Here is a 71131-nt window from a genome sequence, read left to right as displayed (position 1 = left end):
TAGAACTCTGAGAACAGCTTTAAAACAAAACTGATATGCTAGGGAAAGTTAGGGTTTTAATTAGTCCTGAAAGGAAGCAATTCAGTCGTACAGTCCAAACTGTATAGATGGGCTTGCAGTAGGGTTAATAAGAAACCCTAGAATCTGATCAGACCTACCAATCAACTTAAGAGTAGCTCTAGGTAGATCACAGGGTTCAGTCAACCACTAGGGCTTGCCGCAGATCACTTTCAAACCCCAGAGTAGAGAGAAACACAGTTCGGTCCAGGGTTTGCTGTAAAACCCTAGGAAATCGAAGAGAGAAAGCTAGAATGGTTCGGCCTTCCCCCCCAGATAGGTCCAACCTATCTTCTCTGAAAGAACTTCTATTAAAAAGTAAACAACTTACAAGGAAAAAATAGTTCGCTGCCTTATAGGGTTACCTGAACCCTAGTCTTCTCTGATCCTTCCTGACCACCAACACTCTGCAACCCTAGCAAGTTTCCAACAGTTGCTATACTTCTGGCGATCTCCAAGAATCAGTCTGCGAACTCTTCCTTTTCAGCTTTCAGTCCTAGGAGATTCTCATGTGGTCGGCTGGTATTAGACCCACATGAAAAACCCTAACTTGGCTCTGATACCATGTAGGTTTTCAAGACTGCTATTCAGTCTTGATCACTAAGAGATTTCAGGTTCGATGAGAAGAGAAAGTGAAGAAGATGTAGAAGAAAGAGTGATGGAAGAGTAATAGAACACAGATTTTGAGGAGAAGAACAGAATGTCAATATTCTGCCGCCGCCACTTTAAGTTAATATATATAGGTTGTGCTGGTTATTTGAAAGGACATATCTGCCCTTGGTGTTTACATCATAACTGCTAACATAAAACTGAAACTAGAAATAACAGAATAGCAAAATAACCACAGCTGTGACTAGATACATTCTACCCTACGGACAGAGTGGGACCATAGCTGTGGGGCCCACATCAATGTTCTCTACAATTGTTAATTCTTTTTCCTCACTATAAAAAATAAATCTTATTATAGTAAAGGTTTTAAAACAAAAGCCCCTTGAAAATTACAACGGAGAAATGACAAACTAGAGAACTAGGTCTCCTATGAAATTGATTTGAATCACATGAATAGTATAAAACATAAGATTCCAAAATTGAAACATAAAATTCAAACAGTAACCATAAGTCTTGTTTTTTTCATAAAAGGATTTAGATGTAGGATCTGAATTGGAACCCTTAAGGTTCATGATTTGAGTCATAATAAATCACAATATTTGGCAACTATGAGCCTTGATTAATAAAGTCAATACACAAAGTCACCACCGATAGTGGCCTTTTCACCATTCAAGTCTTTATTAGATTAAAATATATATGGGTGAAGGGTCTCAAAACACTTGCAAACTCCTAATATTTGAACATTTCTTCAAAGGTTACTTGGTTATTTCCTTGGTGAACAGTTGAATAGTTTGTAGTTGAATTGTTTTTATTTTCATTACACAGTTAGCCCTTTGGAGCAATTTAGATTTCTTAAGAAACAAATTACCCACTTTTGAGCATGTATATTTGAATATATAGTGGTGGGCAATAGATTGTACAGGCTGATAGTTTGACTCATGATAATTGAAACTTCAAGTTCATATGGGCATGTATCAGCCTATCAGGTGGGTTATCTGATTGTTTGCTCACTACTACAACAATTTGTTTTGGTCTAGTTCTATTATCCGATTGGATTTTTTTTCCTGGCACCTCCAACAAGTGACCAGACAGATGTTTTGGATTGTTGTAAACCACATTTCCTAATGTTTTAGAATGAGAATACAAGTTTCTAGTTCCTGATATTATACAAACTTAAGCACATTTTGATGCAATGTCATTGAAAACTTCCCTTGTATGGATATTGGCAGGAATAAATTTAGAATAATCTTATATCAGGATTGTGCTTGTTTTTATGGGCTGCTTTTGCTCGAAGCATTCTAGACAAACACCTGGCTATGAGGAGCCTACTATTCTTGCATCTGAAACATCTTGTGAGTATATTTTATTTCTTTTCCTCTAACTTCTCGGCAACTGTATGTTTTAATTTCATCCCCGCATTTTTCAAAGAAGCTTTAACTTCCAAGTTTTTCCCACTCTAGTGTAATTTATGAGCACATATCAACTATACATTTGTATTGGTAATGATAACGACTTCACTGAATTTAAACCATTAACATACCATTCTTCTGTTTAAAGATATGCTTGAGTCAGGAGACTCAGGACATCTGCATGTTATTGGTACTTAGTGTTGGATAGGTCATCAAGGCCTTTGGTCAACTGGACATTGGGGCCTGACCCCTATGGATGTGTCCAATGTATATGACATGGTTAGGTTAGGAATTAGGTTGGCACATGTGAGTACCATGGAGTTAATTCCATTCTAGACATCCATATAGTTTTGACATAATTGCAGCCTGAATTTGTTTGGCAGGTGGAAATCTGATATGTTGTGTGCATGTAGCAGTATAGAAATGTATCATGCTTCTTCATACTGTGTAACATCTTCTACAGCATGACAGTTGTAACCAATCATAATTTCTAATGGTTATATGTAGAAATTTAAACTAATACTTTCCTCCATGACAGTCACTGTGAGTGAAGTAGAGGCTTTATATGAACTATTTAAGAAACTAAGCAGTTCAATAATTGATGATGGGCTTATTCACAAGGTATTACCCCTAAGGTTTGCATTCTGATGCTTTGAGCACTTTGAGTACTTTGAACCTCATACTTTGAGCACTAATTAATTAATCTATCTTGGTGTTCAGGAAGAATTCCAGTTTGCACTTTTCAGGAACAGCAACAAGCGGAATCTTTTTGCAGATAGGGTGTGTAATATTAGCTCATTAATTTTTCATTTTTATGGGGTTTAAGCTTATTTTATTTGTTCCCTGAAAGTATGAATAATCTGTCTAGAAGTTCCATTGGATTTATGTCCTTATTCCTTTTCTTGGAGGTTACCCATAATTCTGAAAAGCTATGAGCTGCTATCTTGGAGATTACAGAGGTTCTTGTAAATATTTGATGGTCTTACATTAGAAAGCTTAGAACATTGAGGTGCTTAATTATTTCATTATTGTTTGTCTGCACCCATAGTATATTATTTTGTTGATATATGCACAGTTAAACTTGTTATTGCAGTATTTGAATACACCAGCAACCTTGCTGCTGCTTCTTAGTTGTCCTATGTAGTATGAGTAATGGGTGGATAAGATTAAAACCTCCAAGAGATAATGATTATTTGGAGTTAAATTATTAGCACTAATTGTTCCATGTAGCTTGATTAGGATGAACTGCATAGATAAGTTCATTTTTAATTGTATTCAACATTTTTTTTTCTTTTATTTTTCTTTTGTCACAATATGCATGTGTCCCGGTTTTCTTAGTTGTGTAATTGCATTGTCTCTTGGACCTTTCATGCAGATTTTTGATCTGTTTGATGTCAAGCGCAATGGAGTTATTGAATTTGGAGAGTTTGTTCGATCGTTGAGTGTCTTTCACCCAAACACTCCTCAATCTGACAAAATTGCTTGTAAGAAATTACTTGCCATAATATATAAATTTAGTTTTATTTTGATGTTTATCATTTTTTTTTTCTATTGGAAATTTCAGCATTTTCTATGTGATGTTTCTCTCTTTGGGATCATAGTTTCTTTTTCATGCCATCCTACTCAGTATGTTCCTTACTAATAATTTTTACAAAATATTGTGGCAGTTGCGTTTAGATTGTATGATCTAAGGTATACCGGCTATATTGAACGTGAAGAGGTAGTACTGCAATTTTTTTTTCTATTTATTTATATTTTTTTTGCTGTTGTACATTGTATTTAAGGCAATGCAGTTATAGCTTTGTTGATTCTTTATTTGTTCATCATCTTTTCCCAACTATATGGAGTCAGCTACATGAATCCTGTTTCACCATTCCATTCTGTTTAATGCCATATCCATTGTTTGTTCCTGTTGAAAATTATGCACTGTGCCTCTGGTTATTGTTTTGTTTTAATTCCACATTGAGATGGTTATGGTTGTGGAATGCAGAGAAAATGATCATGATGAAAACTGCACTATGATGCAACCAGACCAATGGGCTTCAAATCGTGTGTCCACATGCTCAACCTCATTGCCTTCTCTAGAATGAACTTTTGCCAAGACTTGCATACCTTTTCTAGTTCAAGCTGCTGTCCTACTTGATATCAATTGTAAAGCCTATTTGGCAACTCCTATAGGTCCAACTTGGAAGAGTATAAAGGCATTTCTTAGATATTGATAGCTATTTGAATTGCAAATTAGGGTTTCCCTGTAATGGAACCTTCCACTACCTACAAAGATACATGCCATTCCATTCCAACTTAATGATAATTCTGCATTTGCCCTTGCAGCTTTTGAATTATTTTGAGAAGAGAGACTTTCTTACATGGTATATAAAACTGATGAGAATGATCTGCACTATTTTGTTCGCTTTTCTCCCCCCTTAGTTTTTGTACTATTGTTGATATTGATGCAAAGTTCAAGTACATAACTTCAAATCAAGTGCTTGTTGAAACTTGCACTAAAATGTTTTAGCACTACATATCTTAAATTTATAATCATGATATATTTTGCATAAACTCTTAACCTGTGTACAAGGATGATAAACATATGTGCATGATTTGGACTATTTTTTATTGAATTTTTTGACTCCATATATCACAAGTAAAATATTTTTTTTGCATTTATAATCATATCTTGAGGTGAGTCTGTGCCTGTTTATTATTCCAGTGTGCACACTTCTAATTCTGAGTAACTATTCGTTTTTGTCACTTGGCAGTTGAAGGAAATGGTACTGGCTCTTTTAAATGAATCTGATCTGATTCTTTCAGATGATGTTGTTGAAACAATTGTAGATAAGGTGTGTATGCTATCGATGAACTGTAAAAAATGGCTATTCACAAACCACACATTGTGCACTTAAATCCTATTTATTTTCTTTTTGTCTCTTTCCAGACATTCATAGATGCTGATTCAAAAGGTGATGGAAAAATTGATATGGAAGAGTGGAAGGAGTTTGTAGCACGGAATCCTTCTCTGATGAAGAATATGACTCTCCCATACTTAAAGTGGGTCCTCTTTTCTACATTTTAGTTTGCATATTACATGCCAACTTGCAACCTATGATTTTGCCTTGACAGTTCTCTCCACAAGTTGTTTGTCGTGCATTGCATACTTTATGGTCCGTGGGTTTAGGTGATTACAATTTTTTTTCCCCTTAGAGATAGATAAAGGTTTAACTTTTAGATTATTAGAGTTCTGTGAACAGCTCAAGCATGCACCTCTGCTTACCTGATATCTATATAACAGCCATTGGGGGTAGATTATAGTAATACGCTGCTCATCTGAAAGCAACAATTTAGATATGTGGATGAACTGGGCCATGATTAATTTTCTGTGCATTTTCTACATTTTGTGTTTATCCTTGCAGAATCTCTGATCTGTTTGTAACTTTGAATTCCCATACTTCAGGGACATAACCCTAGCGTTTCCCAGCTTTGTGGTAAACTCTGAGGTTGAAGATTCAGAAATGGTGACTAATGCACAAGGGTGATGATATCAACGTCTCTCTTTTGACTTGAGATGGTTGAAACCATGAAGCAACTTGGAGGAAAGTCATGTTCATATGGTTCACCTCTAACGTGATGGGTAATAAGATGAAAAGAAGATTACAGAGACGGGTACAGACCAGCTAAAGGTCTTGTCACCACCACCTCTGTCATCTTAAACTCTCACCAGCTAAAGGTCTTGTCTCCACCACCTCTGTCATCTTAAACCCTCACGGGCGTTCCTGTGATATGGGGCAGGTATAAATTAATTGTATAAGGTTTAGTTTTTGGAAGTTGGATCTACAGAAATCAGTTCGAATCCATTTCAAACGTGTATATTTCGGCAGTTTGAAAATGGAACATGAGTAGTAACTAATAAGACACCAAGGATGAGAATTTGTAATCCTGTTTAGTTACAACTACCCGAATGGAAAATAATGATATTGTTGGTTTATTTCCATTATATCCATAATTCCAAGTATTCATTGTACTGCTATTGTTAACGTATTGTTTCTCTTTTCTGGCCGTGTTTGGTTGCAGTGCAAATAAATTGCACTAGTACAAATGTAAAAAAAAAATGCAAATTCTTGTTTAATTTTGTTTTGGATTTTACTTTATTCTGCTTCATGTCTTAATTTACTTTATTTGTACTGCAATCAAACAAAATAAGCTGAAATTTGAAACAAAAATAAGTCAGAATTTACACTTAAATCATTTGTACTGTCATGGTTTTGCATCAGTTCAAATTTATTTGCATTGCAACCAAACACAGCATGCTCAGTTTGGGAAGAGTACAAATGCAAATTTATTGAGTGCAAAGCCTTTATATTGTATTTCTAAACCTTATATTTACACTACATATTTGTATTTGTACTCTTTCCAAACTGAACCTTTTATTTCATCCCCTCTAGTTTGCAAGGAATTCTGGCATAGTTTGCATCATCGACTAACATAGTTACTTGCAGACCATGGTATTCCGCATCGACTAACTGTATTCAAATATGAAGTTTTTTTGGTAGGCGACCATAATATTCAAATATTTACTGATTTAGATTGATTCTAATTCAAACCTGGTTCATTGACACCTGTATTCTTATCTTCTATCAATGGATTGGATATTGGTTTAATCTCACCCAATCCAATATAAATCCATTATGGACGGACCGAGTTCAATCCAATCCAATAAATACTTTGGACCATTAAGTCTGGACAATTCAATATCTTTTATGTCCAATCTGTCCAAAACCGATTCATTGACAGCCATACCTAGAATGGAAGATCAAGTATAGAAAGCCAAACCTTGCAAAACAATTCTTTCATCCAAATTAATTTTATAGGCATTAGAGGGTCTCAAGGACTATTTTAAAGACTAAAGTTTTTAAAAAGCTTTTTATGTTGGTATATTTAAGCATATCTAGATGCACCGATATGGATATGATATATGTCGATATTTTGATCCTTTTGCCTAGGGCCAAAACAAAATAACCTGTGTAACGTGTTCTTGCTATATATTGTCTACTGATGAATGGAATTGCCTGCGGGCTTAAAAAAAAAACACAAAAAAAGAAAAAAAAACTCGTTAAGTTAACAAGCTATATATTAGTGGTCATTTGTTAAGTTAACAAGCTATATATGTGGACAATGGAATTGAACACGTGGCCTATCCACAGATCCCACATTTGATGGATAGTTTGGATAAGCCACAATGTCTATACTTGGCCTTAGGATTTAAGTCTTCTTATGTTTTGCACTAAAAAAAATGGTAATATACATGTATGTGATTATATATGTAAATACATACATACATATCCATGTAATCATGAACTCAATTGTGCTTATACTATGCAAAGCCTCATCCCAACAGCCTTGGGAACGATGCCTAGCTAAATTCAAGTCCAACCAAAGAGTTCAGATATATTTATAAAAAAAATCATAAAAAAACAAAAAAGTTTAGATTCGATCAGGTGGATTCGGATTTGACCCGACCAAGATGTAACCAATTCACTAGGAGTGCAAGTTGGGTGAGCTGGAAGAGTTTAAGATCTAACCCAAGCCCAATCCTAAATATTAGGCCTAAGGTCCTAGCCAAAATTTTCAACCAGGGCCCAACCCAAATTGAGAGTTGAAATACTTGGATTTGAACTGGGGGCCATGCTAGGCACGAGTTGGTTAATGGGATCAAGTGAGCCTATTAGGCCCAGTGTAAATACGTGTACATATATATGTATAACTAGTTGGGCTAGGCTCGGATTGAGCTACCTAAAGGCTAGGCCCGGGCCAGCCCAAAAATAAAAATGCTCGAGCCTCGAGGTGTTGGACTGGATCGGTCCGGACTCGGGTTGGGCCGCCCAGGTTGCACTCCTACAATTCGCACAGGCACAACCGCGCGAAAAAATGTATTTGATTACTTTATCACGTACACGTGTCGAATGAGCAACATTTTAAGTTTAAATTAATGGAAAGTGTGGAAAACGGAGCTGACACCTGTCTCCAGAAAAACCACACGGTCCACGCAACTTGAACATAAACGGTCAACTAGACTTTCCCTCCGATGTCCGATCACGTCTCTTTGGAGCGCCAAAGTGATAACATGGTGCCAGTACCACAAAATAAAATGTTCCGTAATCGCTACGTGTCAATTCTCTCAAGGGCCAAAACGAAAAAAATATCTCTCAGGCCAAAACGGACATGTCCACAGGTTTGTGGTTACTTGCTTTTTTAAATAAATAAATAAATTCTAATTCAACGTCCCAAGATGCTGTTTGAATGGTTGAGATGCGAGAGACGACCTCCGTTTGATGGTCCCAGAACAGAACAGCCTAGGGATTTTCGTTAATGGTTGGTCCATTTTGTCTTTTACCGACAGAAAGCAGGGGCCTTTTGTGTGATAGGACACTGCCGGTCCCCTGAGGTACCAACGACATCGATGATCTACAGGTCCTATCTAGTTACAATCTATCTACAATGGGATCGGAATCTTTCTTCATCATTAATCCTGATTCTCTGAATCGAATATGCAGAAATAGAAAGGTTCTGATCCGAGTGTACGGGACATATGTCACGTAGGCGTGGTAGCACCGTAGCACTTAAATAAAACAGATAGAAGAATACAAAAGTCTTCGGTGGCAAAATTCCAATTTCGTTTCCCGCATTATGTTTTTGGTAGGTCCGAACCGAAGAATTGTGGTGGAACTGTGGAAGAACTGCGAACCTAGATCTTCTCCACATCCATCGGCTAATCCCTGTTTGATACTTTTGAGTTTGATTTCACAGCCACAGCGATTATTTGATACTTTTGAGTTTGATTTCACAGCCACAGCGATTATTTCGACGAATAAACCACATTTCGTTTCGGATACAGATATTTACCTCTTCGTGATCCATCATTTCGAGTTCTTCAAGATATTCTGATTCCGACAAAATTCTGATAATCTCCTGTTTTGGTTGACATGTTTGATTTTTATCAATCACGTCCAACCATTCTGCACTCCTAGGGTTCTCGATCCTACTACTTTGGAGATCGGCTACCTTGATGGTTTTCAATTTCTCTTAGAAGTTAGAACCTATGCAGAGAGTTTCTTAGCAAGTGAAGTAACTTTTGTCCTTTGGAATGCGATCTGTTTCCCATTTTTATTATTCTCCTCTCAGCATATTTACATTGTCTATCGTCTTAGACCAGTAAACTTTTACATACTACGTTCTATGCCTTATCACCAGCAGTCATTCACTCCAGCCCTGTTATAGCTCTGTTTTTTCACTAACGATTTTGTGTGATTTTGTGCTGTCTTGTCGTCATTCCAGGTTTCTCTTTCTGTGTAATGCAATCGAAGACGAACAAGAAGAATTTGAAACGTGTTCGATCATTCCCCTCCGATATGACTTTAACTGATAACTCAGTCGCCCAGACCCATGATGATTGCTTCCTGTTCCCTGTCGAAGAGATTGTCCAGTATCCGTTGCCAGGCTATGTTGCTCCTTCTTCCATCACTTTTAGTCCCGATGATAGTTTGATTACTTATCTATTCAGCCCCGATGGCACTTTGAATAGGAGGGTTTTCGCTTTCGACCTAAGGACCTGTAAACGAGAACTGTTTTTTAGTCCTCCCGACGGAGGGCTCGATGAGAGTAACATATCCCCAGAAGAGAAGTTGAGGAGGGAGAGACTGAGGGAGCGCGGATTAGGGGTCACACGATACGAATGGGTCAAGTCTATCTCCAAGAAGAAAACGATCATGGTGCCTTTGCCAACTGGGGTTCGTTCTCTAATCTTTGATGTTCATTATGTAATTGAATTGTTTCAATTTGAATAGAAGTCTTCAATCTTCCAACATTTGACTTTTATTACATACGGAGGCAATTGTGCTCGTTTTGGTACTGCAGTAGCTAACGTATAAAACCTTCCCTTCAAAGTGGTGTACTTGCAGCGAAGGGATAAATCTGTCTATCTTCCCTGGCTCTTGTATATGCATGGTGGAACAGATTCAATTGGATCGACCCAACCGATAAATCAGTTACTCCCTTGTAATCTTCTAATACACTCGTATGACTGTCATAACCTCCGAATTGAGGCAGCGTTTAAGAAACCTTTTGATATTATTTATACGTGCATGGTGCATCCATCATTACCGAAAGTGAAACGACTATGGTCCCAAGTCTAGCAAGATATTAAATTACATTTCTCTGATTCTTCACTGTTGGATTTAACTTATTGGCTCCTTTAAAATTTGAAACCCGGTTCCTTGGCTACAAGTATTCTGTTCTTTTCCTGAACTAAGTGCGTTATTTTATCAGACCATGCAATAGAATGTGATAGATTTGATGGTTGGGTCACCTCATAGGGTTCACGTTCTATGTTTTGTTTCCTCCATTGCTTTGTCAATCACCAATTGCCCAAAACACATCCCATTTATATAGAGGAGGTTTGACCTACAGCTTTGTCTAATTCTCTTTAGAAAAATGCTTCTTGAAGTTTATATGCACATAGAAACCATGCAGAAGTAGTGTTATTTATCAATCGTCGTCATAGAAGGTAGAAGACTGAAAGCATAAATTTCAAAGGGTGGTGGATCAATTAATATGTGCAAAAGTTGTCTTAGTGGAATCATTTTGGCACTAATTGATTTTATACACAAGATTAGGTCAGCAAGCAGGGCAGCATTATGCCTTAGAAGATCTCAATGTACTTTACAGACAGATGTTTCCAACTGTAAGTATAACAATAATTTCCTAGCGTATGACAATGATGTGGTTTCTTATAAAATGGCAAATGCATGCAAGCATGCAAGGACAAGTTCTAAAACACCAGGGAGGCAGTTGGGATACATTGTAGAAATACATAATGAAATGCCTGCAAATTGCTTGAGAAATGCCTCTGTGTTTGTTTCCATGTAGAAGGGCCATAAAACAGAGACTTTACAGACTGAAAATTTTATTTTTTCTTTTACAGTGAAACTAATGTTGCCTTAGTGTATGTTGCTCTTTTCCATTTTTTGTGTTATTGTCTTCATCCCAGAGATTGGGAAGGCATAGAGAGCATAAGTACATCAAGTGATTCCCCCAATTCCCCAAAATAATTCCACCCTGTCCACCCCCTGCTTTTCTAAGGAATGAAGGAATGGCTATGAACCCAACTGAACTAATTATACATTAATTCTTTTATCTCCTTAATAACATTACTAAATAGCCACAGAACCCTGTCCCCATTTTGCAGCCAGCCCACAACCACTTTGGAATCCCCTTAAATTATCAGATGTGTGAAATTTAGATCCTTTAATGGGTTCAGCCCTTGAAGGCTGCCAACAGCTCTTCCCTAATAGAGTTCCTGTAACCTGGTCCTGAAAATAAGGCTAAGATGTCTCCACTTTCATTCTAAAGGCCCCCTCTCTCCAATTCCTGACTGACCAGGGTTACCCCTGTTTCATCCATCATAGTTCAGCTTTATAAATTGTGCTGTAGAAGTCCAGCTAGCCTTGACTGCAGCCTTGTATGTGGAGGATGAAGCCCCCATTGCCAGCCTTAATTGATGCCATCAATGGTAAAGTCTTGTAATGCTAGTCTCATCACTAGCATTACAAAGAAGGCAAACAGCACACGCACAAGAAAATAGTCTCTAGGAGGAAGGCACCAAATGATAAAGTCAGGCTTAGAAAAGTCAGGTTTGACTTCGTCAGCAACTTAGTCAAAGCAAGAATCTCAAGAATTTCTGCAAAGATAAGGATATTAGTCTTTCAAAGGAACATTACCCCACCAGAGATATCCCCAAAACAAAAAGTTGCCCCGAGCATAAAAATCATACGGTATCGGTATGAATCATAAGAAACAAGAGAGGAAACCTGGAATTGCTTCAGACAGGAAGCTAATGTTGCTTTTGCATTTACCCCAGCATCCCAGCCATTAGCATGCAATACTCCATACCCACCCCATGCCACTTGTCTTGGTCCAATGGAAGCCTCTGAAGCCACTTTCCTTATAAGGTCATGTTTTTTGATCTCAAGTTGCCTACTCCCAACCCTCCTAGTTTCTTGCTTCTACGCACTATCCCCCAACTAAATGGTTCTTCTTCCCTAAAGCTTGATTTTCTGGTGTATGGGTTTGCTATGCACTGCAACCTCATAGTCATAGGTCTCTATCTTGGTATTGTGTGGTCTTCACATCATTGCATGTTCTGTTTCCCCACCACATTTCTATCCTCTTTTGTTGTAATTACTGACCGTAGCCCAGGGTCTGGGGAATGGGACCAGGACAAGAAAAATGCTAGAGTTCTTGAACTTTATTAGTCTCTCCTGGAATTGTCTCTTGTAGTAGAGAAAACCTAGGAGATGCTATTGGGAAAGAACCATGGAAGAAGATTTGAATTGTGATGAATATGTGGATATGTATAGAACAATTAGTGTAGTACATAAACAATTTTTCTCTTAACTATTAATGTTTTATTCATATTTGGATGCATTTAGGTAGGCAATGTTGCATTAGGTCTTTCGTTCTCTGGATTACTAACATTTTCTTTTCATTCACTCATTAAGATGCTACAAGGACATGTTATTTGTAAATGATATGAAAATGCTAAGGCTCTCACTAATACCCATGTTTCAGAAAGTTAATACAATAAATCTTTCCTACTTCAATAAAACTACAATCTAATACTATAATTTATGTAACGAATTAATTGTATATTGATTCCGGTGTACTTATATTCCTTAAACTAGTGTTTATCTGTCTTGAACTCTTAATAGTGTTTATCAGTACAACGTATTGCCATGAGAAGTGAAAGCATTTCTATCATCATCATCATCATCATCTATGCCTTGTCCTAACATGAATCCTGTTCCACCATTCCATTTCAGTGCCATATCCATTGCTAAACTATGGGCCTTTAATTTGTATAATCTATAATTTGAGTAAAAGAATCATGTTTTCTTTCTGTCTCTCTAAGATTGTTTTTTATAGTTTTTATTAAAGCTTGTTTAATTTGTTGAAATTTTTATGTTCAAGTTATCAAAATTTATTCCTTTACCAATTTTTGTGATAACTGCATGGCCCAAAACCAATGATCATGCTGCTTATTCTCAACTTTTGCCTATCGATTTTAGTTGCATTTTATGTCTATGATTTGAAAATAACATGTTTGGTGTTCAGATTCATACTTTTGGAAGTTGAAGCTCTTTTGTCTTATCCCTTTACTTTTTTGTTTGTTGTTTTTAATCCAGATGGTTCTCTTTAATTATGTGATGCTCTGACAATGCAATTGGTTCTTACTACACAATTGCTTCACTAAACTTGTCGTTTTCTTGCTTAGGACTACTGCTATCAGTTTGAATCTGAACGTGTTCACTCTTTCCCTTTATATTTATACTGTATTGAACTTTGAGTGACTTGGATTCTCTACTGTCAGATCTATTTCCAGGATCTTTCTTGTTCTAAGCCAGAGCTTAAGTTGCCTAGCACACCATGCTCACATATCATTGATCCATCTCTCTCTCCAGATGGAAATATGCTTGCCTATGTAAGAAACAATGAGCTTCATGTTTTCAACCTGTTGTACGGCACAGAGAAACAATTAACATTTGGAGCTGAGGGAAATGCTCTGGTGAGCTTTATTTTTCTTGGACATCACTTTGTTTAGTCTTTATTTATTTATTTATTCGCTACTGTTATCATTGTTTCAAGTGACAAAATGATGATATTCATATTTTTGTATCGATGTTGTGTTCAGTTATACTTTACCATACTTTGGTTACATAAGATCAACTAGACTGCTTTAGTAGTGGACCTTTGCTTTAGTTTTTTCTTTATTTTTGTGATCTGGCTTGATAAAAAACAATTTTGGGATCTTATTCAGTATTTCTCTTAGGTGGTATTTGTAAATCTGAAGTCTAATACCTCTGAGGTCTGATAAAATCTTATTAGGACAAGAGCTTTTTTTATGTCTTTAATGGGATCTGTCTAAAGTATGATTAGACTATCATGCTAGATTTGTTGGCTCGAGCAAGGTTCAAAGTATCGACACAAGCTGGTACGTTGGTACTTTTTTTTTAAGTTTTATTTATTTATTTTTCAAAACCGGTTCAGAGGGGTCGGTTTAAGGCTTGACTACCCTCTGAACCATGGTCTGACCCGATACAACCCCTGGAGGGGCGTATCGGTATTGAGAAGCCATCGGCACGATACGTATCGGCTGATACAGGCCGATACGTATCGATACTTTGAACCTTGGGTTCGAGTGGCAATTACACTTTCCTCTCTTTGAGCATGGATATGAGAAAGTTCTAAAATGTTGAAAGAGCAAAAACACCTGTATAGAATATTGATGATTCAATCACTTATCAGAGTAAAATTTCGTATGTAAGTGGGTCTATCTGATGTGTAAGAAAATGGACTAAAAAGGGGGATAACCACTTATCTAATTAGTTTCAGACAAAATTGTCAATGGTTCAGACTTCCAAAAACCACCTTATTGTTAGGTAGAAAATTTGGGAACCTCCCAACAAACCATATACAATATACCTCCATAATACGGTGGACTTATCTAATTAGTTTCAGACAAAATTGTCAATGGTTCAGATTTCCAAAAACCACCTTATTGTTAGTTAGAAAATTTGGGAATCTCCTAACAAACCATATACAATATACCTCCATAATATGGTGGAAGAATGCTTATGGGCTTGAACTGTTATGGACCTTTAAGTCACAAGGGCCACATTTCAAACAAGGATTTAGTAGAAAGATGCTAGTTTATGGTGTTAGTTTTGTAAATTTATGTTTTATGGGCTCCACAATGGAATGACCCTTGCTGCATTTTATGTTCTTTTTGATGTGCATGTAAGGTGGATATCATTGGATTTCAGAGAAATTAAATTACTTAGCTCAGAAGCAACCTTTTGATAGTATTTTTGAATCTCACTTTTGTTTTTCTTTTCTTGTTATTTCAGAGTCATGGTCTTGCTGAATATATAGCCCAGGTGAGACTCTCTCTCTTTCTCTCTCATGATAATATATATCCTCTCTTTCCGTGTTTATGTATGTAGTTTTTCTGGGCAAAAGTTTTCTCAGATTCTCAATATTTTCTTACTCTAGGAAGAGATGGATCGAAAGAATGGATTCTGGTGGTCACCGGACAGCAAATACATTGCATTCACTGAAGTTGATTCATCTGAAATACCCCTTTTCAGAATCATGCATCAGGGTAAGAGTTCAGTTGGTTCAGATGCTCAGGAAGACCATGCTTATCCATTTGCAGGAGCATCAAATGTCAAAGTCCGGCTTGGAGTTGTTTCTGCTTCTGGGGGTCCAATTACTTGGATGGACATTCTTTGTGGAGAAAAAGATCAGTCCATCAAAGATGAAGAATATTTGGCCAGAGTCAATTGGATGCCTAGAAATATTCTCATCGTTCAGGTTTTGAATAGGTCCCATTCCATACTGAAAATCCTGAAGTTTGATATTAACACAGGCCAGAGAAACGTTATATTGGTAGAAAAAGGAGATCCATGGATTAATTTTCATGACTGTTTTACACCTGTGGACAAGGGAGTGGATCATTTCTCTGGGGGATTTATATGGGCAAGTGAGAAAACAGGTTTTCGGCATCTTTATCTTCATGACATTAATGGAGATTGCTTGGGACCTCTCACTGAGGGTGACTGGATGGTTGAGCAAATTGCTGGTGTGAATGAAGCTGCAGGACTTGTGTATTTTACTGGAACTGTGGATGGACCTTTGGAATCTAATTTGTATTGCACAAGCCTGTTCCCTGATAGGAGGTACCCATTAGATGCACCACGGAGGTTGACTCATGGCAAAGGGAGGCATATAGTTGTGCTTGATCATCAGTTGCAGAGGTTTGTTGATGTTCATGATTCTTTGAGCTCTCCACCTAGGGTATTGCTTTGTTCATTGCATGATGGAAGCTTAATAATGCCTCTATATGAGCAGCCATCCACCACTTCACGATCAAAAAAGCTCCAACTTCAACCGCCAGAGATTGTCCAGATACCTGCTAATGATGGGACCATCTTATATGGAGCCTTATACAAGCCTGATGCAGATAGATTTGGACCTCCACCGTACAAAACCTTGATCAGTGTGTATGGTGGGCCCAATGTCCAGCTTGTTTGCGACTCCTGGATGAATACAGTGGATATGAGAGCTCAGTATTTCCGGAGTAAGGGCATCTTAGTATGGAAGGTGAGTATTTTCACAGGTGTATCTTAAAACTAGGTTTCTAGTTTTCTTTGTAAAGACAGCTTGAATGTTCTATTATTTCACCCTTGGTTTTTGAATATTTACCAACTGTTTGCCAGTGTCCTGCTTGGGTTATAAGGCGGAAAAACTTCCAAAATCCCAATTGCATTGGCAGTACTCTAGACAGCAGTCACACAATATATCTTATGTTATTAGTTATTGCGTAGGAGTTTATTGGCCTATTGACTCGCATCACACAATATATCTTATGTTATTATATTATCGTTTAAAATGCATCTTTTATGGAGCACCTCTAGGTGTGGATTTTTTCATTAGAGAAACTCAGTTCATTCTAACTTGTTTCTTTAGTTATTTTATGAATCAGTTTGTTTCCTTAGTTGAATAGAAACTATAAACTTTTACAAATGATCTGACATGCAAGTATCAAACATTAATAGTACAACTGCAGTAAGACTACATAGCCTATGAACAAAAGTATTTATAGTAGAATACCGTGATGTAGACCACAAGTTGAAGCCCTATCGTAGTGAATAAATTACTACATTACTGAACCTATAATATGGTTCTTCATACAAAATATGATATGATTAGCACAAACTACACCTAAAATTGGCCACCCTATTTAAAGCACAAGTCATGGGGCAAGGCAACACCAATTAGGTGCCATAAAACCTAGGCGAGACACCTTGCTTGACAACTATGATTGTAGAGAGTACACATTATTTGGATTTCTCCCAAGGAACATTGAACACACGGGGTGAGATAGAAGGGGCTGAATATTAGGTTACTGATAAAAAGGGGCTGAATATTAGGGATCAGATTTTTATTTGATACCACTGACTTGTACTGTCTAGGCCTAGAGTATTGGGTCTTATTTGGATGGCTTTGATATTTAATTGCTTTTCCAATGCAGATAAAGTACTTAGTTCATGGTATTCTCTTGTTATTAGCCTTTTATGGCTTGATTAGCAATCTTTTATAACCATCCAAATGTTTTCACAACCTTTTTTTTAGTGGCCTAGGCCATGCCTTGCTTAGAGGATAGAACCAATGGACAGAAATGAAGATCAGACCACACAATCAGATGGGCCCTGCACTAAGCGATATTTTCAACAAGTTAAGCAGCAGCACAGTCAAATGATCCTAGTTAAATTTGTTGGATTAGAAAGTTAAGACAGAGTATCCAACGGTTGATAGCTATTATTTGAATTCCAAGAAAAAAAGAACAATAACTGAGAAGCTGAAAATGATCTAATATATATATATATATATTTTTGATTTTTTGGACAATTGATCATTCAGGTGAGACCTATTTGGTTGTGGGTCCAGATCCTCCATACGTGTGGCAAATGGCAATTGAAGGGAGGGCTCCTCATCGAAGTTATTGTAGTGAGAAATGCCTTGTTGTAGCATTTCTAAAATATTATTTGTTAACAGAATTGGTTTTGGTTTTACTTTTACAGTTGGATAACAGAGGGAGTGCTCGACGTGGAATCAAGTTTGAGAGCCATATGAAACACAACTTTGGGCGCATTGATGCCGAAGATCAGCTTTGTGGAGCGGAGTGGCTGGTAAAACAAGGGCTTGCGAAAGCAGGGCGTATTGGCTTATATGGGTGGAGCTACGGAGGGTACCTCTCGGCCATGGCTTTGGCCAGGTTCCCCGACACATTCGGATGTGCAGTGTGTGGCGCCCCTGTGACAGCATGGGATGGGTACGATACGTTTTACACAGAGAAGTACATGGGGTTGCCCTGGGAGAATGCTGCGTGTTACGAGTATAGCTCGGTGATGCACCATGTGCACAAGATGAGAGGGAGGTTGTTACTTGTGCACGGAATGATGGATGAGAATGTACATTTCCGGCACACTGCAAGGCTCATAAATGCAATTGTTGCAGCTGCAAAACCCTATGAGCTTCTGGTTTTTCCTGATGAACGCCACATGCCCCGCCCCCTAAGAGACCGTATTTATATGGAACAGAGGATTTGGGAGTTCATAGAGCGGAATTTGTGAAGAATTTCTGTTGTGTTGATCCATTCCCTCCTCACCTTTTCTTTCTTTTCATTTTCCTTCTTGGTCTTCTTTTAATTAATTTTTATCTTTTGCTGTTGTTATTGTTATTATATGCCTTCTCATGATCTCATCTCATACACAGCCATACAGGTACCGCTTCAATAATATAAATCTAGCCCTACCCTATATCATCCACTCATATCAATTTCAAATTCAATGCCACCTTTATCGATGCCCATCAGGCATTGTGGAGGTACATTTGTACTTAATTTTAAACATTGAAAATGTTAAAAAAAAATGGTTTAGGGCTTTAGGCATGAAGTATAATGTTACAAATTACAATTGTTGTATAAATGCCATTAGTTGCCATTAGGCATCATATAAGATGAAATGAAATGAAATGCATCCTCTGAAGTCTGAACCGATGTTTCCTCGAAAGGTTAGTTTTACATAACTTGAGATGGTGCAGTAAAAATGGACAAGTCAACACACTTTTACGGTGTTTACGTGGCGATAAAATGGCTTTGTAACACCATGATACCATAACCATGTATTTTTTTTTTTTTTTACAACGCTTTATATTGTGTAATTAATTCCATTTATTACTAGTTTTTCGGTAATTAACTCGATCAACTCCATTTGTCTAAATTTATACTCACTTCTATACAAAATTTGTATGCTGTAGGTGGGTTTTACCAATTTGAAGATTTGTTCAACCTAGTTAGTGGGTTATGAGTTGAACATTAATTTTTTATACTGCTTTTATTTATTTATTTATTTTTAGCCATTTTCATTACTAATGGTCCATCCCCCAAGCTATAACACCTCCCTATCCCAAGTGCAGCTGGGATTTGACCCCAAGTTTCGCTACAAGCCTACAACTAGCAGGAGATCTTACCAACCAGCTGGTTGGCATTTTGTATTATTTAATAACAATACTTTTCATACTTAATTTCATTCAATACTATGAATATATAATGTTAGAAATATGTTCAACTTTTTTTTTTGTAATTTTTTTACATTTTTATTTATTATTTATATATTACTTGCTTTATGACATCAAAGAATTGACTCATTGGACCTAGATGTTAAAACCATTGTACTGCAATCTAGAGCCAAAAAACTGAAACACTAGATTCTGGACATAACCAGCCATAGCATGTTTGTTGTCAGTACCACCATTCATTGAGAATGCGCCCCAAAACATCATTTGGTGTGGTTTGGATCTTAGAACTCTACCAAAAAAAAAGAAAAACACTCCTAATGATAGTAGTGGGAGAAGTGCGATGTGACTTGTAGGCGAATGCTATTTGTAATTTTTTTTATTGGGGACCACTTAGTAAAAATGAAAAGATGAGGTTGCATTCTGTACACCTGTGAATGAGAGGCGAACACGTGTTAATCATGAATTAACGGAAGTTTTCTCTGTTATTAATAATTTGGCTGGTTGAACTGGTTATTGTCGATTCTCCTCCGGTTGAACTGCCCATAAAAGTCAAAAAAAAAAAAAAAAATTGAAGGATTTCTTTCAAAGGGATTTCATGCAAACTCCCTCAGTCCCTCCTCCCATTTTCGCCACTTCTTCGGTTCTCCCAGTCCCACAAATTTGAACGTATATTCCTGACGGAGAAGAAGAGAAGAGGAGGCTATAAAACGTTTTGCCGCCGATGCCCGCCGGTGTGTGGATAGGGTTCGGTGCAGGAAAGCAACAAAAACTTTGCAAAATGGAGGGAGAATGAGGAGGAACGCATGGCCTGCGTGTTAGTCATGCTTTCTCTTTCTTCTTCTTCTTCTTCTTCTTCCGAGAACCATTACTCCTCACACCGACAGTCATCAGTCGTTAGAACAAAGCTAATCTCCCCAAGCCCTAACCCCTGTTTTAGTAGATTAAACACCCCTATTACCATATCCTCCTTTTAAAAAACCCCTTGTTTCTAGTCGACATGTCCTACCTGTTCGTCCTTCAAATTGGACCTACCACTGGAGAAGACTAAGAAGAAGAATAATGGAGAGTCGAAGAAGAAGAAGAGAAGAAGGATATGTTGTCGCCGCCGGAACTCTATTGCCGTTGATTCGAGGGTTTTTTTGTTGTATGGGTAGGGTTAAGTGGAGAGAAAGAGACGAAAGAACTGGAAGAAGAGTCTATGAAACTGGGAAAAAGGGGCTTTTTGATTGAACATTCAATCGGTTCGTTTCCTCGCGAATCAGACTAGACCGTGTTAACGCACACGTTAGGCGTATTGATGTGTCGATACGCCATTCGTGGGTGCACTCGTCTAGTGCACCCACGGGTGCACAGAATGCAAGATGTGTTAAGAACGGAAAAGGAAACCTTTTTTTTATTAACTAATGTAAGAAACTTTTTAATCTTTTCTGTTTTTAGATGTAAGAGAAGTTGAAGACAATATAACTTGGGAGAATCAAGGTGGGGCTTAACCTTAGTGATTCTTTGGCATCAAATCACTCTTTAGGTAAGTTTTTCTTCCATGAGTTTTCATTTTCTTACATATTAAAATTAGAATAAGGTTTTTTGCCAAACACTCGTTTTTCGACCACTTTCCGACAAAGAAAATAGTTCTGGTAGAGGTATCACATCATTAGGATTTGAACAAATCCAACCTTGTATCTTCTGGATTCCAAATTTAGGTCATAAAAAATCAGCATCCCGACAATGTTTTTAATCGAACTTTGGTTCTAAATTGTAATTCTCAATGAGATTTTCAAAATGGCTGGTAGAACTCCTTATTTGGATTGAAAATTTTTGATTCTAAATTGTAATTCTCAATAAGATTTTCAAAATGGCAGGTAGAACTCTTTATTTAGATTTTTGGATAGCAAGTTATGATTTTTAAAAGTCAGTATCCTAAATATGTTAAATTTGGGAATTTAAGAAAAATTTAGCAATTGATCGATTTTAGGTTGTCGTAAAGGAGCCATTTGATGATCTTTTTGGCCAGAAGTGATGTTTTAAGTTGTAGTATGTCATAAGCTCTTCATCATGATAGGTCACACATGTGAAATGCGAAATGGACAACTGATCTTGAAGTTATGAGTCTTCGAAGTTGGGTCTATGAACACAGTAAATTCGGAAATTCTAGCAATGTTGGTCGACAACCAACTTTAGGCTATTTAATCATTTTGTGACATTTCTAAATGTGACTCGATTTTAATTTGTAATATGCTTTGAAAAGTTTATATTGGAAAATAAATTCTTATTTTAAGTGGCTGAAGTGTAAGTTACATATGCTAAAATTTGATCCTGCTGAAAATTAGAAATCTAAGAGCCTTAAAACCTAAGCTAATAAACATATACATCATGAATTTAGCAATATTAGTTTTGAAATTGGTAGTAACGATTACTCATTGGTTTATAGGCTTTTGGACATGATGCATTGCGTAAGTGACTTATTATTCTTTATTTGGTTATATTATCATTGTTATGTTAAATTCGTTTTGCAAGCCTCATGTGTGAATATGTGGTCTCCTATCAATGGAGAGAAATTGGTTGTAGTCTACCTTTCTTAATTTGTTATGTGACTCTGAATTTGAATATATTGATATCATCCCTCAATGTGTATATTTCATACAGCTCGTTCTTACGATTTGCGAATTATTGGAAATTTGATTTTTGACAAAAATTTATGTTTTTTGTTTTTTTTGATATAGCGATTTCAAAAACAAATGAAAACAAAAACATTCATGTTGTAGAACACCCCCAAAATGTCTAGATGATGACCCTAAACATAAACACAACACCATGGTTCTATACATGAATGTTATTAAACATTTTGGGTCAAGTTCCTTTTGGATTTTGAGAAGGTGGAATGAGATACATATATTGAAGTGCAAAAGCCTCATTTCTACAATGCTTTGTATTTAGGCTGTTAATAAATGGTCCAGAGTCCAGTATCTAATTCTACATTTGATTCAATTGCCCATATTTGGATATTAAAATTTGCATCTAATTATAATTAGATTAGATGTAGATTTAACCCCATCTAATTCGATTAAAATCCGAGTTTGATTAAAAAAATATTGTTTTATATATCATCACCAGCATCATCTTAGCCTTGTTGTACTATACCAGGTTGGTTACATGAATCCTATTTCTCCATTCTGTTTTGTTTAGTGTCATATCTGATGAAGGAAGATTTGGCCCGATCTCGTAATCACTCAACACGTGGCAAAGGCAAACAGCTCAGCACAACAGCGCGCCCAAGGCACGAGCACCGAAGGGAGGAACCAGCAGTCCGAACTCCCTACTAGGAGCCTGAACCTCACACACAAAGGCAATGACCCGAACTGGCCCGCCTCATGGCAGTTCGGGACATTCCCCTATCCGAACTCAAGACTTCACCTCGCTCACCACCTCAGCACTTCGCCTCCAGGATGCCGAACTGAACAAACGTACCATACCTGACACCGAGGAGGTTCGTATCCAAGGGCGACGCACCTGATTGACTTTGGATCTGACGCTTGACAGCCGCACTTCAACCGCCACCTGCCATCGTCATCGCCAGTCGCAGAGACGGCTCCGACAAAGAGAGCAGTGGCGGTTCTGTCCAGCAGAGGGGATGACACCCGAACTGGCGGGAGCCCAGAGGTAATCATACCCGACTTGACAGGAGCTTAGAAGTGGGTGCACGAGGTGGTTATAAAAGGCTCCCTACCCCCCAAGAACAAGGTATGTGAACTTTGCGCCATCTGGTTTTATCTTGCCTTTGAGAGAATTCTAACTTGAGTTTCGGAGCATTCATACCGGATTCCCCTCGGAGCTTCCTCATCTTCTCCATTTCAGGCTCCCTGTAGCTCCGTTCAGAGGCAAGGTCGTTGACAGCTAGGACCAGCCGGATTGCGCACCATCAATTGGTGCCGTCTGTGGGAAACGCTTCTAAAAGCCTCCCTCTAAAACTCTCATAACCTGTTTTCTACAAAAACCCCAACACTCATGGCTTCTTCCAGCAACGTCGGACGTGGCACGGAGACAAACACCACCAGGGAACAACTCCAAGTCCCCGTGGTGTGCGTCGGACAGTTCACCATCCCCCTTCCGGTGGATGGGATCCCCAGCTTGAATGCGCCACAAGCAGTGGCGCCCGTAGACCTTCCTGCCATGAGCATCTCCTTTCCTCTCCCTATCGAAACAACCTTTACTGAACCAACTACTGTCCCCCTGGCAACCAGCCAGAACCAGTTGGACGACCTGATGCAATGCATGCGGGCAATGCAAGCCCAAATGCAACAATTCCAGCAACATCAGCTCCAGCAACACCAAGTACTGCACAACATCTCCCAGTATCACTATCAGCAGCAGTTCCCCCAACTGCCTCTGAACCAACCACTACTTCCACCTCGGCATCCTGCTCAGAAGCCGGTTAAGGCCTCCCCTCAGGGTGGACGCCCCCACTAGGGAAAAGCCTCCCGGCCCCAGAACCCCCCTAACAGCCAGGCCTCATCACCAGGCCGAAGGGAAAGAAAAATCACCCCCGCCTCGCAGCTCGCAGGCGGGTCAGGAACCTCGCCCGCAAGGTCAGCACCTCGGCGCTCCAGGCCTGAGTTCCCGCTCACGGAGAACCGATTCAGCACCCTGGTAGCAGACTACCAACATTCCGGGCCCATCGAGCTCGGCAACACAGAGGCCAGCAGCGCCAGTACTAGGCCCACTCAACAACGAAGGCGCCAGCGAAGTCGCCGAACTGCCACCCGTGTCCTGCTCGAGCTCAGAGGTAAGGAAGAGACGAGCTCGGACGAGGTAAAAGCTGCCCCGATTCTCTCAGTTCCTTCCCCCCTCACATCAGAACTCCTAGCAGTCCCCATGCCCAGAGATTTCAAGCTCCCACCTTTGGACAAGTATGATGGGTCCTTCGACCCCAACGACCACATTGATGCTTTCCAGTCCCAAATGCACCTCGCCAGGGCCAGTGAATCGTGCATGTGTGTGGCCTTCACCACCACCTTCAGGGGGGTAGCCCGCACTTGGTACAGGAACCTGGCCCCCGGGTCGATAAGATGTTGGGCCCAGTTCGTGTAGGTCTTCACCGCACACTTTGTCACCAGCAAGTGGTGCCCCAGAACAGAGGAAAGCATCTTCGGAGTAGTCCAGAGAGAAGGAGAATCCATTCGGGCTACATCAAGCGGTTCAATGAAGCACGCTTGCAGATACCGTGATTAGACCCCGCGGTGCAGCTCGCGGCGGCCAAGAGAGGAGTAATGCACAAAGAGTTCAAATGGCACATGGTAGCTAACCAGCCCGCAACCGTGGCCGAATTCCTCAAGCTCGCGGATAAGTTCATGAGAACAGAGGAAGAAATCAACCAACGGACCGAAAGCGGGAATGAGAAAAGAAAGAGGGAAGGCGAGCCCTCCAACCCAGTCGACAGAAAAAACCCGGCCCAGGAACCGAAGCCGAACCAGTTGTTCTGAGCTCCCTTAGCAGTTTGGACGGATTACACACCGTTAAACACGAGGCGGACCGAGATCTTGATGACGATCAAGGACGCCCCATACGTAAAGTGGCCACCTCGCCTAAAGGGGAATCCGAACGAGAGAAATAAAAATTTGTACTATAGTTTCCATAGAGACCACGGTCATAGTACCGAACAGTGTAATAATCTCCGGGACGAGATAGAGGGACTCATCCGTCGCGGATACTTGAGGAATTTTGTACAACATGATAATAATAATAACAGTAAGGCAGGTCGGCAAGGGGAGCACGAAAAGGATGCCCCCGAATCTAGCAGCATACTAGCCGAACCGTTGCAACGACAGCCTCCGGAAGAGAGGCCAGTTCGAGAAACCATCCATGTAATAGTGGGAGGTTCGGTGGTAGCAGGGTGTACTTCGGCAGCGGCCCGGACGTCAGTTCGCGAAGCAGCTCAAGAGGAACAGAACCCCCCAAAGAGACCGAAGACTGAAGAGTCGATCTTCTTCACGGAAGACGATGCGCGAGGGGTCCACTACCCCCACGATGACGCGCTTGTCATAAAACTGAGGATCAACGACTTCGAGGTCAGGCGTGTACTCGTGGATTCGGGCAGCTCGGCGGACATCCTCTTCAAGTCAGCATTTGACCAGCTACAGTTGCAGAAGAGCGAGCTAAAGCTCGCGAACACTCCTCTGGTGGGCTTCAGTGGAGAGGAAGTCAGGCACCTCGGAAAAATAGCAGTACTTGTGGAAGTCAGCACATGGCCTTGTGCGGTCAGACTCAACCATGATTTCTTGGTGGTCGCGACCCCTTCCCCATACAATGCCATAATAGGGCGGCCAATTACGCATATCCTGCGGGCAGTGGTCTCCACATACTATTTGGTAATGAAGTTCCCTACAAACTTCGGTGTGGGGGTAGCGCGGGGTGACCAGCTTGAGTCCCGCAAGTGTTATGTTGCCGCCCTGAAGGGAAAAACCAAGGCGGCCGACGACCTTGAACTGGAGCGGCCTACGGAGCAAGGCAAGGAACGAGCTTCGCCCACAGAGGAAATGGTCGCAGTCCCGACTTCGGCTACAGACCCAGCTCGCACACTACAGATTGGTGCTTCCGTAAATAGGCTGTTTCGGCCCTTAATTGGCACGAAAATAGAATGTTATGTAGACGACATGGTCGTCAAGACGCAGTTTTCACAGGAATTAATACAAGACTTAGATTCTGTCTTCCAAATCCTGCGTCAATTTAGCATGAAACTGAACCCTAACAAATGTGTCTTCGGTGTCACATCGGGCAAGTTCCTAGGGTACATTGTCAACCGGCATGGTATTGAGGCCAACCCGGACAAGATAAAGGCCATCCTAGATATGAGACCACCCCGGAAAGTAAAAGAAGTTCAGAGGCTAAACGATCGTATAGCCGCTCTGAGCCGCTTCATGTCCAAATCAGCAGACCACTGCCTGCCTTTTTCAAAGCAATCAAAGACAAAGGGTTCGAGTGGACCCGAGACTGCCAGCTCGCGTTCGACGAGCTAAAAAGCACCTCGCCAGTGTGCCAACCTTAGCCCGACCCGAGGAAGGCGAGGTCTTGGAACTGTACCTCTCGGCAAGCGACGAGGTGGTCAGTTCGGTACTAATAAAAGAACTAGATCGGGTCCAACGACCCATCTATTATGTTAGTAAAATTTTGTAGAGAGCAGAGACAAGGTACCCGCAGATAGAAAAGATAGCATATGCACTGGTGATAGCATCTCGGAAACTCAGCCCATACTTCCAGGCTCACACTGTCATCGTCTTGACTGACAAACCTCTGAGGCAAGTTTTACTCAAGCCTGAGGTTTCCGGTCGACTGACGAAATGGGCCATCGAACTCAACGAGTACGACCTCCTGTACAAGCCACGAACTGCTATTAAGGCCTAAGCCTTAACAGATTTTATCGCCGAGTGCACGTTTAGCCTCGAAGCCCCTGGGTCGGTCGAGCCTGAGATCCCTAGTTCGGGCGAGCCCGGAGCTCCCAAGCCAATAGTGTCTGAACCCCGTGAAGTAGCAACCAGTGTGACATCTCTCCTGGTTAGGCCAAACGCGAACTGGGATGAGGAGCCTTGGATCTTTCACGTAGATAGCTCCTCAAACCAGCAGGGCAGCGGGGCTGGAATAGTGCTACGCGGCCCGAGTGGCACGAAATTGGAATACGCACTACGCTTTGAGTTCGCGGCATCCAACAACGAGGCGGAGTATGAGGCACTGATAGCCGGGCTGAACCTAGCATACAAGGTAAGAGCAAAGCATGTAGTTATCTGTAGTGATTCCCAGCTCGTGGTCAACCAGGTTACGGGCGAATACGAAGCACGCGAGCTCACTATGATTGCATACTTGGAAAAAGTAAAGGAGGCTCTGCTCAACTTCCAGTCACACTTCATCAGGCAAATCCCGAGGTCAGAGAACACTGAGGCTGACACCCTGTCCCGGTTAGCCAGCACGAGTCACAACACCATGAGAACCGTGTACATAGAGGACTTACCTCAGCCTAGCATTCTCGGTGGGGCAGAGGAGGTCGCTCCCATCCTTGAAGCAGAGCCGAGCTGGATCGACCCACTCGCGAGCTTCTTGCTAGATGGAACCCTCCCTGAGGACCGCAATGCAGCCAAGAGGGTGCAGCGCCAGGCAGCCAAATACGTCATAATAGACGAACGGTTGTACTGACGGTCCTACACGCTCCCCTACCTGCGTTGCTTGCGACCTGCCGAAGCCGAGCTCGTACTCCGCAACACTCATGAAGGTCTGTGCGGCGGACACCTGGGGGGCAGAGCCCTCACCCAAAAGGCACTTCGAGAAGGATACTACTGGCCAACGATGAAGGTAGAAGCTGTCGAGTTTGTCAGAAAATGCGACAAGTGTCAGAAGCATGCCAATATCCACCATCAGCCTGCTGCCGACCTCAAGTACCTCACCAGTCCATGGTTCTTTGCACAATGGGGCATCGACCTCCTGGGGCCATTCCCGCCAGCAACAGGTGGGAGAAAGTTCCTAGTGGTGGCAGAAGATTACTTCACAAAGTGGATAGAAGCTGAACCTCTGGCAACAGTCACAGCCCGAAACATACAGAATTTCTTTTGGAAGAACATAGTATGTCGCTTCGGGCTACCTCGGGTACTGATCTCCGACAACGGCAAACAGTTCAAGGATATCAAGTTCCAAGAATGGTGCCAAGATATGGGAATTCGTCAGAACTTCACATCGGTCGCACACCCGCAGGCAAACGGTCAGACAGAAGTAATGAACAGAGCCATCCTCCGCGGACTGAAAGCACGACTAGACCGAGCTAAAGGGTTGTGGGCGGATGAGCTACCAAGTGTTCTATGGGCTCACCGAACTACGGAAAAAACCGCCACGGGAGAGACCCCCTTTAACCTCACCTACGGCACCGAAGCAGTAATCCCGGCGGAAATCGAAATACCTACACTACGACTAGAAGCATATGACGATCAGACAAACGGAGATGAGTTACGCACCAACCTCGACCTACTGGATGAGGTAAGAGACCTCGTGCACATCTGAACAGCGACCTACCAGCAAAAAGTAGCTCGGTACTACAACGCCAGAGTAAAGAAGCGGAGCTTCCGTGTCAGCGACCTGGTTCTCCGTAAGATCATGGTACCCGAACCCGGCGTGGGAAAACTCGGACCAAATTGGGAAGGACCCTACAGAGTAAAGAAAGCACTCGGGGGGGCATACGAGCTCGAAACCTTAGAGGGTAAGCAAGTACCCCGAGCATGGAACATCGTCAACTTAAGGCGATACTACCTATAGACCACCAAGCGAAGTGGATAAAATCACCACCAAAGCCTAAGGGCTAGGATGCCGAGCTAACGAAGGAACCTCGGCATAGGCAAGCAAAGAAAGCCAAAGGTGAAACGGAGACAACGAGCTAATAGGGACATCGGCATCTCAGAGACAGCACCAAAACAGGCTGCGCGAGTGCGGTAACCCGGGCAGGAAACAGATCGAACGTATGGTCAGTTTGGCAAATACGTTCAGTTCGGGAGGAAGAACAACCAACACTTAACCAAAAGAAAAGTCATTCCATTTCAAAATAAGGGAGTACATTTCGAAAAAAAAAATTTACAAGCCTGGAGCTACTTCTTCATTATCGGAAGGCACTTCAACGATACCCGAAGGCCCTGCTTCGCCCTCGGAATCTGGCTCACCATCAGTAGCATTGGCCATCTCCTGAGTTATGCGTGAAGTGGATATGGCACTGATATCGAGCTTGGGGTACGTATTCCGGATCATCCACTGGCTTGAAACCCCTTCGGTATGAGTCCACCATTAGGTCGTCAAAGCTCGGCGAGGCGATGTACTCATCGACAGCCTTCTTCTTGGCATCTTCAATACCTTGAGAAAAGATCTGCGTCCTCTCCCTAATGTCCTCCTGAAGGTATTCCACCTGATGCTGCAAATCCAGCCTCAGGTCTGCCATGTGCTTCACTACGACTCCCATGGCCTCGACATCTCTCTGAGACCTCGCCTGCCCGGCCTCTGCAGCATGAGCAGCCACCTCAGCAGCTCGGGAAGTCGTCTCGGCAGCACGAAGAGCCTCTTTGGCAGCTCGCGCCTGCCTCGAGCTCCTTTCCACCTGGGCCACCAAGGCATGGATAGAAGAGTTCTCCTACCAAAAAGAAAGAACGAGTGATCAAAAGAACGACAACAAGAAGGATAAAAGCAAAAGACCTCGATAAAAAGTCTGACTTACCACCATGGCATGAGTAACAGCACGACAGGCCACTTGGTGCAGAGGGAGATCAGTCCATGCCGCGACCTCCTCGGGGAAAATGGCCTCCTTACTCTTCTAAAGAGCGTGGGTCGGCGACAGCACACTCCTGAATTCCCCTGGGGCCCCCGAGCCCGGGGGCCCAGCTCGCGTATGAGCAGACCCAGAGTAAGCAGGAGCACCAGAGTAGGTGGGAGCCCCCGTGTAAGTAGTCTCAGCATACGGGCCCCCTGCCACTTCTTGCATTGGAGGAGCCATCTCGGGCTCCCTAGACGGATCCTCTGACGGGTAGTCTGGTACCTCGGGCTCCGCATCCCGGGGCAGCTCGGTGCGAGTTCGCTTGGCGACTCGCTTCCTCCTCTTCATGCCTTGAAACAAGTGCCCACCACGAGTCCTTCCTGAGTCCATCACACCTGCAAAAAAGAGTTTGGCATTAGAAAAAAGCAAGAGACAGAGCAAAATAGAACCTCTAAGTAAGGAACCTACCTGAACTCAGGCCGGCTGCAATGAGCTTGGCCTCCGTCAGATACTGTTGGCACTTTAGCCCAAGCCGCGCCCATTGTCGGAGGCCCTTCACTGTCTCTTTGTCAAGCGTAACACCGGAGTCAGGGGCGGCCATCCCCCACCCGGTCTGAAACGGCCACCCCAACACACTTCGCACCCCGAAGTAGTCTCGCTTCCACGTCGGGACCTTGTTAGGAAGTTCATGTAAAAGCTTAAAACCCGGGTGAGGAGACAGGTAATACGCCCGCCTACGCCCGGGGAGGAGACCCGCTTGCTTCTTAAGCATTAAGATGGAAGAGAAGATCTCCAAGTCTAAAGGAAAGCCCTGTTCGCAAAATAGGGAGATTGTCCCCACCAAATTATGAATGGAGTTCGGGTGAAGCTGGCCAACCGTAATGCCGAAGTGATTCAAGACCTCGACAAGGAGGGGATGGAAAGGCAATCGCAGCCCCGCAGCGATCTGCTCCCGGAATATCACGATCTCATCAGGACCGTGTTCCCAAGGAAAGCTACCCGAAGGTATGAAATAAGCGTACTCCCCAGGCAAATTGTAATAGGTAATAAGGGATTGGATCCCCTCAGGCGTCATGGTCGAGGGGCCAAACTTGTCTAATGTCCGACCCCGACGAGAGGTGGACGCCAAACTACCCGAGGCGACTCGACCTACGGGTTCGAACTCTTCCTCGAGCTCTACCTCCGGCTCGCTAGGACTATCAGGGAATGCAACCCGGTTCGTGGAACCTGCATTTGACCCACTTGAAGAACCGTCTAAGCTATCTGAGCCAGACATCGAGGAGAGAAGGTGGATTCCAGGAAGGTACTCACTCGGAAAAAAGCTTGAACAAGACTACGGGAACTTGAACGAGCAAAAACCTTGAACGCAAGCTGAAACTTGAACGCAAGCTCAAGAGGCAAAGCACAGAAGTGACAAAGCGACTGGGGTCCCCCACTATTTATAACCACAGTGACCGAGAAGCAACAACACAGATCAAAGCCAATCCGACGGCCCGTAGTCGCGCTGACCGCACGTCCCCTGAGACCGAGACGTGATTGGTGCATGTCTTTCTGAAACTGACAGAACGCCAGCGCACGTCTTTTTGAAACTGACAGAACGCCAGCGCACGTCTCCTCACATTAAAGGCGGCAGCGACACGTTTTCAATTTTGAAAAGACGCCTGCTGTCACGTCTCCCAGCGGCGTGCTTTTTGAATTTTTGAAATAAGGAGCGCGCTGTCACGTCTCTCAGCATTTGTAGGCTGGTCGGCGCGTTTTCCGCGCTCAGTCAACCCAAAGAACTCTGGCAACGCACCTCGCGCTATCAGTCAACCGAGATTCGAAGTATGAGACAAATCCACCTGCCACCTCAGGAACTCCCCGCGCCAGGGCAAGACCTTTAATACGAGGAGTGGGGGGCAATTGATGAAGGAAGATTTGGCCCGACCTCGTAATCACTCAACACGTGGCAAAGGCAAACAGCGCGCCCAAGGCGCGAGCACCAAAGGGAGGAACCAGCAGTCCGAACTCCCTACTAGGAGCCCGAACCTCACACACAAAGGCAATGACCCGGACTGACCCGCCTCATGGCAGTTCGGGACACTCCCCTATCCGAACTCAAAACTTCACCTCGCTCACCACCCCAGCACTTCGCCTCCAGGATGCCGAACTGAACAAACGTACCGTACCTGACACCGAGGAGGTCCGTATCCAAGGGCGGCGCACCTGACTGACTTGGGATCTGACGCTTGACAGCCGCACTTCAACGGCCACCTGCCACCGTCATTGCCAGTCGCAGAGACGGCTCCGACAAAGAGAGCAGTGGCAGTTCTGTCCAACAGAGGGGATGACACCTGAACTGGCAGGAGCCCAGAGGTAATCATACCCAACCTGACCGGAGCTTAGAAGTGGGTGCACGAGGTGGTTATAAAAGGCTCCCTACCCCCCAAGAACAAGGTATGTGAACTTTGCGCCATCTGATTTTATCTTGCCTTTGAGAGAATTCTAACTTGAGTTTCGGAGCATTCATATCGGGTTCCCCCCGGAACTTCCTCATCTTCTCTGTTTCAGGCTCCCTGTAGCTCCGTTCAGAGGCAAGGTCATTGATAGCTAGGACCAGCTAGATTGCGCACCATCAATATCCACTTTTAAATTATGAGTGCTTAAAACATTTCTTATTACTTCCATCCAAATTATTCTTTTAGTCTGACTCTAATTCTTCCATCCCCTTGAAATGGTCTTCTGTGCATATGACCAAATCATCTCAATATACTTTCTTTCATTTTATCATCTATCGGAGCTATTCCTACGTTCTTTTGTATAACTTCATTTTTAACTCTGTCATTTCTAATTTTACCACTCATCCATTTAACAATTTATATTTTTACTACACTCATTAACACTTTGCCGCTTGTCTTACAACTATTTTTATGGAGTTTTCCTTTTAACCTATCACATATAAGACTCCGGATGCACCCCTCCAATTTGTTCATCATGCTTTGAATCTATTAGTGGCATCCTCCTCAATCTTTCCTTTGCTATGTACTTTTATTATTATTAATTTTACATTGCATATATCAACGTTTTCGAACTGCCGTTGACCCAGACGATCAGACCGTTCGGCCTGGGAACCGTCTAGGCAATCGGTTCCGTTTAACCCCAAACCTAGCATCTGGTCAAAAACCGTTGAAAAAATCAATAAACTGTTGACCCGGGCTGTTGAACCGTCGACCTATTGACCTATTCAATGATTTTTGACCGCTTTTTATTTATTTTTTATTTTTTTAATTCTTCTATCAGAATGAACCATCCGTTCAAATCGAACAATCGGACCGTCGACCCAGAAACGGGTGGCTAAAACGGTTCTGAGTCATTTTTTAAAACGTTCGCATATATTCTGTTTTAGTTTACTTATTTTAAAACCTCTTGATTATTGTTTTCTATACAGTTATCCATAAACCTAATTTTGTATTTATCATACTAAGGGTACAAGTTAAAAGTAATGGATTTTCTTAAAACTTTTTAAAATCTTTTTGTCATGTTAAGCTTAAAACGGTGGATGCGCATTAAGCAGTATGTAGTAATGGCCTAAAAGGCTAAAACCTCTATTAAAAATAAATATATTTGTAATTTGTAGTAATGGCCTAATATCTCTCTAATAAAAATAAAGATATCTATATTTGAATTGATGTGGTCCAATTTTTTGCGCTATGGCCTGTGGACTGGTCTTGGCCTCATCTCATGGGCTTCAGAATTTGGACCCATCTTTGTCTGAGGTTGTGGACCTGTGGTTACAGGCTTCTTGGAATTTTCCTCTTGGAGTTGGCGGTGGACGCACACCCATACCCACAAAATCGGATTTGCTCGTCAAACAGGGCGCCGCACAGACACATCTCACTATGCATTGAGAATATCTCTCGTGTTTATGCGTTATTATTTATGTTCTCAATGCATGGTGAAAATGTCTGTGAATTAAATTTGAGACGCCCTTGAGTGAGGAGCAAATCCCAATTCCATGCCCACACGTATCTAAAATGCTAATGAATAAGAGGAAAAGCTTCGGACAGCTAGCTGTGCAGCAGCACTCGAACGCTCTCTCCTCCTGAAACTGAGTGCGGTGGGGGAGGGAGGGGGATCGGGTCTGGATCTCTAAACGGAAGAGTCCAACTTCCTTCGTTTTCGTGTGGCCCAAGTTTGAGCCCAACGGCTCCGACAGGGTTTTAGTTTTGGGGACGCGCGTTTCGTTTCGGTTTGGAATCTGGATGATGACGATGATGATACCATCTTCCGCGTATTTACGTGGACGGTGGACCCCATCCCCATCCCACTTTAATTTGAATCGCGCAAGTCTAGGGTTTGGAATTTGGACGTTGTAACTAGATTCTTATGTGTGGAGATGGAGACCAAACTTTTTGATTTTTCAGATGTTCACGTGTTTTCTCTAATTACAGTCAGACACGTGTTATTCCATTCTTGACGTGTCAATGCTTTCACAGCTCTTCCAATTAAATATCGTCTGCCAGCTTCAACCAAAAATGACCCCTACAACCCAACGGCCGTCTCCGTCCCGTCACCCCACCGATGCCCGATGGAGATAGCCCTGACCCCGGAGCCTTTTATTATTATTATTAAAGTGCAGATTTGATAAGCGACGTTTGGACTTTGTGACAAGTTTTTGCTTTTAAGCCTTGGGGTGAAGGAACCAGGAAATAAAATTGAGCCAAAAAAAAAGAAGAAAAAAACAGAAGAAGAAGATTGTCTTGAACATGCGTATGTTAAAAAGTTGTTTAAAAAAAAACAATTTTAAAGTCAAAATACTTTCAAGTTTTATACAAAAACCCTAAAATTAGGGTTTTAATAAAGCTTAGGTATCAATTATGGGTTTGGATTAGATTAACAACCAACCCTAAGTTATGTTTAGTTTGAAAGAAAAAGTAGGAAAAGGAAAGGAAAAATAGGAAAACCTTAGGTTCTGTTTGGTTTGTGGGATGGGGATGAAAAAAAAGGAATATTTTAAAAATATTCATTTTTCTCTCATTTGTTTTGAGGGAAGGAGAGGGATGGGATGAGAAAAATGTGTAATGTCAGATTCCAAAATCATGGATTTGGGATCGCACCAAAACCGTGCGACCCCCGGTGGAAAAATTTGAGAAAGAGGAGGGAATGAGGAACAGCTTGTGTGGAGAATACAGGAGCAAGAGCTAGTTCGGTGATAGTGATGTTCAAACCCAGAAGCAGGAGTTGGAGGGGTCACACCAAAACCATCGATGATATGCTACCTCCCCTTCCCTAAGGGCATTCCCCAGGTGACGTTCTCTGTTGACGCCCCTTGAAGTGAGAGGATCTTTCATTTCAGTAGAGAAGCGATACTGAAGCTGATATCCAGAGTGATAATAATTAGTCGAGGCTGAAGCTAAGATTAATAGCTTCAGCGATACTGAAGCTGAGATTAACCAACTGAAAATCTAGAGTGATAATAACCAGTTGATACTGAAGCTGAAATCCAGAGTGATAACAAACAGATTAACAGTCGAGGCTGAGATTTTGCGGAAGCAAAGTAACGATGGCTGGAAACCCCAAAGTGATAATAACTAGAATCCCAATGGGAAGATAACTTCTGTTATCGACAGCTGGCTAAGGAACGCCATTTCGAACTCTCAAGCTATTGAAATCGCCGATCAGATGGTCGAGATTTCATCCTTCTAATCTCTCTACGCCCAACTATGGCGTTCGGTCACACGAGCAAGAAAGCTCCCCCCTTCGAAGGCAACCACATTCCGAATGGCAGTGAACTGTTGTCTACGAATTGAACCCAAGATTGATCTATACTACTTTGGAAACGCAATTCAAAGCATTCCAACGGTTGCTTCTGCTGGGGAGATACTTTTGGGGGATCTGTGAGCATGCACGCTTCTACTTCACGGAAATGTAGTCGCGTACAACAACGTAGTAGTGCGACGAGTAGTGGATGACTGGGAGAAACAGTATTTATCATCTCCGGCGGCATTGTCTGAAAGTAGGAGATGATGAATAGTGCTTTTCCCATTATTTTCCAATATATAAAACCAAACAGTGGAAGTATAAATTTTTACACTTTCCCATCCCATCCCATCCCATCCCATCCCATCCCATCTTTTCTCATTCCACCCAAATCTTCCCACAAACCAAATGAAACCTTACAAACTTTGTATAGATTTTCATTTCTTTCACTTCTTTTCTCTACCTTTTCGTTCAAACCAAACATAGCTTAAGCAAAAAACCTCATACCCGATCAAATTGGTGCTCAATCCCATGCATTACTGTATTTGGAGTACACATACAAACACTCTCATCAGTCTCTTATTTTCATAAAACTTAATGGACCTTATTTTAAATTTATTTATTTTCTTTGTAGGGGGTAACAAGTAAAAATTTCTACATATTCAGGCATCTTATATGAAATTGCCTGAACCTTATTTTTTTATAACTTTTAATATTATTTCTTCAATATTTTATTTTTTATTAGTTTTAGAATAGTAAGAAAGGACAAAAGACCGTGTACATCCTTAAACGCCGTTAGTAGTCGCAGAGTTTCCGTCAAAAGATCGGGTCCATGCGTATAAAGAGCCGACGGAGGCGGTCTCGGTTACCCTTTTCTCTTCTTCCAAAATCTCTCACCCTTGTTGTCTCTCAGTCTTCAGAGCAGAAAAATACAAGGCGAATCTCTGGGGGACATTTCACAAACCGAGGGCAGGTCAGAGCAATCTCGATTCTGGTCATGTTTATCATCTCCGAGAATTAGATAAGATCCGTTCATTTCCTCGTCAATTAATCGCTATCTTTGCTATATCTGTTCTTCCATTTAAGCTTCGCTTTGTCTTTTCATCCTCGGTTCTTTCCTTTGGTAAGAATCCACTCTCCTTCTCTTCCTCAGTCTTACCGTTTCAGTATTTTTCTATTCTTTCTTTTTCGTGTTTGAAAAATCCTACATTTTCCTGAATCCATAAAACCCCTGATAGAACATCATTCCAGAAAGAATTTTGACGATCAATCGGTTTTAGTGGCGCTGGATTTGTGTTGAAGAAGCAGTAGTAGCTCGAAAGCAAACTCGGTTGTGATAAGAAGTCCGCATTTCGCCTTTCCGATTTTCCAGGATTAACTGGGGTTTCATTTTTTGTATGAAAGCTTTGCTCTTGGAGGAGGATAGGGAGGACTTTGCTTTAAGATTTTGAGGGCAATTCCTTAATCTGTTTTGATTAAGGTTTGTTCTTGAATTCTAGGGCCAGGGAATGCATTGCTAGCGTTGAAATTGGATTTTTCTTTAGTTTTCCTCTTCCTTTTGGTGTTTTTTCCCCCTTTTGTACATGCTTTTTTCCCGCATTCTTCGTTAGATTTAGGGTTTTCCATCCTCAGGGAAATCAATCCTTTTCCATCTGATGCCCTTTTCAGCAAGGATCGTGAGATATTGTTGATGGATTCTAAGATTTAAGCTATTTTACCATAAATTAGGGCATAAAAATTTGTATAAAAAATGTCTACCGCCGGTGTCGCCCTTAGTCCGATTCGTAAAGAATCTGTACTTTCCCCTGGGTATTTCCATGGTTGGCCGGGTCCTTGCTCCGATGAGTCGATATTGATTTACCTAACAGTTGCCGGTTCTGTGATTCCCATGCGTGTATTGGAGTCCGACTCGATTGCGTCAATGAAGCTAAGAATACAGACCTCCAAAGGCTTTGTTGTGAGTAAGCAGAAGCTAGTTTTTGGAGGCAGGGAGCTGGCGCGGAATGATTCTCTTGTCCGGGACTATGGAGTCGCCGATGGAAATGTTCTGCATTTGGTTCTCCGGCTTTCTGATCTCCAGGTAATCACTGTTAAGACTGCATGTGGGAAGGAATTTGAGTTTCATGTTGAGAGGTGTAGAAATATAGGATACATTAAACAGAAGATTGCCAAAAAGGGAAAAGGTTTGGTCGACCTAGAGGACCACGAGCTTATATGTAATGGAGAGAAACTTGAGGACCAGTGGCTCATCGATGATATCTGTAAAAACAATGACGCTGTGCTTCACTTGCTGGTTCGAAAATCTGCAAAAGTTAGGGCTAAACCTGTTGAGAAAGATTTCGAACTGTCCATTGTTGCATCAAATTCAAATGAGAGGAGAGATAATGATAATGATGAAGTAAATGGGCAGAACTGCCAGAGTCCAGGACCTGAGGAGCTTCATGTTGTAGCTAGAAAGCCTCCACACAGAGATTTCTTGTTGGAACCAGTTATTGTTAATCCAAAGGTTGAATTATCTTCTATCCTCAGAGATTTGATTAGATCTACATTTGATGGATTGGACAAAGGGAACCAACCTGTCAGATCTTCTGAGGGTTCGGGAGGAGCATATTTTATGCAAGATTCATCAGGTCACAATTATGCGTCTGTTTTTAAGCCAATTGATGAGGAACCCAAGGCAGTGAATAATCCTAGGGGGCTTCCAGTATCTTCTGATGGTGAAGGGTTGAAGATAGGGACAAGAGTGGGTGAGGGGGCATTGAGAGAAGTTGCAGCATACATTCTGGATCACCCACTGAAGGGGCCTCGGTCAATATCTGCTGAGGAAATTGGGTTTGCTGGGGTCCCCCCAACGGTTATGGTGAAATGTCTGCATGAAGGGTTTAATCATCCAGAAGGTTATCAGTATGCACCTAGAAACATAAAGATTGGATCATTGCAGATGTTCAAGAAGAACATCGGGAGCTGTGAGGACATGGGTCCTCGGGCTTTCCCGGTGGAAGAGGTTCATAAGATCTCTGTGTTGGATATAAGATTGGCGAATGCAGATAGACATGCTGGGAATATTCTGGTGAACAAAGATGATGGGGGCCAGATCATGCTAATTCCTATTGATCATGGATACTGCTTACCAGAGAATGTGAGTGTTTCCCGTATTCTTCTTATGCTTCATACTTCTGTTGCTTCTGCTCATTTAACTCAAAAATTTCTTCTTCTGTTTTGTTTTGTCTTAATAGCTCCATGAGTGATAACTTATATAAGTAGTTCTGAATCTTGTTGTTGTTTAAAGGTATCTCTCTTTCTTTTGTATGTAAAGTATTTTAAGTTCTAGTGCAAAATTGTTTTCAACCATAGGAAGTATGTATCATGTTAATTCAAATGCTTGTGAACTCCTCTCCACTCCTTCCTACTTTGTCCCAGGAGATGATCTCATCTACCTAACTAGTTGTGCTTTCAAATACCTCTTGTGTTACGAAATATCTGTGTTTGAACAGAGAGTAGGGTGGATGTAGGCCATGTGGCATCCTGAATCCACTATATTTGTTTCTACTAGAACGAAATTATTAGCCTCAACTTTTCTTCTAATTTTTAGGACATGTGATAGCTTTCCTCCCTCACTAGAGTCTAATACAAGTTATGCAATTCTGATTCTCTTCTTCGGGAAGGTGCTGTGAAATATGCAGAATTACCAAGATTCACTAAAAGCTTGTGCAAATAAAGATTAATTTTTAATCTAAGTTCTGTACTATATTATGTATTAATTACCTTAACTATAGGGGGAATATATTTTCTTAAAAAGGGTTATTACCCAATTTTGATCTTGGCTATGTGTGGATTGGATATGTACCTTCTGCTTTTTTTTTTCTTTTTTTTTTGAGCAATGACTTCATATTTTGCTTATAATACATTATATTCAGATGATACTTATTTCTTTCTGAGGGTATATCTGTATCCCATTATTTGCACCTCAGGTTGAGATAATTAGATAAAGGGAAATATGTTTCTCTTTAATGAAGGTAGACCTTTTCCCTAGTATTAATATAAAGGAAAAGATTCTTGTGTCGACAATACATATTAAACCTTATTTCTTGTTTTCTGTTCGAGTAGTGAATTCCTGATTTTTATTAACCTCTTTATCTCCATTAAATGTATCAAGGATATAAGTGGGATACCAAAACAGACTGGTTTTCCAGTTGAAAAGGTGAATTAACTGCATTCAAATCTTCCATACCAGAATATTGTCAATTTATGTCCTTAGTGACGGCCTTCTGAAAAGAAATATCCTTAATGTCATGTTTTAGTTTTCTTGTCTGAGGAGATGCCTAGGGGCACTTACATGATTGCACTGGGAGACTTTTTATAGCACTTTTTCCAATGTTGTGGTGAATCGCAAATTTGTCTCCAACTTATATCCGTTAACAATAGTGAATTAGATGGCTTCTTGGTTTTCCCTAAGCATTCTGTCACCCTTGAAGAGTGGAGTGGAAGCTTATTATTACAGCCGAAAGAAATATTCATTCCTTATCATGCAGAATGTTCTGCAACTAGGAATTAATTTAGTTGTGCAAGTTGGCTAGTTATCAATGCTGCTTTCTTTCCTGGTGTGTCTTGACAGTAATTCCTATTGTTATCTTTAGTTTCATTTATACTGTTCCTTACCAGTTTCTATCATCCTACATGTCATCTATTCTTCTTACAGTTTGAAGATTGCACATTTGATTGGCTATACTGGCCACAAGCCCGAGTGCCATACAATCCTGAAACCATTAAATACATAAATTCATTGGATGCTGAAGAAGATATTGCCCTTCTGAAGTTCCATGGGTGGGATGTGTCGCCTAAGTGTGCCCGTACATTGTGCATATCTACCATGCTTCTGAAGAAGGGGGCTGAACGAGGGCTCACTCCCTTTGCCATCGGAAATATCATGTGCAGAGAGACCTTGAAGGAGGAGTCTGTAATTGAGAAGATTGTACGTGAAGCGCAGGATGGTGTTCTACCTGGCATGAGTGAATCTGCATTCCTTGAATCGGTCTCCCAGATCATGGATCGCCACCTCGACGAGCTCACCATCAAACTGCAGTGAAATATATAGGTATATATATGTGTAAATATGCATATGTTATGGTACATATGTATGTAATAGGGATGGTTGATGGGGTCCATTGTTGGATGGACTGCAGGATGGATATTTTATGTGGATTAGCTGCTGGAATTAGGGTTCCCACCCGCCCACTTTATTTTGTTTATAAACTTTGAGACTTTGCGCAACTACTACCTCCACAAAGAGGTGAGCGGCAGTTCTTGTTTTACTTGTTAAATGTCCTCCTACTTGCCTGTTTATTTTATTCTTTCAACTATTCTGCTTCTGCAGATGAACCAAAACTCGGGATCGTAATGAAAGAATTGTATGCAATGGATGTATAATAATTATTTAAATTTTGTCTTCCAGATTTTTTTTTGTTTTTTTAATTTTTGTATTGCAGGTACCTTCATAGTTGAGAACGGAGGGTACATACATACAATTCACTTGGGTAATGTAGGCTGGTCAGGTGTGCTTACGCTCAAATTGAAGTTGAACAATCACGTAACAGTTTTGCAAGTGTAAGGGGGCTTATGTCACGGTATTTTGAGTTTCTGACACACTAGTTAGGTACCTGTAACTGTAAGGCGTCTATGACTATGCAGTAGTTGTGGCAATGTTACAAATTGCAATGAATGGGTTTGGTTATGTGTGGCTGCTGATCCCAACTTTTGCCCAACTGCGACTGTTTTGTTTGGTTCCCAATTCCCATGCTCTCTTCACATTTTATCCTGGACCCTTCCCTTCTATGTTATAGTTCAATGAGACTTGATTGCATGATTGGGCTGCGTTATTAATTAGGCTATCTTGATACATATATTGTTAACAAAATCTGATTTTTACAAATACAAATTTGCTGAATGAGTCTCGTACATGACATAAGACACGACGCCGACGCGTGAGTCATGGCTCTGCAAGTCGCAGAGAGAGCAATTGGATTTGCTTTTCAAACCAACCTCGTTACATTGCAGCCGTGCGTGCATGGGGAACATCTTCCCATCCATGATTGACAACCTCACACCAATCTCACAGTACATGGCAGCCGTGCATCTGAACGAGAGCCTTCTTCCCATTAATGACAACAAATGCGGATTCAGATAAGGCTCCAAATCTGGAATTCCCATGGAAGTCCAACAGAACAATCCAATTCCAACCATGAGATGAGCATGTGGATGGGTACCGTTGGGGCACGCTCTGTGGGTGTTGGGGTGTCAAGCCCAACTCTCAAATCTGGACGGACAGACATCTCTTTCCCAACCCAGTTTACATTAGCGCCGCATATGCACTTCTCGTACTAGTTCCGAATACATGATTGCGATGTGCTGTAGGTGGAGTGCGCTCTGATGCGAACTCTCTTTCCCCTCGCTGAGACATTGATTGAGGGGCGGGGGTGTGTAGTGGCGTGCATCATTTAACACGGCCAACCCAACCAGCTATGCCTGTGCCATTGATTAAAATTTCCCTGTCGTCCCTTGGCCGGTTGGTCTGGTCCCTAGGGTACTTTTTTTTTTTTTTTGTCAAGGTTTAATATGTAACATGCTTCTCTTGATGCAGTGTGTATTATATGCATTTTCACAAGGACTAGGTGGCCCGGGTGGATTGGGGTTGGTGCCCATTCATTCACACGTGGCAATTAATATAGTCCATATCATACCATATCTGATCTATATTAGTCCATGTGGACCAACAACATGTGTTGGTGGCAAGTTTTCTTACTTCCGTTCCAAGTTTTCCATCTTTTATCTTACATGCTGGTAGGAGAGTTTTTGTATGTGACACTAATCTTGTGTCAAAATGGAAGAAAACTCACTCGATCGAATCAAGAAGAAGATGAGGAGGAAGAAGATAATGCATTCTATTTTTCATTTGACATTGATGGATCCATGATTTTGTCCCAAAATTTGAAGGTACATAAGATGGATCCACGAATAATCTATCAAATCCTCCTTTGATTCATCAACAATTTACTTAAGAAAACATTTTTTTTTTAAATTTTTGGTAGTTTATATAAATAAAAAAATAGAATATTTGTTCTAATAATTAAAAGAAAAGTCTTAAGACCCTTTGATTTATGGATTTTATATTCTCATGGATGTACTGGATGTTTTTGTTGTATTAATAGAACTTTTGTTATTGTTACAATACATAACTAGATCTTTCCTAAGTATTATTGGTGTCTTTCCAAATTCCCAAAAGTGTACCATTTTCAATTTTACCTATACACTTTTCAATACCGATATCTACCTGATTTCAAATCGAAATTCAAGACTAATCCCCCTTTAAAGACAGTGAACAGAAAAAAGAAAAGCCTATCTCAACCGTCCATCTTACTTGTTCCCCTTTTTTTTTTTCTCTTTTTTAAGAATATAATAATAACATAAATTATTAGATTAGGACAAAACTAAGCAACTTTTACTCATATTGTCGTCCTGAGTCCTGACTTTCATTTCATCTGCACTTTTTCTTCATCAATAGACATAATCTCTGAGAGAGAGAGAGAGAGATTTTGTGTGTGTGGAAGACTAGCAGTTTCAGTTGGAAGTGAGGAATATATCTCGCAGGTCGGAGCCCATCTCTCCATTGTTAACTGAATTGAATGAAAAAAACAAGGAGAAAAGCAAAATGAACAACAAGAAGCCTCAGAGACCTCCATCAGGCCGTACGAATCTGGCATCATGCATCGTGGCGACCATCTTCTTAATCTTCGTTGTCGTCGTACTTCTTGTAGTTTTCTTCTCCCTCTTCAAGCCCAAGGATCCAAGAGTCGCCGTCAGCGCCATCCAGCTCCCCACCTTCTCCATCTCCAGCACCACCGTCAACTTTACTTTCTCACAGTACGTCTCCGTCAGAAACCCTAACCACGCTGTCTTCACCCACTTCGACAGCTCTCTGCAGCTCCTCTACTCTGGAAGCCAGGTTGGTTTCATGTTCATCCCCGCCGGTAGGATCGATGCTGGCCATACCCAATACATGTCCGCTACGTTCTCCGTCGATTCATTCCCGTTGGCCGCATCAACAAACGGGAGACTCACTTCCGCTGACGACACTAATAGTGAGTTCCGGCTCGGACCGACCCTAGAGATTGAATCGAGAATAAGAATGGCGGGCAGAGTAAGGTTTCTACATTTCCTAACGCACCATGTGGAGGCCAGGGCAGATTGTAGGGTTGCAATTGCTGTGATCGATGGATCAGTCTTAGGATTTCATTGCTGATTCCTCCTTTTGCGTTCTCTTCTTCTTCTTCCAATTTGAGTTTTCAATTTGATCCCAACTTAGTGGGAAAATTATAAAAGAGAGAAATATATATCGAAATTTCCACCCTTTTCTTTCCTGGGTTATTTTCTGATGTAGTAGTGTTGTTTCCGCCAACTTCATCCCTGTCTATTCTTTTTATGATTTCGAAATATGAACCAGTCTTTTCCTTTTATTTCCTTTATTTGTTTTCTAACTCATCAGTTTTGAAGGTGAAACCAAGTAAAGCTCCCATGGCTGAGGGAGAGGAACAACTCTGCTGTATTTGAAGCTTTGTTTTGCCGTTGTACAAAAGTCTACGACAGTGCTTTTGCTGATTTGCAGTTGAAGCAGAGTCTGAATCATGGGTGAGTGAGACTTGGGAGGAGGCCAACTGGAACTAATGGGTCAAGGAATAGGAATGGATTGGTCACACGAAAAGTGGGGTCTGGTAATTCATCTTCATCATCATCAAGCCTAGAAATAACCAACTATATGGGTCCGGCTTCATGAATCATGAATCCTTCCATTCTGTTCAGTGCGGGTCTGGTGATTCAAATTTCAAAACCAAAGACATTATTAGTATTTTAGTACTGGTTTTTTTTCCAAAATCCCTGTGGGTATAGAGCATAGACGTTGCTTGAGGTTGAAGTTGGAGCCATTGGAGTAAAAAAGGGTTAAAACAAGATAAAAGACGGAATCTTGATGGAAAAACTCAAAAGAAAAGTTTAAAAATTAAAATACGATAAAGGTCTGAGTCTCTGAGAGAGTAGTCTTTCGATTATGGGGTGTTCACTTTCGCTGTGGACTCCTCTGCGTGGCCATGAGATGAATTTCTAGCTCTAGGTGCCAGCAGCTTCTTTCTTTAACGGCATTCTATGATTTAGATTTAGATTTATTTATCCAGTAGCAGTAGGACCATCTCCTTTCACAGCCGGTAGTGGTCTTGTGGGGGGAGGGGGTTATTCATTTCAATCCATCTATCTACACATCTTTCCAAAAATTTCACAAAGTCTGAACAGTGGAAAACCAACCACCCAACCATGACTGTTTTGTCTCAAGGGATGGCATCTGCAAGAGAAAACCACGTGGCTTTAGCCTGATCCAGTTTCTGACTGTCACTGTGACTCTGTGAGCTGCTTACTCAGTTTTAGAAGTTGAGTTATACACATTTTTGGTCCCAAAGGTGGAATGGAACCGGTTTTAGGTGATTCAACTGGTGATCAACAGATGATTCATCCATCCATCATCAATTCATCTAAGGGGATGTTTGGTTGGAGAAATTAATTTGTTGCATCAGCTGATTTCCCAAATCACATGAAACTTTCTCATTTGGTAAGACCAATTTTTCGAAAATCAGTTAGTCACGATTTACATAACTTGGGGGTGATTCTCAAAGCTTTGGGAATTGGGAGAAGCTTCGCCAATGGGGGAGAGGGGGTGATTTTCCAATTGATTTCTGGTAGTGACATGCAAGCAAACAACTATTGGCATGTCCACGTTTTATTAGAAAAATCAGTGATTTCCTAAACCTCCCCACAATCACTGATTCTCCAGTAAATTATTTTGATTCCTCCAACCAAACACCACCAAGTATCTTTCTTTCTGGTATCTAAAATAAACCCATTAATATAATTCAACCCTTTCTATTAAAAATAAAAAAAGAAACAGCCAACGAAAGATCCTTTGTCTCATGTTGGTTTGTTAGAGAACTCTTGTTTCTAGATTTAGCATTTACACAATGCATTTTATATGTTTCCATAAGTGGTGATATGGAGCATCTTCAAATGATACAAGAGATAATGGGTCTGACTTCATCTGGGCCATATATTAAGCCAGGGTCCAACCTGTTTTTTAAATGGGCTTGAAATTCAAGCTAAGTTTTGGGCCTTTTGGCTCAGAGTCGTAAATATAAAGCCCTAATTCAACTCATAGCTCCAAAAGTCCCCGGTGCTTATACGCCATACAAACAATAGTGCTTATATTGCTGAATCAGGTAAATTTTTATCTTTTTAGAGCCCCAAAATTTATCAAAGACCAAATAAAAGATAATCGGGGAGGACATAGTCCGCCTCGCCCCAAACCCAAGAGAATTATAATTTTCCCTCGAAAACTCAGCCCAAACCCAACAAATCTATACTGTTTATAAAAGAGCGAATGTCCATTTTTTTTTAGAATTTTCATTGGATATTTTTTACTCCTTATCTAAGCAGCATACACCGGGCATAAAAGAGGGTATATATGTTCTTTACTCTTACTCCAAAAACTGTCTATGAATTGTAAATAGTTTTGTTTTAAAGATACTGTCACATGTAAATGCACGTACATATTTACTAGTACGATTAAAAATCCAAACATAATATAGGAACATTGATATAAGCCTCTCGACACAAAGTAATGAGAGCTTGAGGAAGATGAGAGTTGGAGTCTAGTAAGACCAATCTGTTTTCATCAATACCTTTACTAGTAAGATAGTCGGCACAAGCCGCACAACAGTTCCCTTCTCTTAGAGTGTACATAAAAACAGTATTCGTATCAGGTAGATTTAATCATGAGAAAATATTTCAAAATTGAGAATGCCGCATTCAGCATTTCTGGAATTCTTCACCTACTTATTTACTGAATGAAGTGTAGCTCCAAAAATTCTATCACATACCAAACATTCTGCTTTGAGTTTGTATTTCAATAGGTGACAAAAACCACCTTAGACTAAGTTCGTGAGTGCTTAAAAAAGAGTATTTATTCGAATAAGTACTTATTTTGGTTTGGGACCATACTAATAAATACTTATTTGTCTTTGGGAAATAAGTCCATACAAGTGTTTATTATTTGAGAAGCATAAGTTTTGGGCTTATTTTTAATTGTTTATTTCTTTTCTGGCTTATTTTTAAAATACATATACTACCCCTGTTTAAAATAAGTGCATTTTTTTTTTTTACCAAATGCTGATAAGTGCTTATTAGAATAAGCACATGTTTTTAAGCACTCCCATACTTCCCCTTAGATGAGAACATACAATGTATGTACATCATCTTATTGAGGACCTTTTACTGGAGCAGAATCTAGGGTTAAAGTTATCAATGGGTTGGATCTACCCAATAGGAACTGAACCAACCGGACCGGTTACGTTGGTTCTGGTTATATTGTTTGTGTGCCAATTAATTATTGGGTCGGGATTGGTACTGTTTGTTTCAAACTAATTAAGACCCAAACCAATTATAAGATAATTTTGGTTAAAATTAAGTTCCAAAAAAATATAATTGGTTAAGTTCTGAATGTATTTTATAGAACCGACTAATAATCAAGTATAATTGATTATTATATAAAAAATTTAAGTTCCAATCAAGTATAATTGGGTCTAATAATTGGTTAAGTTCTTGATATATTTTATAAAACCGACTAATAATCAGTTCAGGACTGGTCCGCCCTGTTCCGAACCGGACTCAATCCATTGAAAGTTCTTTCTAGAGTTCCTTGAACAATGTAATATCCTTTTATCTTATAAATCTCTCTTTTGCTTAATTCATTTTAAGGGGGGTGTTTAGTTCACTACAGATAAATAACTTTTCAACTGATAACCATCTCAAAAGACTAATATCCTCCTTTAGCTTTATCTCTTTTAAACATGTACATAGACAATGTAATCAAATGGCCCATATTTTTGCTTATTTATCATGTAAGGGTCAATTTAAGTTACACTACAACTCGCTATATCCTTTCATGTACCTTTCAGCATATAAATACATACTTATCCTTTTGACAAAAAAAAAAAAAACGACTGTCAATAAGTAAAATAAACAGACAATAAGCAATCTAAGTCACTTTTTCACAAGTAACTTACTATAAACCTACTGACAAGCCAAACACCACCTCTATGACAGGACCCATGTTTGAAAATTACTAGGGTCGAATCCAATCAAAGCAATGGATCTTTCTTAATTAATCCCTTTAGTCTTCATTCATTGAGAGACAGTAGGATACTTTTAACTTGGGCATCTGAGTTCTGGAGCCAGAAGAATATATAACAATGAGAGGATGCAGATGTTTGAAGAGGTCATTATACATGTGGCTAAATAAAAAAAGTGAACACACAAACCATATTTGTTTTTTGTATTCCATACAACCCTTACAAATGGTTAGAATTCTCTGGGATCCTTCCTAGGATAATCCTCTAAAATCAACCCTCAAACCACACTAACACTATGTCAGCTAGGGGTTAAGTCTGGCCCAGCTTAGGTCAACCCTAAACCAACCCGACCTGCTATCCAATGTACTCATCATCCTTACCACAATCCAACCTAAAATTCCTTCACCCCAACCTAACCCAATTCAATTTGAAGGCGACATTGGGTTGAATTGGACTTTGGCCCAGTTTCTTTACTTTGAAAAAAAAAGGAAAATTTTTGGAGGGGCTTAGGAGTTAGAAAAGGTGAGGAGTCCAACTAATTTTCCTTATAGTCCTTCTAACTTCTCTTTAACTCGAAATTCTTTTATTAAGAATTACCCAAAACCGGCATTCTGGATCATGTGATAACTTGTTTTAAATTGAAATTTCTTCATGAATGGAGTGTGATGAGAAGGGGAACCCTTACAGGTCTCAGCAATATTACCTTATAAAGAATTCTTGGGTCATTTAGACCATTTCCTTGAATAGCTTGACCAGCATATCCGTCCCCTATGTATGAAAAGATTCCTTAATCAGGACAAGTACGCAGCTGCCTTATACCAGCTTCTAAGTCATGGGCCAAGTATTAAAGAGTAAAGAACCCTCTAGTTGAGGTTGGTCAAACCACATCAAACTTGTACCTCAACCTTCTATTACAGTTTTCTAAATAAATTCTTCCTTTGAAAGTTTCAATATTTTAATATTAAACTTGTCTAGGCTTGTTTAAGATAATCCTTCTTTACACGTGGCTAACTCCGCTACTATTTCATGGAAGTTCCCCTAATTGAACCCATTAAACATCTGTATCCTAACTATTATCCCCTTTAAATTACCCTTTATGCACCACATTACATATCCTATTATGCATAATAATTCATATCCCAAGCCCATTACAATTTGGACATTCACTTAAATTCCAACCAAACTCCTAAGAGTTAAATGCTTAGAGCAGCAATAACAGCCCAAGAAAAGGGCCTTGAAAGGATTCTTAGATCCTTCCTACCATCTGTTTGATAATATCTGAAATGGTTGAACTGATGAACTAATTGATTTGTTTTTTAATGGAATAAATATTTAAATTAATTAAAATTTTATGTTTATAGTAATGAACCCAACTTCAGTTTCAGGCATTGGAGGGCTCACAACCTCCTCAAAAACTCATTCACTAATGATTCATTCATTTTTTTTTTTAACCCGGGCAAGTGTTTGTCAGGTAAAACTTGCCCAGTTTAATATGCTTTCAGTGTAAGTTAACAGTTACCCGGGTAAAAAGAGAGATGAGAGGGAGAGTGTTTATGGGTGTGATTCAATATATGGGTTTGGGTATACCTTCCGATATCATCATTTACCATGGAGACCAATATAACGGAAAATGAATATGGGTATTGTGGTTATTTTATTCGTTGACCAACTTACCCATGCTAAATTTTTGGCAAACAAACAAGTCCTAAATGACAACAGTAAGTCAATGTCAATGACTTCAGCCATTGCAGCTGTTATCAACCAACAAAAGTCCTGGTAGGATAACCCCAAATTAACACCATTTTATGGGATCCACTGATGAGAGATCATCTCCTCACAAAGCGTTCTTCACACTGACCTCTCATCATATTTCAACTGCACATTGAGAACATCTTTCGACTTTTTTGTTGTTTTTCTTCATGAAAGATACTTCCAATGCATGGTGAAATGTAACTGTAAAGTTGGTCGGTACGAGGAGCAGATTCTATTGGCACCAGATCAACCTGCTAAAGTACAAACTCTCCACATCCACAACCTGTCGTAGGATTAGCAATACACTTCTTTACTTGGGTAAAATTAAGATCAACGAAAATGAAACCAAATTAGGAAATAGGTGTCAGGTGGGTAGTGTTGAACAAGGGATCAATTCTAATCAGAGCAAAGTGCCAAACCAAAAATAACTGAATCCACAAAGTTTTGGAAGGAAATAAGCTAGTGGAGGTAGAAGCTCTGAAACTGAAGAGGGGGTTTGGCACTATAGTCAATATCTGCGGTTGTGTTAAAAGAATTAACTCCATCATTGTTTTTGCGTTAATGGGTAAAATTCTTTTTTGTTTTATGCCCGTTTATTCGGAAATGCCAATGCAATGGCAATCTCTAGAATTTCATGGCTGGACCCATTGTGATTGTATAATCCTCTCAATTCCATCAATATATTGAGAGGGAGAATCGCTTTAATTTATCCTTTGATGTGACACTTTGGAAAAAATCAAATGGTAGATCATTTTTTCTGAGATGGAGAAAATTCCATTAGTCAGACTCAGTGAGGGGTGGTGTGGTTGAATCTAAACCATCTTTTATCTTTACACGAATCAATGATGAATCCAGGCTAGCTGTTTTACTATAGACAGCAAAAACAGCGATATTATATTGATTTGAGAAAGGCCAATTTGGTCCGTCAGACAAGTAAATTTCGACGCACATGGGTCCGGGCTGGGGGGGTTCTTGAGCGGAGCCCAGACTATGTATGCGCTATAGCAGGTGCTCACCAACCGCTTCCTAAAATGTCCGTTCGAAAGCTAATAGATTGAATTTTCAAGGTTCTCGTGTCGTGGGTAATGTAAATTAATTGCACATGGTATCTGAGTCAGACTACAGATATACCCATCGAAACGGAAATAATGTTTGCTTTCCTGTGGGTAATGCACATAAAATCTGTCGAATACACCAAAATGGTGTAACTCAGTTGAGCTTCTGCTGCAGCTCTTTTTTATTTCTTTCTGTCCTGCCTGGTAGGCGTGTCCATCAAAAACCTAAAAACCGAAAAATTGAACCGAATCGGAAAATGTGGTTAATCGAACTTATCAGTTTGATATTTTGGAAAAATCGAAAGACCGATTCGGTTTTTGATTAACCTATAAAAAATCCGACAGGTAATCAAATTGACCGGTATATTATTTATATGTATATTTTCTATATATTTTTAATATATATCATATATTTTTTATATATTATATATAAATAAATATTCATTATATATATATATATATAAATATATACATATAATCTATTTATAAATATATTATATATTATATATTTTTATAATATACTATATATCATTTATTATTTATAATATAATATTATACATATATTTATATAATATATATTTAAATATAAAAACCGAAAAATCAAAGAACTAAATCGGTCAAAAACCGAAACCCATGGATCGGTTAGCCGGTGGTACTGATTCGATTTCGGTTTAGAGAAATGAAAAAAACTGTGATACCTATTCGATTTATAAAAATTGCCCATAGTTTAGTTAACCAATATAAAGCACATTAGCATTGCTGGGGAATACTTTATTTATTATAAGGAATTATAAAGCAGCTGGATTTCAGTCTCACTGTATTATTCATAGCCATTAGCCAAGGAACAAAAATATGGGGACCCAGATTGGTGATTGGTGCTTTGCTTCACTGTTTAGCTGACAATGAATTAATCCTCCAGTGCCAATTAACCGTTGTCATACTTTACTAATCAGATTCCATTTGAATACGAATTCGGGTCTGATAATATATTATATCATCAAGTCTCATGTATGCAATGCAAGAGTTTGGTAGGTTCATACTCATGGTAAAGGTAACGGAGTTGCTGATTGGTTGGCCAACAAAAGAGTACGTAGAGATGAAGAATTTACGCTTGATTGGCCGCATGGGAACTTAACTTCATTCTACTGGCAGAGCCTTCCCTGGTTGTTGTTGGCCTCCCCAAATCAATGATGAAATTTCATGTCAGTGTTTGAATACATAGGGTCTGTATCATGAATTTATTAAGGAAGTACAACAGATCGTGATAGTATTATTGATCAGATCACTTTTATTCAAGGTTTAAAATATCGATACGCCAGTAAAGGCGTATTGAACAATTCCGATAATTCTTTAAATTTCTTTCAAGTCCAGTTCGGAAGCATCAATTTAAGATTTATCCACCTCTTGAACTAATCAAAACTTCGATACACCCCCTATAAAGACATATAATATAATAATATGGGCGAATACATATGGATACATTGAACCTTGCTTTTACCCATCCATGATCCATCCGCCATGAAACATATTTTATTCATGGTACGTATATCATTTATTTTTGACTCCGCCACTGGTCCAGGTCCAGCCTCCTATTTTCTAAATAAAGGACAGGCGGCTAGTTGGACTTGGATGGACCATACCCCCCTATTCCTTTCCTTCTTCCAAACATAGCAATTCCCTAATAATTTGCTGAGGGGATATTCGTGTGTAAAGACAAATTTAACCCACTCTTTTTAAATTGTTATTGATTTCCCCCATTCATCAAATTATTATTATTATTAAAACCTAAAAATGAGACAGGAGGATGTTTTATTTACAAGTCAACAATTAAGATGGACAAAAAGCACCACAGCACATGCTTGGTTGGCTCTTGCCTAGTTGCCTTGTCCTACCTAAAAAACCAACTACCACCTTGAACGTTTGTGCGAGTCCTCATCTCTTTCATGTAATGATTCAGAGAGAAATGAGAGAGTGAAAGTGAACCCATTTAAACTCCTCATAGTCATACATCTTTTTCCGCCTCTCAAATCTACCCACTTCATCACTGATAATAATTATAACGCTACGACTAACTGATAAACTGGGAAAGTTTTATGTAACTATTTCATGGTTGACAAAAGCTTCTTGTATATATTATTTGGCCTTCTAGTGAAATTGCGACACGTGGCACCTCGTGACAACTAGGCAAACACCCTGGCAACAACTTGTCAAGTTGGTGTCCCCCCCGAGCACCGGTCTGGCTGGCCTAGCGCGACCTGCACATGGCCTACAGGCGGCCTACACGCGGCCTGGCGCGGCCTGCGTGCGGCCTACGCGGGACCTGGCACGGCTTGCGCAACCTGGCCCGGACACAGGCGCCGACCTGACAACCTGGCCCGAACACAGGCGCCGACCTGGCAACCTGGCCCGGACACCGACCCGCCGACAGACACAGGCGCCGACCTGGCAACCTGGCCCGGACACCGACCCGCCGACTGACACAGGCGCCGACCTGACAACCTGGCCCGGACACAGGCGCCGACCTGGCAACCTGGCCCGGACACCGACCCGCCGACAGACGCAGGCGCTGACCTAACAACCTGGCCCAGACACAGGTGCCGACCTGGCAACCTGGCCCGGACACCGACCCGCCGACAGACACAGGCGCCGGTCTGGCAACCTGGCCCGGACACCGACTCGCCGACTGACACAGGCGCTGACCTGACAACCTGGCCCAGGCGCCGACCTGGCCGCCTGACACAAGCGCCAGCCTGACAACCTCGAGGAGTTCATCACCGTACCCCGGTTCTGACGGGATATGACGTCTTACCGTTTAAAGGCTTTCCAGCCACCTAACCCGCGAGGGCACCACTATATAAGGACTCCGACCCCCAAAGCCAAGGAGGAGGAAAAAAAGGATGGTAACCCCCGCTCTCTAGTTCTCTCATTTCTCTCCAAGCCCTCTGTAATCAGAATGCTAACTTAGGCATCGGAGAGTCCCCGTCGGGAAAATACCCCCGGGTCCTCTGATTCAGTTCTCGCAGGTCCCTCAGCTCTCGCCGCCTACAGAGGAGAGAAAATCACCTCACGCGGAGGGTAGTCGGGTTGCGCTGCACCAGGGAGCTCCACCATCCTCTGAGTTGCAGGCCGCCTAGGAGCAAGTCAAGTGACGAGTCCACCAGGCAGTTCGCCACTAGGCAGTTCGCCCCCAGGCAGTTCGCCACCAGGCAGTTTGCCCCCAGGCAGTTTGCCACCAGGCAGTTCGCCCCAGGGAGTTCGCCACCAGGGAGTTCGCCACCAGGGAGTTCACCACCAGGCAGTTCGCCCCCAGGCAGTTCGCCATCAGGCAGTTTGCCCTCAGGCAGTTCGCCACTAGGCAGTTCGCCACCAGGCAGTTCGCCCTCAGGCAGTTCGCCACCAGGGAGTTTGCCCCCAGGCAGTTCGCCACCAGGCAGTTCGCCCTCAGGCAGTTCACCACCAGGGAGTTCGCCCCCAGGCAGTTCGCCACCAGGGAGTTCGCCAACAGGCAGTTCGCCACCCGACAGTTCGTCACCAAGTAGCTCTCCACCAGGGAGCTCGCCACCGGGCAGGTCGGCCCCAGGCAGTTCGCCACCAGGGAGTTTGCCACTAGGCAGTTCGCCCCCAGGCAGTTCGCCACCAGGGAGATTGCCACCAGGCAGTTCGCCACCTGGCAGTTCGTCACCAAGTAGCTCTCCATCAGGGAGCTTGCCACCGGGCAGTTCGCCACCAAGCAGTTCGTCACCAAGCAGTTCTCCCCCAGGGAGTTCGCCACCAAGTAGCTCATCACCAAGGCACGTCACGACCGGGTCAAACAACGAGGTACTTAGCCAAAAAATTTATCCATCACAAAAAATGGTATGTGACCAAAAACGGTTACATCAATTGGCGCCGTCTGTGGGAAAATGCTACAAAAAGCTAAGTTCTCATCCTACAAAAGCTAAGTTCTCATCTTACCAAAGCTAAGTCCTCACTTTTTTTTGAAGCTATCGCATTATAGTTTACATTTTTTATGAACTCAAAGACTATGTAGGGAGCTAACAGACTAAGTAGCTCTACCAACCTTACATTCAATTCAGATAATGCCTCATCAGTCCTCTCCGCAAGGTTCCCCCTACAAAGATGAGCTCTTCGTGGCTTCCACAGGAGTTGACGGCCAACAGACTACATAGGCGCCCTTACCGGTCGAGCCTTCCAAGGCTCCCGTGTGAGATGGCGACCTAAAGTTAGTAGTGCTGCCCCCGAAGGTCGAGCTCCTAGTAGCTTCAACACAATCATAGCTCGACACCTCACAGGCAAAGCCTACGGGCCACATTACTGCTTAAGACCCGGTTGCCTCTTCGGCACGGGCAAAGTCAAAAAAGAGTAGACTACGAGTCACTCCCAAAAGCCTACGGGCCACATTACTGTTTAAGACCCGGTCGCCTCTCCGGCATGGGCAAAGTCAAAAAAGAGTAGACTATGAGTCACTCCTAAAAGCCTACGGGCCACATTACTGCTTAAGACCTGGTCGCCTCTTCGGCACGAGAAAGTCAAAAAAGAGTAGACTACGAGTCACTCCCAAAAGCCTACGGGCCACATTACTGCTTAAGGCCCGGTCGCCTCTCCGGCACGAGCAAAAGTCAAAGAAGAGTAGACTACGAGTCACTCCCAAAGCCTACGGACCACACTATTGCTAAATATCCAGTCGCTTCCTCAGCAGGAACAAAGTCAGCAAAGGTGAACTATAAGTTGCCCCAGAGCCTAAGGGCTACACTACTGAAATGGTGGAGACCCCCTCGCCTTACTAGCAGCTCGCCACATACAGGCAGCTCCCAAAGCCTAAGGAGTTGGATCAAAACTTACTAGCTCGTCGACTTATGGGCCAAAAGAAATCTACTCCCTTCACTGAGTTACTCTCAGCTCGGGAGTGGGGGGCAATTGATGAGGGCAGATTTGGCCCTCCAGTGAAATTGCGACACGTGGCACCTCGTGACAACTAGGCAAACACCCAGGCAACAACTTGCCAAGTTGGTGTCCCCCCCCCCGGGCACCGGTCTGGCTGGCCTAGCGCGACCTGCACGCGGCCTACGCGCGACCTGCACGACCTGGCGCGGCCTGTGCGGCCTGCACGACCTGGCCGGATCAGCCTGCCACAAGCGCCGACCTGGCAACCTGGCCCGGACACAGGCGCCGACCTGGCAACCTGGCCCGGACACAGGCGCCGACCTGGCAACCTGGCCCGGACACAGGCGCCGACCTGACAACCTGGCTCGGACACAGGCGCCGACCTAGCAACCTGGCCCGAACACCGACCCGCCGACTGACACAGGCGCCGACCTAACAACCTGGCCCGGACACCGACCCGCCGACAGACACAAGCGCCAACCTGGCAACTTGGCCCGGACACCGATCCGCCGACTGACATAGGCGCCGACCTGGCCGCCTGACACAAGCGCCAGCCTGACAACCTCGAGGAGTTCATCACCGTACCCTGGTTCTGACGGGATATGACGTCTTACCGTTTAAAGGCTTTTCAGCCACCTAACCCGCGAGGGCACCACTATATAAGGACTCCGACCCCGAAAGCCAAGGAGGAGGAAAAAAAGGATGGTAACCCCCGCTCTCTAGTTCTCTCATTTCTCTCCAAGCCCTTTGTAATCAGAATGCTAACTTAGGCATCGGAGAGTCCCCGCCGGGAAAATACCCCCGGGTCCTCTGATTCAGTCTTGCAGGTCCCTCAGCTCCCGCCGCCTAAAAAGGAGAGAAAATCACCTAACGCGGAGGGTAGTCGGGTTGCGCTGCACCAGGGAGCTCCACCATCCTCTGAGTTGCAGGCCGCCTAGGAGCAAGTCAACTGACGAGTCCACCAAGCAATTCGCCACTAGGCAGTTCGCCCCCAGGCAGTTCGCCACCAGGCAGTTCGCCCCCAGGCAGTTCGCCACCAGGGAGTTCGCCGCCAGGCAGTTCGCCCCCAGGCAGTTCGCCATCAGGCATTTCGCCCTCAGGCAGTTCGCCACCAGGCAGTTCGCCCCCAGGTAGTTCGCCACCAGGGAGTTCGCCCCCAGGCAGTTCATCACCAAGTAGCTCTCCACCGGGCAGTTCGCCCCCAGGCAGTTCGCCACCAGGGAGTTCGCCCCCAAGCAATTCGCCACCAGGCAATTCCCCACCCGGCAGTTCGTCACCAAATAGCTCTCCACCAGGGAGCTCGCCACCGGGCAGTTCGCCACCAAACACTTCTCCCCCAGGGAGTTCACCACCAAGTAGCTCAGCACCAAGGCACATCACCACCGGGTCAAACAACGAGATACTTAGACAAAAAATTTATACATCACAAAAAATAGTACGTGAACAAAAACAGTTACATCAAATTCCATTGTCTCTTTTCTCACTTTTCGGATTCTCTTCTCTTACAACTCTAAAGAGCTTTCCTGTGTTGGGTTTCAATCGAAACTTAGCTAGCTACAAACAGAATTCTTCAAGATTGCACCAACACACTTTGTCAAACAGATCCGACCGTCCGGCCGGTTCGATCAAATTGCGATATGGCCACGGCAGCCATATATGAATATATGGTATCATGCTTCTTCCACCAACATTGATTGAGTTGGGGTAGATTGGTCTCGCCATTTGTTCTCTTCAATGGTACCCAGTACCCACAACTTCTCACATGGGCATGCATTTCCTCTTACCTACCGTAAGCCAGAAGTCATAATCTCATAATCATAACTCGGTAAATAATAGAATGTCTTGGACTTAAAGAAAAAGAAAATTAGTTAGCACAGAATGGAAAAAAAAAAAATCGAATCAATCGATAAACAGCAGAGGAATAAAATGCCTTGGGTTTGTTTTATTTATTTATAACAAGGTGTTGAGATTTGGGAAACCAGTCGACATAAATAAAGATATACAAATCTTTTTCTTCTTTCTTTCTCCATCCAATTCGGCAAATCACAAGTACATTCATTCACGGGATGAATTATATTTAATTATTCCTCTTACACCTTCAAATTTCCACCACCTTTTTCTAGCAGCCACGTGTAAATTAATAATTATCGACCTATAAATTATATATATTATATATATTCTATCTACCATAATGATATAAGTAGGGAGGGAGGGAGGGAGGGTGGGTAACTTTAATTTAAACCGATAAGCCAGCTAGAAAGGCTACGCCGGTGGAAGGTAGCCAAGAGGATCCCGATATGAATTGGCCCACCGTGAATTTACTAGCCTCCACGGTAGACGTGATTACCCGGTAACCAGGCCATTTGACTCGAAGGCCCACGGCGGCGCCAGGACCGTAGTTCATGTACTCTCCGTAGTAGAGGGTGTCCAGTGCAAAAGTGGCGTTCCATTCCAGCCAGCCACGTGGATGGATGTGATCTCCCATGTAGGATAGCAGGTAGACGGTTCTGGAATAGAGCTTCCATGGACGGCCCAGATAGGTGGGGAAGTAGGCTTTGGATGCCTCGAGATCGGAGGTGGCTAAGATGCGGCAGTTGTGGATGGAGATTCCGGTGTTCTGGTTGGGATCCTTGCGGTTCTGGGCGGTGATGGTGTTCTTCTGCTGGTCCATGGGCTTCCGGGCGTAGATGGTGCAGTTCTGGAGCACCACGGCGGCGTTTCCGAATATGAAATCCACGGTACCGTAGATGTCGCACTCACGGTAGAATTGGCGTTGGGAGTGAACGTACAGTGTGTCCTGGTATCCTATGATGTTGCATCGATACACCACCGCGTGGTCCGCTCCTACACGCAGTGCCACTGCTTGGTGGTTCGACGGTCCCGCGTAATTCTCGAATGTCATGTCCCGTGCGATGAATCCAGCTCCAGTCGCCGCTATATATATTTATCAATATCAAATCAACGGTAAGGATCAGCCTAACAACTGGCAATAAATAATATAGTGGGCTTTTTTGGGCCTCTTAGGCTTGGGCTTTGTGGGTGAACTTCTACTTACCGAAGGAAGCGGTGTGGAAGGTGGTATATTTTTCGAAGACGTTTTTTCCACCGGTAATGACGGTTTTACCCCTTCCGTCTCCTATAAACATCAAGTTGGTCTTTTTCCTGCCCACCTTGAGATTACTTTCTTCGTACCTGGAACAATTATTATACATGTCAGTTCTCAGCCAACCCAATTTCTTAAAATTAATTAACTATTAAAATCACAAATTAATCTGTGACCACGGTCTCTCTCACATAGAAGAGGAGTCCAAGTAGTCATAATCATGCATACATACAGTAGTAATGGTAATGGTCGGTCTCCCACTCTCCCTCGACTCAACACCACTAGTCCACTTAGAAAGGCAAAGGATCAAGTATGAAAGAAAGTGGTGAAGTAGGTAAAAGGTGGTCTAATTTGTATTGTCCTCGAAAGGTAATTAAAAGGCTAGATTAGGGGTATTTATGTTACTTTGCAAAATGATAAAAAAAAAAAGGAAAAGTTCACTGCTTACGTTCCTGCCTTGACGTAAATGATAGTACGGCGGTTGCTGTGCTCCGGAACGGCCTTTATCGCCTCGGTAATCGTCTTATACGTTCCGGTGCCGTCCTTGGACACCACAATGTCCGCCTGAATGGAAGAAACCGGCATCTCCAGCAACCTCCGCTCTCTTCTCGTCAGCCATGCCGGCAGCTCTTCCTCCGTCTGGAAGCTGCTTTCCGTCATCAATCTCCGCTTGTTTTGTATCGGAATACCAGAGAAATCCTCGTTCCCACTTGAAGACGCGAAGATCGCCAGACAATTGCTCACCAGCTCCGATATATCGCTCAACCTATTCTGCATCTGATCCTTCACGTTCCCGCTCACATCACTCAGTCCTTCGTTGCAGGTGTCTTGATTCGTCAGTGCCGCGCTCAGCCATGTCATCACGTCTTCGGTGGACCCTACCCCCTTCCCGCCACCTTGTTCCGGTGGCGCCACCGAGTTTAGCGACAGCGACAGCTGGTCCATTGAATCCTCCAGGAGCTCCAGGCAGTCCTCGTACGCCGACCGAGCAAGCGCATCCATTGCTACGTTAGCTATCTCCGATACGCCGTACAATGCCTTCCCAACTCGTTGGAGGGTCATGTTGAAGGAGATGTGAACGAGGTCTCGGTCGCCGGCGGCGAGAGCCCCGGGGAATTCAACCAGTGAGTTGATGCATAGATCCGGGTACCTCGTCTTGCTGCAGGTGCGGGAGATGGCTTGGGTGGGTCGTTTCCGGACGGGGGACAAGGCACCACTGGAACCCTTCGTTCGGAGTCCAACCAGGAGTCCAGCAGAGATCACTGTGGCGACGACGAGGAGGACGGAGAGGAGAGCTAGGACAATGAGCTTGCGCTTTCCCCTCGCCTTCGGCGGTGGCCCGGGCGTGGGTTCTATTTCGAGTTGGCTCAGAGTAGATTCAGGAATAGAACCTACAGACTCGGATGATCCTAGGCGGCCGTAGCCCATTTTCTTCTAAACCAAAGATATAACAGAAGCCAAAAGACGGGGAAAAGTGTTTGTGGTTTGGTTGTGCGTGTTTTTGGGTTTGAGAATTGGAGAAGGAGAGAAAAATCTGGGGAGAAAGTGAAATGAAGATGGGTTGTAGAACAGAAGAAGCTAAGACTATAAGATAGAAGAGAATTGTGAGAGAGGGTTTTGAGGGATTTTATATAAGTTAGTGAGGTTTGTGACTTTGTGAGGGGATGATGGATTAATAGCAGTTGGTGTGAAGTCTATGTCCAAAGGCATGCATTAGCTGTCCTCCTCTACTCTACAAACAGGAGCGCTGAGGAGGAGACGAGGAGACGAGGAGACGAGGGGCACGGCCCCCACTCGCCACTCAGTCACCACTCACCAGTGTGTCCGTCTTTGGACTCGTGGTGGGTGTGACCCAGACCCGTGTCACACACTCATCTGGGCCTGGGGAAAGCCTTTAGAATTAGAAAGCTAAGTAAGAAGAGAAATACATTCTCTTGGTCTTGGTAAATACTAAATACAACTCGGAGTGAGTATTTCTCTTGTTCTTATAATATTATTAATTATGATGAGTGATGGATGACGCAAATAGAAATGGATAAGAGAGTGGAGAGACCAAGAGGACGTACATAGAGAGATCAGAGATCCCACAGCAAAGGAGAAGCTTACGACCAGAAAAATCCAAAATGCCTGGCTGATAATAATCAATCGATGAAAGATTAAAAGATGGTGTGTTTTGGAGCGGATTAAACTTAGAAAAAGAGGAGAGAAAGAAATCCACGTTGGAGCGATTCTGTATTGTACTTTGGCTCGAGTTATAATTTGGTTCCAGATTTTAAATTGTGATAATTTAATATTCAAATTTTTAAAATATGACAATTAAGTATTTAAATTTTTAAAATGCGATAATTTAATATTTGTCATTAATCAATTTGTTAATCAGTTATTCAGTTTTTTTGTTAATATTTGGATGATTGTTAAAGAGAATTAGATAATATTCAAAAGATATTTTAATTTTTTAAATATCACTTAACAACTAATTAATAAACTGATTAGCGACAAGTACTGAAAACTAAAAATCGTCACTTATCGGAAATTTTCCTCATTGTTTTTTCTTCTGTATTACCCTCTTTTTTTTTTTTCTGTTTCAGCAATATGCAGTGAAACAACTTTAACGAGTAACGACGACGGATGGGATGAGTCCACCACCACCTGCCCTTGAGGTTATTATAGTAAATTGCAAAATGGATGATAGATACGTGAGCAGACAGATAGACTGTACTTAGATGAGAGATGCGAGAGAGAGTCCACCGACAGCACATCGATTCGTCGACGTCTGAATTTGAAAACCCCCAAAACTCTACACTTGGGATTTGGGAGGTGCCTCTTATTCCATTTTTTTATTATTTTATATTAGGAAAATTTTTTAAATTATTTTTATGATTTAGCTAATTACTTTAAAGTTTTCTTACAATTATCTAAATCTAAAACCTTTTTACCATTATGGACTATTTTATCAAAAAAAGAATACAAGTCAAAGGGGAGGGTAGAGGCACAGAGACTGTGTACCAATGGGACAACCCCGCTGCAAAAGGGAATGAGGGGAGGGCAGAGGCATAGGGACTGGAACGCGATTCCGTTCTCTCATGGAACATGGCCTCCGAAGCGGGATCTGCTCCTCACCCTCCCCTTTGACTTGACTTACATTTACCGTCTTTTGAAAACATTTCTCGTGAATAATGATTAATAATTACGCAAGATGTTCACAATGCTGAGACGCCTGTGAGGCGCCACATGTGAAGAGCAGATCCGGTTTCATGGCTTCCTATTGACTAGAAATGGCCTCCTGCACGTTTACAGTTAAATGCCCAAATCGTGTTCCCTTAATTTTTTTGGATTGAACTCTAATCTCGGCAAGTGTTCAAACAAAAAGATAGAGAAATATTTTAGGTTCCGTTTGATTTGCAGGATTAAGATTCTGGAACTGGAATCAGAACGGGCTATTTTGATTTTAATTATTTGGTTGGACAGAATTAGAATTAGAATGAGCTACTTCGATTTCAACTATTTGGTTGAAAAAATAAAAAAGTCCTACTGATTCTAATTCTTATTTCCATTCCTATCTGAATCAAACAGATTATGGGAATAAACTATTTCGATTCCAATTTCAACTGCAAACCAAACAGACTCTTAATTCATCTTTTTGATTTGGCCTCTGTAGCTGATGGATAAATGGAGCGTGCTTAATTAACACTTACATGGTCTTCAAGAATCATGACTATGATTAATTTGATTTGAAGAGAAGTCCATAAACTCACTCTATACATTTCTAAACTGGAAGTTTCTAGCCAATTAATATTCTGAATGGGAAGACCGCTTCTTTCAGAGATAGAGTTAGGGCTGTAAATAAGTCAGATCAGATCCGATTTAAATCTGATACCAATTCGTTAAGAGGCGAATTCAGATATTCCTCTTGATCTTAATAAATTGGATCGAATCGAAAAAAAAATGATCCGTTAATTTAACAAATCGAATTTGAATATTAACTGATCTGATCCATTGTGACCCGATCCAATCCCTTAATTATAAAATATTTTATATTATATATATAATTATATATAATTATATTATATAAATAATATAATATAAATAACATAATATAAATATAATTCTAATTGGGAATCAGATATCCGATAATATATTTGAATTCGAATTCAAATCATGCTTTTGAAAATCCGACGAATCCTTATCAGATTCGGATCAGTCGAATTTTCTTGATCGGATATGCCGAGCACTGGTGATTTCTTGGACCAAATTATTTCATATTCAATGCTTGCGTCGCGAGTTTTCATTTTAATAAATTAATTAATTAGATTTGATTTCTCACTTATGAGATGATTTTTCATGTGACTAGATTTATATGAATTCACAGGCGTAATTGACACGTGGTGGGCTTACTGGAATATATGAACAAATAGCCAACCCAATGAGTCCTCAACTTGGTGGATGATTCGATCGGCCACATCATTCATCAATATGAAGTTAGAAAATATATATGAAAGTGTTGTCAAGCTTTCTAATGGAGCTATGAGGTGAAGGGTTTTTTGGCAGCATCTTGTTATTCGGACCACTTCCAGGTGGTCGATGATTCAGAAGTCGAAGTGGAGGATTTTTGTTGGATGAGGACTTGAATGTCGAACTGGGGGTAAATTGGGTGTTGAGGTAGGTTGATTGTTGAGTTGGGTAGTTCTTCACATAGAAACGGAGTCTTGCTATGAACTATTCCTCGTAAACAACGATCTTGTTTGACTCATGATCCGAGGGGTATTGACCCAAGGGAATGTTGTACACATGGTTATCAGGGAACTGGTAGTGGGAAGCTAAGGCCTACAGCCTTTCAGTAGTCATAGTGGAAGGGCTGAAGCAATCCGGCTTCCGGCTAAGATGCGAGGTGGATGCCCCTGTTCGGACACCTCGCGGTATTGACCCGACGTGTCCATCATATCCGAAGTGAAATCCAGATCTTTAATCGAACCATTTGCCCCGGTAGGACTGAACTCTTCAACATAGGGTGCGGTGCCCACCTCGGCCCTGGCGGACTCATCGCTCCCATCAAGAAGGCTATCTATACTATGGCTAGACATATCAGACTAGAAGGAAAAAAGACAACAACAAAAGTAGAGAAAAATGAACTCACTGAGAAGATCGTAGGAAGCGAGATGACCTCAGATGCAAGGACAAATGACACTGATCTGGAAGACTTGAGCACGACCTCAACAACTCGACCACACAGTTTACGGCAAGAAAAATGGGCCCCTTCGGCCCCTATTTATAGCCACCATAACCGAGGTTAAATGGCCAAGATTTGCATGATCCAACGACTCCTATGAAAATCGGCTACACGCCACCCAAGGTTGAAATCAGTTGAGCACGCGTTTTAACGTCCACGGAGTTTATAAACGATGTGATGTCTGCGCATACCTAATACACAATCTGGGTCATTTCCTAGTCGAGCCAAGTGGTCATACAGGTCCGACCGAAGATCTGCCCTCCGTACCATCTAGACATCGTGCCAAATCCACCTGGGCTTGTCATGAACTCCCCGCGGCGGGTCAGGACCTCTGGCACGAGGAGTGGGGGGCAATTGATGAGGGGTGATTTGGCCCGACCTAGTAAGTAAAGGACACGTGGACACGACCTGCCAGCAGGTTGACAACTCAGCAAGGAGAGCCTTGTCTACAGTTCGAGAGCCCAAGTGTTCGGACACCTTGGTACCAAAGCTACTTCGGCACCCGAGTACTGAAGTGACACGTAATCGACTCCAGAAGCTTCTCAGCGAACTCTAAATCTCTCGGGATCACGCCGCATAACAACAGGTCTTATCCTCTCCCCGCCCGGATCGGAAGGTAACAATAAACTTCATTGACTGATACGTTACTCTCCTTCTAAAGTTGAATAGTTCCCATCTACGTGGGCCGAGGATCTCGGAGCCGTTTCGTGGGACCTACATCAACTCAACTATATAAGGGCATCGGCCCCCAAGACCCAGGTACGCGCGATTAAGTGCATTCTAGCTCTCCTGTTTCTCAAACTCTCAACTCGCAAATCACAGTTACTGACTGAAGCATTGGAGTGACCTTGCCGGGTTAGCCACCCCGGGTTCTCTGAGCGACCTACTTGGCAACAAACGTCTGAACTACCCTACAACTAAGAGCATCCAGCTCGCGCACCATCACTATGTATGATTGAGTGCGAAGATAGGGGCACAACTTGGGTGGGTTCCAATCGACAATTTGTTAAAATTTGAATGAATCCGACTCAAAAGCGATCCAAAATTTTCAAATTAGACACCCATTTTGTGCTATAAAACAGTTTTAGGGCATGGCTAAAACAGTGAATCATGACCTTGGATTTTATGGATTTTTGTTTTAGTATGTATACATACGTATATGTACAGAGGGTGGAGTCAAGAAATTTTTATGAAAGGGCCAAAACTTATGAATGGATCATAGGAAAGGGCAACCATTGGGTGAGAAGTGAGGAAAGGGAGAAAACTCACATATTAAGGGTAGGGATTTTTGGACCACATGGGGGGCATGGTTCCCCTGGTCCCCCGAGGATCCGCCCTTGTATGTACATAAATGAAAAGATGGTTATGTAAAAGTATATACATAAATTCTTTCAAATCTAATAAACTCACTCAAGCCCAATTGGTCCAACCTGACCCTGCTCAAGCCTAAGCCCCAACTTCAGTTGTGTTTGGTTGAGCTTGGGTTGCACCTGAGTTGATAAATTTGCACTTAACCTTGAGTTGAGCCAGGCTTAAACCCGAGCTTTGCACCCATAGGGTTGGGCTTTCAACCCAATCCAACCTGCCCGAGTTGCACCCCTATTAAATAGACATCAACAATAACAACAAAATGAAAACTACATCAAAATAGTAAGTTATGATAAGCAGAGGCTTAACATAACAATTCAGATCTCTTACCCACAAAATGTTTCACATTCATACAATGCCAGTGTCTTGTGAATATGGATATTTTTCTTTTTATTTATTTTTTTTGTTTCAAGACTGCACAACAGGGATAGCCCATCCCCAAACCCGTAATTCCCCCCACCCACCCAGGTGCAGGTGGGATTTGATCCCAAGTCTCTACTCGGCAAGAAATCTTACCAACAAACCGGTTGGCACCTTGCTTGTGAATATGGGTATGGGAACAGTTTGTAACTAAGAGATCCGGAGTTGGTAGGTGAAAATAAACACCTCAAAGTTTAGATGCTATTCATACTCTCTAGCTAAGGCCTAAATCCAATGTTTCAACCAAAAGACATTTTTTATTTCAGATTTTGAGGTTAATTAAGTGGAGTTTGAGGGCGTGAAATGTTTTATAAATGATTAATGAAATGTGGTTAATTAATTCAATGCGATCTCATTTGGTACCTTGGTTCAATAATTCACAACAAAGGAGAGATTAAAGAAGATGTTGTTCATGGAATTAAAATATAGTTTGGACAAGATTGAGGGATTCATTAGGAATCTTATGACGATGATAATGATAATAGTAATAATAATAGATTTGTTTGCTGGTGTTTGAGATGAAACATTTTGAGAAAAACGATTTAAGAATGAGAGAATGACGGTTCAGAATTCTTAGGCTCAAAGTATAATTGTGATAGGTGCCGGTTTGGAATTGATACCAATTCATGAGCGGGCATTGGTGTATAAAATAGGGTTATTTGACATTTTAAATGTTTATAAGTTGCAGTAGAATTCAGAAATATACAATTGGCCTGTCCGTACTTTTCCGTTTAGGAATGTACCATTGTTATCAATAATGCTAATAAGCTTTTTATCATTTTCTTGTCTCTAATAATTTCAACTCTGTTGTTTTATATATCATAATCCGTAGCCCGGGTTTGCCGAAGTTACATCACTTACGTGGACACCATTCTCTCTCTCTCTCTTATTTTTTTTTGATATTTACATCATCTTCTTTTTCGATCGTCATTTTGGATGTATGTTGCTATCGCCCCAGCAAAGTTGCTGGGCCTCACATGATGTGTGGGTTTCTTCTGAAAACCCATATTCCAACTTTTTTTCTTTAATCTTTTCGTTTTTCCTATCTCTCAACTCGAGTGATTAAGCAAAAGCAGGGCAATGAGCATATGATGATTAATTGATTATATTAAGTGGTAGTTAAAAAGGATTCTAACTTTTTCATCATTTCCCTTTCTCTTCTCTCCACTCTTTCATAATCCTTATCTTAGGTTTTGCTTTTCCAAAGAGATCTTCATAGGGAAGCATCGATCCTTCATTGGTTTTTTGGCTGTGTTAAAATTAAAGGACGAAAAACTTTTTAATTTCTTTTCTCATTCAATCCTGCTTTTTTTTTTATTTTATAATATAATTACACGTGGCAAGTGAGGAACTATATAATTCAATTTTGAAAATGGGTCCACACGAGTAACAACCACCGCTGAAAACGGATAATTAGAGTGGACTTGTGGTTGATTCATGTGGCCTCGCTTCAATCTTCATCACTCATCCCTACTTGCCATGAATGCATGGCATCAACCATGGACCACTTCAATCACAATCCGAAGCTTGGTTTCATTATCTTTCCCAAATCCAGACCCCCAAAACATTGATTGTTTGTTTTCTGCATTTATTGTATGGAATTGATACAACCAGGTCCTAAACACTTCACCAAAAAAGGGGGAAAGAAGAACTTTCAATGAATTTTATTTGAGGATGATGGGAGTTTTACTATATCCTTTCCAACTTATTCCTCATTATAATTTTTTTGCCTTTGTGAAAAGAAGAAGATTACCAAGTGGGTATATTTCGTTTTCCATGAAAAAGGAAATAACAAATTATGGAAGATAACGATGCTAAATTTTTCCAATATGAATTTCCCATGACATGGGAAAATTAAAGGCGGTACGTAACAAGTGATAACCAATCACCTCTTAATTGATCATATATTCATTTTTTACTATACGCAACAAAAACAATCCAATTAATTAGGGATAGGGGTGGGTTCCAGTCAAATAGACCGAATCAAATATTTGGCTATTCGAACTTAGCTTACCAAAAAAACATAAGCCTTTAAGCATGGTTTGAACTGGAAAGTTGAGCTTGAGTTTGGTTTGACTCTAAAGCTTGTAAGTTCGAACTTGATTCGGCTCGAGCTTGATTGTAAGCCAAGCTAAAAATATATATTTTTTTATTTTACTTATAAAAATTAGTCATTATTATATATAAAATATTATATATATATATATATATATATATATATATATATATATATATATATATATATGAGATTTGCGAGCCTTATGAGCCAAGCTATATTAGGCTCGAGTTCAACTCAACTAAAAAACAAGTTAAATTCGGCTTTTCACAAGCCAAACTCAATAACTTGTGAAAGGCTCGATTCATTTCCACCCTAATTAGAGAGTGCTTTGATTGGTACTTGTGTGTGTGTGTTTTCAATGTTGCATTTAAGCCCCGTTCGTTTTTCGGTAAGTTACTTACCAGGTAAATGTAGCTATCTGAGTAAGTTTTTCATGAGAAACACTTACCCGGGTAAGTGCATTTACCCATGTTTTTTTATTTCTCATGTAAATAAGGCAATGAATATTTTAGCCATAAAAATCCATTATTAAAAAGGGCATTTTTGTCCCATTCAAGTGATGGCAACTTTCCTCCAAGGTGAAAAAGTTATTTAACTAAAGTTATTTTCTCAGGTAAGTGATACTTAGGAGCATAAACTTTCTCTGATCCCCACATAAATTTAAAAAAAGAACATGAGATTCTTAGTGAATGGGAATTAAAATCTCATTGACTAACTTTTCCCCTCTCCGAAAAAAGAACGAAGATCGTATTGCTGACACTATTTTGCTTTTTTTTTAAACAAAAACAAAAACAAAAACAATTGTCTTATATATATGCAAAAACACCATTGTAAATAGTAATTATGAAGTGGATACACTTTAACACTACTTTGACATTTCAGCAAAAAACAGGAACAGTTTCCTGAGTTGTCACATTCAAATTAAAGCCAACAATAATTCGTTTAGTGACAGAACTAAAATTATTAATTTAACAGGGCGTTGCTGATATATAATCGAGCTTATATATATATATATATATAAGGAAATATAAACTATTGCCATTAATAATTTTATTTTTATATGTAAATATGTGATGATATTCCAAATTTTATTTTTTTTTCTAGATTAAAAATGAAATATAAAAAAAAGGAGTGGGATAGAAAGAAAAGTGAAACATTCCATGTGATGATACGGACATGTGATGCTGGATGCTGCTACCGGAGGCAATGACCACCGTTAAGTTATCTTCAATGATTGATATCCTTGTTTTCCCGACCCTAACCTATTGCCGTTAATAATAATAATAGTAATAGTAATAATAATAATATTATGATCACAGAATTATTCCGTCAAACTCACGGGGAGTGATAACAGCTGTCTTTGAAATTGAATGCGATGGTGCAAATAAATAATAGAGAAGTCAATGTTACTCTCAGATCAGTCAACGCTTCATATACGGAGCTAAAAAAACTAAAAAAAAGGGTAAATTAGAAAGATTCCTCTGTGCTATGAGGTCTGTGACAAAGACCTCCCTTTACTTTGTTTTGTGACAAAGACCTTTTCTATATTATGATCGTGAGACAAAGACCTCCTTCTATTAGTCTTCTATCCAAAAAAACCATTACAATATTTTTTCATCCTCATATTACCCTTGTAATAACTAGAGAAAAGCACTGTTCACCTTCCCCATATCGATATTTCATCAAACCAAAACCGATAAGAACGAAAGATCCAACTCCTCTCTTTTCACCAAAAGAAGAAGAAAAAAAAGAATTCCTCTTCTTTGCCAGCATATTGATACTAGGATTATAGTTCGCGATCTGGGTTTTCTAGAATGGGGAAGGAGAAACTAATGGAGCAGATATTCTAGCTGAAGCTCACATCGAAATTGCTGGTTAGGCAAGCGAAGAAGTGTGAGCAAGAAGAGAAATCAGAGAAGGCCAAAGTAAAGAAAGCGATTGAGAAGGGCAACATGGATGGTGCAAGGATCTATGCTCAAAACGTGATCAGAAAGTGCAATGAATAGCTCAACTATCTGCGCCTCGTATCCCGCCTTGACACTATACTAGCACGACTCAAGAGCCAGAGCAACCTGCAGACAGTTGGGAAGTCGATGAGCGGAATAGTGAAGTCACTTGAAGGGGTGCTTTCTGTTGGGAACATGGAGAAGATATCTCAGACCATGGATCGATTCGAAAAGGGTTTTGTAAACATGGAGGTGCAAGCTAGTTTCATGGAGAAGTCAATGGCGTGCACCGCAACTCTGTCAAATCCTGAAGAGGAGGTGGGGTCCTTGATGCAGCAAGTAGCTGATGACTACGAGTTGGAGGTGATGGATTGATTTTTATTGATGTATCGATTTTTATTGACGAAGTACCTCGTCATTTGGTTCGTTTCCAAGTGGCCGATGACTCAGGCCGAAGTGGAGAACTTTGGTTGCCGAGCTGAATCGAGCTGGGTAGGCTAGGTGGCGAGCTGACTATAGGGTCGAGTTGCCTATGAGGTGCCGAGCTGTCTGTGAGGTGCCAGGCTGGCCAAGTGCCGAGTTGCCTTTGGCGAGCTGGATTGATGAGTTTCATTGCTCTTTAGAGACCTACAAGGAACCAAATGTCAGAGGACCCGGGGTGGCTAACCCGGCGAGGTCGCTCCGATGCTTAAGTCAGCACTCTCATAGTAGACTACAAGCTAAAAATCACACAGTATGAGAGCTAGAATTTGCTTACTTGCTTATTTGCCTACTTTTTTTTCCTGTCATTGGGGTTGGTGCCTTTATATAGGCCTTGCTCATGTACCGCCCCCGAGATCTCCGGGAGGTCGTGTCTAACTGGTCCGAGATCCTCGGAGGTAACTGCCATACACGTTGATCATCTTCCGGAACGAGGGCCAACCTCCAAGGATCGTGGGGTATGCATGTCGAGTTTGTCGGCGAGCACGTCTCGCAGGTCGCCAGGTCGGCGGCTGGGCCAGGCCGCTAGGTTGGACACCATCAACTTGGCAAGTTGTTGCCTAAGTGGTTCCGGGTGTCACCTATTTGTTTTGAGGTGCCATGTGTCACAATGTCATTGGAGGGCCAAATTCGCCCTCATCAGGAAGTATCTCTAAAACTCCCACAGGCCGGGAATAAAGCAGTTGAGCTGAAGGAGAAAGGAGCAGTAGTTTCTGAAGAGGAACTGAATAGGAGATTGCAGACTTGAAAGCCAAAGGCTAATCTCTCTCTTTCTCTCTCATCAAATGATCAAATATGAGTATGACCATGTTTGATGAGTTGTTTCTAACTTTCTGTATTTGCTAGTATCTTTAGAATTGATTAGCAAATTAGCAATCAAAAATTCATTTTTATAAAGAAATTTTATTCTGTTAAAAAAAAAGCATTCAATAAAGAATCTCCGAGCTCGGGACTGTAATTGGTATCGATCTTGGGACGACTTATTCCTTTGTTGGTGTCTACCGGAATGGACACATTGAGATTACAAGAATGATCAAGGGAATCGGATCACCCCCTCGTAGGTTGCATTTACAGACACCTAGCGTCTCATTGTAGAGGCGGCCAGAATCAAGCGTTTCTCAATGGCAAACGGACCATCTTTGATGTTAAGAGACTTATTGGGAGAAAGTAAAGAAGAGAAGAAAGGAAAAAAAAATAATTTAAATAGGTTTTAAGAGAAAAAGGACAAAAAACGAAAATTGAAAAAAATTAGTAGGGTATTTTGATAATTTAACGCATTCTGTCATCTGATTTAACGATCAAAGGGAGTCTTTGTCTCACAGAGGTTTTTGTTGTAAAACAAAGTATA

General features: G+C 41.5%; 5 protein-coding genes and 1 pseudogene across 15 annotated transcripts in view; 5 read left to right on the top strand and 1 right to left on the bottom strand.

Annotated features, from left to right (window-relative positions):
- SOS3 (Calcium-binding EF-hand family protein) overlaps positions 1-6066 on the top strand; it is a 14831-nt gene extending 8765 nt beyond the window's left edge. The window contains exons 2-9 of the mRNA XM_010269323.3: positions 1896-2018; positions 2614-2696; positions 2796-2855; positions 3451-3559; positions 3743-3795; positions 4835-4915; positions 5011-5123; positions 5527-6066. Coding sequence (XP_010267625.1) covers positions 1940-2018; positions 2614-2696; positions 2796-2855; positions 3451-3559; positions 3743-3795; positions 4835-4915; positions 5011-5123; positions 5527-5608 — 660 coding nt within the window. The 5' untranslated portion in view covers positions 1896-1939 and the 3' untranslated portion in view covers positions 5609-6066. The remainder of the gene's footprint in view (positions 1-1895; positions 2019-2613; positions 2697-2795; positions 2856-3450; positions 3560-3742; positions 3796-4834; positions 4916-5010; positions 5124-5526) is intronic.
- Positions 6067-8729: 2663 nt separating this feature from the next.
- LOC104604793 (uncharacterized) lies at positions 8730-18518 on the top strand. 8 transcript variants are annotated; one of them, XM_088896104.1, is made up of 7 exons: positions 8730-9189; positions 9405-9552; positions 9631-9856; positions 13495-13689; positions 15032-15061; positions 15177-16286; positions 17768-18518. In XM_088896104.1, the coding sequence occupies exons 2-7, from the start codon at positions 9422-9424 to the stop codon at positions 18317-18319; spliced, it is 2244 nt and encodes a 747-aa protein (XP_088752230.1). In that variant the 5' UTR covers positions 8730-9189; positions 9405-9421; the 3' UTR covers positions 18320-18518. The 8 variants fall into 8 exon arrangements, with proteins under 8 accessions (XP_088752230.1, XP_088752228.1, XP_010267629.1 ...); XM_088896102.1 differs by having other exon boundaries at positions 8730-9158; positions 9405-9856; XM_010269327.3 differs by having other exon boundaries at positions 9405-9856.
- A 17615-nt stretch (positions 18519-36133) lies between these two features.
- On the top strand, positions 36134-41007 carry LOC104604794 (phosphatidylinositol 4-kinase gamma 4-like). Of its 4 annotated transcripts, XR_016081019.1 has the most exons (4): positions 36134-38407; positions 39968-40363; positions 40452-40558; positions 40755-41007. XR_016081019.1 is itself a non-coding variant. In XM_088896108.1 (3 exons), the coding sequence occupies exons 1-2, from the start codon at positions 37019-37021 to the stop codon at positions 40352-40354; spliced, it is 1776 nt and encodes a 591-aa protein (XP_088752234.1). In that variant the 5' UTR covers positions 36134-37018; the 3' UTR covers positions 40355-40363; positions 40452-40707. The 4 variants fall into 4 exon arrangements, 2 of the variants coding, with proteins under 2 accessions (XP_088752234.1, XP_010267631.1); XR_016081018.1 differs by having other exon boundaries at positions 39968-40558; XM_088896108.1 differs by lacking the exon at positions 40755-41007 and having other exon boundaries at positions 40452-40707.
- Positions 41008-42752: 1745 nt separating this feature from the next.
- On the top strand, positions 42753-44156 carry LOC104604795 (Late embryogenesis abundant (LEA) hydroxyproline-rich glycoprotein family). Its single transcript, XM_010269330.2, has one exon. The coding sequence runs from the start codon at positions 42974-42976 to the stop codon at positions 43562-43564; it is 591 nt and encodes a 196-aa protein (XP_010267632.1). The 5' UTR covers positions 42753-42973; the 3' UTR covers positions 43565-44156.
- Positions 44157-57098: 12942 nt separating this feature from the next.
- Positions 57099-60555, bottom strand: LOC104604796 (putative pectinesterase/pectinesterase inhibitor 61). Its single transcript, XM_010269331.3, has 3 exons — positions 58732-60555; positions 58236-58372; positions 57099-58114 (listed from the first exon to the last, which is right to left on the bottom strand). The coding sequence occupies exons 1-3, from the start codon at positions 59709-59711 to the stop codon at positions 57417-57419; spliced, it is 1815 nt and encodes a 604-aa protein (XP_010267633.1). The 5' UTR covers positions 59712-60555; the 3' UTR covers positions 57099-57416.
- Positions 60556-69171: 8616 nt separating this feature from the next.
- Positions 69172-70531, top strand: LOC104604827 (ESCRT-related protein CHMP1-like; annotated as a pseudogene).
- The last annotated feature ends 600 nt before the right edge of the window (positions 70532-71131 follow it).

The sequence above is a fragment of the Nelumbo nucifera genome, chromosome 1 (genome assembly GCF_055504915.1).
Source record: "Nelumbo nucifera cultivar China Antique chromosome 1, China Antique-T2T, whole genome shotgun sequence".
Lineage (NCBI taxonomy): Eukaryota > Viridiplantae > Streptophyta > Magnoliopsida > Proteales > Nelumbonaceae > Nelumbo > Nelumbo nucifera.
This window is presented reverse-complemented; position numbering and strand designations above follow the sequence as displayed.

Bases quoted from the DNA above. Each gene is read 5' to 3' on its own strand.
- LOC104604794 (XM_088896108.1), top strand. From the start codon at position 37,019: ATGTCTACCGCCGGTGTCGCCCTTAGTCCGATTCGTAAAGAATCTGTA. The intron at 38,408-39,967 runs GTGAGTGTTTCC...TTCTTCTTACAG, and splicing joins GATACTGCTTACCAGAGAAT to TTTGAAGATTGCACATTTGA.
- LOC104604795 (XM_010269330.2), top strand. From the start codon at position 42,974: ATGAACAACAAGAAGCCTCAGAGACCTCCATCAGGCCGTACGAATCTG.
- LOC104604793 (XM_088896102.1), top strand. From the start codon at position 9,422: ATGCAATCGAAGACGAACAAGAAGAATTTGAAACGTGTTCGATCATTC. The intron at 13,690-15,031 runs GTGAGCTTTATT...TTGTTATTTCAG, and splicing joins GAGCTGAGGGAAATGCTCTG to AGTCATGGTCTTGCTGAATA. The intron at 16,287-17,767 runs GTGAGTATTTTC...TTACTTTTACAG, and splicing joins AGGGCATCTTAGTATGGAAG to TTGGATAACAGAGGGAGTGC.
- LOC104604796 (XM_010269331.3), bottom strand. From the start codon at position 59,711: ATGGGCTACGGCCGCCTAGGATCATCCGAGTCTGTAGGTTCTATTCCT. The intron at 58,373-58,731 runs GTAAGCAGTGAA...TAATTGTTCCAG, and splicing joins ATTTACGTCAAGGCAGGAAC to GTACGAAGAAAGTAATCTCA. The intron at 58,115-58,235 runs GTAAGTAGAAGT...AAATATATATAG, and splicing joins CTTCCACACCGCTTCCTTCG to CGGCGACTGGAGCTGGATTC.